The 72,089-nt window shown below is 40.3% G+C and overlaps 4 protein-coding genes and 1 long non-coding RNA gene across 9 annotated transcripts; all 5 read right to left on the reverse strand.

Moving 5' to 3' along the window:
* Positions 1-3,465: 3,465 nt before the first annotated feature.
* On the reverse strand, positions 3,466-10,898 carry LOC105030146 (sialoadhesin-like). The gene is made up of 14 exons (XM_034294309.1): positions 10,786-10,898; positions 10,284-10,649; positions 9,938-10,168; positions 7,932-8,297; positions 7,586-7,816; positions 6,599-6,964; positions 6,078-6,302; positions 5,576-5,941; positions 5,209-5,460; positions 4,954-5,026; positions 4,801-4,870; positions 4,626-4,706; positions 4,415-4,495; positions 3,466-4,266 (listed from the first exon to the last, which is right to left on the reverse strand). The coding sequence occupies exons 4-14, from the start codon at positions 8,257-8,259 to the stop codon at positions 4,174-4,176; spliced, it is 2,166 nt and encodes a 721-aa protein (XP_034150200.1). The 5' UTR covers positions 8,260-8,297; positions 9,938-10,168; positions 10,284-10,649; positions 10,786-10,898; the 3' UTR covers positions 3,466-4,173.
* A 12,477-nt stretch (positions 10,899-23,375) lies between these two features.
* LOC117594893 lies at positions 23,376-23,996 on the reverse strand. Its single transcript, XR_004576182.1, has 4 exons — positions 23,905-23,996; positions 23,746-23,815; positions 23,574-23,654; positions 23,376-23,475 (listed from the first exon to the last, which is right to left on the reverse strand). It is a non-coding gene; the product is annotated as an uncharacterized LOC117594893 (long non-coding RNA).
* Positions 23,997-25,431: 1,435 nt separating this feature from the next.
* Positions 25,432-39,181, reverse strand: LOC114839864. The gene is made up of 4 exons (XM_034294473.1): positions 39,124-39,181; positions 27,085-27,432; positions 26,187-26,362; positions 25,432-25,461 (listed from the first exon to the last, which is right to left on the reverse strand). Exons 1-4 carry the CDS (start codon positions 39,179-39,181, stop codon positions 25,432-25,434), a joined length of 612 nt encoding a protein of 203 aa, XP_034150364.1.
* Positions 39,182-43,921: 4,740 nt separating this feature from the next.
* LOC117594882 lies at positions 43,922-51,345 on the reverse strand. 3 transcript variants are annotated; one of them, XM_034294321.1, is made up of 6 exons: positions 51,264-51,338; positions 50,631-50,680; positions 47,290-47,332; positions 46,586-46,656; positions 45,912-46,274; positions 43,922-44,315 (listed from the first exon to the last, which is right to left on the reverse strand). In XM_034294321.1, the coding sequence occupies exons 4-6, from the start codon at positions 46,638-46,640 to the stop codon at positions 44,050-44,052; spliced, it is 684 nt and encodes a 227-aa protein (XP_034150212.1). In that variant the 5' UTR covers positions 46,641-46,656; positions 47,290-47,332; positions 50,631-50,680; positions 51,264-51,338; the 3' UTR covers positions 43,922-44,049. The 3 variants fall into 3 exon arrangements, with proteins under 3 accessions (XP_034150212.1, XP_034150213.1, XP_034150214.1); XM_034294322.1 differs by having other exon boundaries at positions 46,586-46,663; XM_034294323.1 differs by lacking the exon at positions 50,631-50,680 and having other exon boundaries at positions 51,264-51,345.
* A 175-nt stretch (positions 51,346-51,520) lies between these two features.
* On the reverse strand, positions 51,521-62,279 carry LOC105030145. Of its 3 annotated transcripts, XM_020049652.2 has the most exons (10): positions 62,201-62,279; positions 60,650-60,723; positions 57,982-58,329; positions 56,718-56,933; positions 55,546-55,899; positions 55,135-55,386; positions 53,748-53,838; positions 53,598-53,637; positions 53,306-53,525; positions 51,521-52,999 (listed from the first exon to the last, which is right to left on the reverse strand). In XM_020049652.2, exons 2-9 carry the CDS (start codon positions 60,702-60,704, stop codon positions 53,364-53,366), a joined length of 1,518 nt encoding a protein of 505 aa, XP_019905211.2. In that variant the 5' UTR covers positions 60,705-60,723; positions 62,201-62,279; the 3' UTR covers positions 51,521-52,999; positions 53,306-53,363. The 3 variants fall into 3 exon arrangements, with proteins under 3 accessions (XP_019905211.2, XP_019905210.2, XP_019905209.2); XM_020049651.2 differs by having other exon boundaries at positions 53,383-53,637; XM_020049650.2 differs by having other exon boundaries at positions 53,306-53,637.
* Positions 62,280-72,089: the final 9,810 nt, after the last annotated feature.

The raw sequence follows: 72,089 nt of genomic DNA on the forward strand, positions 1-72,089 counted from the left end.
TGTATAGTTGTTTCATTCGGACTGTGTTTAGCTAGAGTCCGAGAAATGGATGTTATGCTGATTGCTGCAATGTTCCCAAAGACAAGGTTGTCCTCCACAACTCTGGACTGAATGTCCTTCAGTTTTATTTCATTGTCAGCAATCAACATGTTGACAATAGCACGTTCCTGTTCTTCATTCAGGAGCTTTCCTCTGCCCCCTGAGGGAGGTAGACGTTGAATCCTTAGAGGGACAAAAGACAGTTACATTTTAGAGACCGGAGGCATACAGTCACTCTAATACTGTAAATGGTAATACTGTATTTACACTTTGCTGTAGGAAAAGCAATATCCTACCTGTTGGTTTCTCTGAAAATACGGACAATGGATGCCACTGTGTCCCGGCTGAGATTTGGCTGTACTCGTTCACCAGCCTCTCTGTATGATAGCCCGTGGTTTATGACATGGTCAATGATAGTAGCTCTTATTTGATCAGTTACCCTAGCTCTGGTCCTTCTTTGAGCACCACCACGCATTCTAACTCCTCTCCCTCTACCTTGCCCCACTCCTCTCCCTTGTCCTTGCCCCACTCCTCTCCCTTGTCCTTGCCCCACTCCTCTCCCTTGTCCTTGCCCCACTCCTCTCCCTTGTCCTTGCCCCACTCCTCTTCCTTGTCCTTGTCCTTGACCCACTCCTCTTCCTTGTCCTTGTCCTTGACCCACTCCTCTCCCTTTTCCTTGTCCTTGTCCCACTCCTCTCCCTTGTCCGGGTACTCGTCTTCCTCTCCCTCGTGCAGGCATTTCTTTCTTTCTTTCTTTCTTTCTTTGTGTTGCTCCATATTGTTCCTTTTCCATACAATATCAGCCCAAAGAGTACTCTTTCAGAACATATGCAATTGAAAGAACCTCAACACCTGAGTGTGCTTCCTAGATGGGAATCAGCTGTGATTTATATATTTGCATAACTTCAATAAGCTGTTTCTCATTAGCAATGGAATAAGATACAGGGAATATATTTGTGTTTCAATTCACAATATATACAGCTGTTTACCTTGACTTTAGCCTGTAAGGTTAGGTTTAGAACATGGTGTTATCTGTTCTGACATACAGTGTGAAAGCATTTGTAAATTTGACTGTAAAATTACATTGTTTTGGTCTTGGTTGAGCTTGTGTGTAAAAGAAGTTCAAGCATTTAAAATTTGTGTTAACTGTATGCATTTTGTGTCAAAGCAACAAGAAATGTGTTAATTGTATAGCCTACAAAGATGGATGTTGTGCTAGCCGTGTTAAGAGTTTAGGAAACTTGTTAAATGTATTGAAAAAACTGTCATAGCGATTGTAAAAAACTGTATAACATATGACTGAGGATCTTGATCACTGACCAACACTCATACTCTAACACATACTGCTTTCAAATACAGCTCAAAAGAAACTGAAAGAATACAGGAACTGCATTTCGTGATAGAGAGTTATTAATTTTATTGTCACGAGAATTCACATTGCTTATTCTGAGTATAATCCTGTAATTTAGTAAGGCCATTGTGTGTTCTAGCCCTGTTTACATGTAGAGGATGTGCCTACAGCAGATAGTTTTTGCTAACTTCTCAAGGCCTGTAGACATATTGCTATGCTGTTGTCAAAGTTCGCACCAACATACATGGGAGGGAGACACAGTGGGCTGTACTGAATGTATATAGACCTGATGTACTGAATGAATATAGGCCTGATGTACTGAATGTATATAGACCTGATGTACTGAATGTATATAGCCCTGATGTACTGAATGTATATAGACCTGATGTACTGAATGTATATAGCCCTGATGTACTGAATGTATATAGACCTGATGAACTGAATGTATATAGCCCTGATGTACTGAATGTATATAGACCTGATGTACTGAATGTATATAGACCTGATGTACTGAATGTATATAGCCCTGATGTACTGAATGTATATAGACCTGATGAACTGAATGTATATAGACCTCTAATCATACATGGGAGGGAGACAGTGGGCTGTACTGAATGTACATATAGACCTGATGTACTGAATGTATATAGACCTCTAATCATACATGGGAGGGAGACAGTGGGCTGTACTGAATATATATATAGACCTGATGTACTGAATGTATATAGACCTCTAATCATACATGGGAGGGAGACAGTGGGCTGTACTGAATATATATATAGACCTGATGTACTGAATGTATATAGACCTCTAATCATACATGGGAGGGAGACAGTGGGCTGTACTGAATATATATATAGACCTGATGTACTGAATGTATATAGATCTGAGCTCAACTTTCAATGGGGAGCTCTTGACCTGACTCTGCTGAGTGTCAACTGCTCCAGGTTGGCAAATCTAGAAGAAATCTTTACTTTTACCCATTTAGTGATTTCCACAACAATTTCTACACTGGCATTCTTGAGTCCATCCTGACTTCCTCCATCACAGTCTGGTACGCTGCAGCCACTGCCAAGGACAAGGGCAGGCTGGAACACATCATCCGCTATGCAGAAAAGGTTATTGGTTGCAAGCTGCCATCTCCAGGATGCGGAGGTGAGCTGGTAAGACTGGGCCTGGGTACTATTCAGTGTTCTCCCCTCTGGCAGAAGGCTGAGGTGCATAAGGACTAAAACCTCTCGCCACAAGAAAAGTTTATTTCCTACAGCAGTAGGCCTCATTAAAATGCCAAATGGACTATAGCCCTCTCCCAACATTCACACACAGCCCTCAACAGACAAAATCCTTTTTTTTTGTTATTGCAGTGAACAATTTCTATGCTCAGTCCACTGTTCTTATTTGTTTTTATTTCCCTTATTCCTTTTGTATTCTTTTTTTTTGCAGCACCAATGGCCAGAACAAATTCCTTGTTTGTTGGGAAACTTACTTGGCAATGAAACCCTTTCTGATTCAGAGTTGCTGATTGGGGAGAACAGAAGTGCAGCGCAGAGATGCCTAGAGGTCTCCCCAAAGTAGGTCCTGACTGTGGCGGCTGGGCACATAGAGATACCTAGAAGACCCCAGCCAAGACCTACAGAGGGTAGAAATGTACAAGTATTCTGTATATGACTGACTATATATGCATATAAGACAGACTACATATGACTTTACAGTGACTGTCAGATGTATATCACCTCATTAAAATGTTATCCAAAAACTAATCAACATTTAATTAAACTTTTATTTGAATGGTAAACAGCCACATTTTTGTAAACAATAAAAATGAAGAACAAACAGGAAATACAATGACAACAAAGAGTACAGAAAATAACAAAGGAGTCATTGAATAAAGGCATTTATAAAAAAACTTGTTCAGGATTCAGATTCACAAGAAGTTTGACATTGTATTGCAAAGTTCAAGAAAAAGTGATATACAACAATAAAAACCTAGTTCCTAACAAGCAGCCTGACTCAGTATAGGTACTACCACTGTGACAGTCTCTGTATTTCTAGCAAATTGCACTTCATAACGTCAGTATGCGCTTTGAACTGGAATAAGCTGGGCCTCTGACCCCTGAACAGGAATAAATGGGGCCCCTGACCACTGAACTGGAATAAACTGGCCCTCTGATCCTGATTCCAGCACTGTACCCCAAACCTATACTGGGGGCTTGAAATTATATTGATTTGCATGTTTTTGAAACCAATTTACACGAGCGATGACATGAGACAGTTTTTCATTTGCTGTACCAACAAGCACATCACAAGAGAACAATTGTGTAACTATGTGTTAATTCTGCATCTGGTGGAATATGTGGTGTTTCTATGTGTACGTTAGTTGCAAACCACTTGCAAACCACTTAAATGCACACAATGAGGAAAAACTTTGGACAGTGCTTATAACCTCACACAGCATGGTTATTCTCACTCTGATTCATGACATATAAGTACTTGGCACCATCAGAACCTACATGAAGGTCATCTCCATCATTACCTCCTGTTACCAAAAGTCTCATATCATCAGTAATCAGTAGGCCAAACCATGCTCTTAACCTCTCGCGCAGTTAAAATCAAAATATACATCATTATCATCACCTCCACATTTAAGTCAAGCTTATCATCTGGACATTTTCAATATAGGGTAGGATAATTATTGAAATTGAATAGAGATGTTAAAACTAGCGTTGAATATGATGCCAGTTCTGTGGTGGTTCACTTCAGTCCAGGTTCTGTTGTGGTTCTCTTCAGTCCAGGTTCTGTGGTGGTTCTCTACAGTTCTCGTAAACAGAAGTCTCAGTGTGTATCTGGGTGTTTGTGTCACAGAGGAGTCTCGCATTCTGGAAGAAAACACACTAAATAAACAATTAACACACACGCGCACAAACACACACACACACATATACACACACACACACACAAAAAAACATCTCCCTTGAAGTTGCTGGTCCAACGTTGTTTTAGAAGACGATGCCACACAAAACTTACTACCAGGGTGTCATAGTCAGGTGACCTGGTCCTCATGTTCAGAGATGAGTACATGTCACTGTTAGTATCAGGATGGACACTCTGTGGGGGAGGGAGGGATAGAAATGTAGAGAGGGAGAATACATTTATTTTCAATCAACACTCAAATATTGTAAATAACAAAAAAAAAATGCAAAGACATGAACATAATAATGTATGATAATGTAGTTACATCCAGAGTATCATATTCAGGGGATCTGTTCCTCATGTTCAGAGTTGTGTACATGTCACTGTTAGGATCAGGATGGACACTCTGGAGAGAGAGAGAGTGATGGAATAGAGAGAGAGAATGTTCTATGAAACAACCCATCATTTAAAAATATACTAATCTATTTAAACCTTCTGACCTGTTCCTTGTCTTCAGTGTCTCTGGTGCTTCTGTTGTCAGACGAGGTGGATATGGAAGCATTCTTCCTCCTAAACACACGATCAATTAATAAATGAATTACAACTGAATGTAAAATCACATTTGGTTCAAAAAAATATTAATGTCTCCTCACCTGAACCAAATGAATCCAGAGAGACAGAGAATGAGAACCAGAACAACAATTTTGATTCCTACAGATCTAGTCCCTAAAATACAAGATGATATAAATGAATGTTACATTAAAAAACTAAACAGAATATGAAAGAACTACTTGGCAAGGGATAACATTGGACCATACATGTACTAAAGTGTCATTAGAAAAATTATAAAGATTATATTATATTGAAACACCTATTTTTTTATTGAAACATGGAAGATTAAATGTTACCTGCAACATTGACCATCAGAACTGAAGAGTTCTTAGATCCTCTCCCATTCCTGACCTCACAATAATATTCTCCACTGTCCTCAGATGTGATATTAGTGATGCTGTAACTCTGTCCTGATGCTTTTGGTGAGGTTACAGTCTTCTTGTACCAGATGTAGGTGGTGTTACCAGTCAGAGGACAGGATGTGATACAGGTGAGTGTTACATTTTGTCCCTTAGTCACTGTAGCAGGACTCATCTTCACCTGTACATCTGATAGAATATGAAATAACCAAACACACCTCTGAGGAAACTGAATTATACATTTATATCTTTAGTAATTCATCACAATACAACGTTGTATCAAACCCTGTAAGTTCAGTATTACCTGTGACAGTCAGAGTGGTTCCAGGGAGGCTATGACTCCATTCTACGTTGTATGTTTTAAATGTGAAGCGATACTCAGCTGAGTCCTCTTCTCTCAGATCTGTGATTCTCAGGGTGAAGGGACCTCTGTATCTCCTACTCTCTTGGTCAGGATACTCCACCCGACCTGCATACCTTGGGTCTGTGATTAGGTCCTCAGGGATCAACTTATCCCTCCACCTACCACTCTGTTTAGGACTAAACCACAGTGGTGATGTGACATTGTTACGACCAACATAAGTACAGGATATGTCCACTGATGACCCCTTCAAGACACAAATTCTCCTCTGGGTGTAAATCACTCTGTTACAGTACTGACCCATAACACCTGAAACACAGTGACGTAAAAAGAGGATATTTTCTTAGTTATTTCTGTAAATACTTATAATACTGGTATCAAAACTTAATAAAAATCAACACTTAGGTTATGCAGAGTTAAAATGATTCATTGAATAAACACTCACACACTGTAGGAGATTGGAGATCCTCATGACCTTTAACAGAACAGGAGTAACTGTCTTCAAAGTTAAAGGGCACTGGGTCTTTGTACTGGGGGAAGGAGCTCTCATCTATCTGTAGTCCGTTCTTGTACCAGATGTAGGTGGGGTTACCAGTCAGATGACAGGATGTGATACAGGTCAGTGTCTTCCAGTATGACCACCCTTCAGGACTCACCTCCACCTGAAGACCTGAATAAAGTGGAGAAAACACAGAGTAAACTACAGTAATCAGAACTGACATGCATTCATAGTTTATTTAATCACTCTTTAAAATTATATATTTTATTTGATATTTTCTCAAGTAATTAATCAGGATACAAAGTTGTATTAAATTCTGTGGACTGGTTTGGCAGACATGTATTAAGCCTAGTCTAGGAAAAAACTAAATAGTTCAATAGACAAATCCATTGATCATGTTTTTTAGTCCTGGACTAGGCTCTATTTGTTTCTGCAAACACTGCCCTGTAAATTCACCTGTGCTTTACCTGTGACAGTCAGAGTTGTTCCAGGGAATCCATGACCCAAATCAAATGTGTTTGTTTTAAAAGTGAAGCGATACTCAGCTGAGTCCTCATCTCTCAGATCTGTGATTCTCAGGATGGAGGTACCGCTGAATCTTCTACTCTCTTGGTCAGAAAACTCCACCCGACCTGCATACTCTGGGTCTGTGGTTAGGTCCTCAGGGATCAACTCATCCCTCCACCAACCACTTTGTTTAGGACTAAACCACAGTGATGATGTGACAGAATTACCACCAACATAAGTACAGGATATGTCCACTGATGACCCCTTCAAGACACAGATTCTCCTCTTGTTGTAAGTCACTCTTCTACAGGTCTGACCCTGAACGCCTGAAATATGATGACATTGTATTACTTATATTTTAAATGCCTCAAACTACTGTTATAAAACCAGCACACACAAATACATTCTTAAAAACCAGGTGGATAAAATGTTGAATGCTGATTGCCTGAAAGCCTTTTCACATGTTTGCAATCAGGCATTTTGGGTGTTTGGTGTGTGGTCAGTATCCCACAAATAAGAGCTGTTTTCATGAACCACACATAGCGGAGTTCCTGGACATAGTGCTAAGCCGTGGTAAACTGGCAATATAGCACAAATCCCAATAATGCTTTATTACTTTTATAAACCAGGTACCAATGCAGTTAAAAATGTACCAAGTGATGTCATGTATGTGTTATAGTCTCCAATATATATCGGATGGTTTGAAATCTGATTGGCTGGCAACCCTGGCATATCAGACCGTATACACGGGTAAGACATCACTTCTTTGTGCTGTAATTGTATTGGTTTATAAAAGCAACAAAACATCTCTGGGGTTTGTGATATGTTTCAAATAATTCAAGGATAAGTGTGGTGTCCAGGCACTCTGTGTCGCCTCATGTCTAAAACAAGCTTACTTCCCTTATGCCTTATGCTCAATTAACATGATGTATTAAATAAAAACTCACACACTGTAGAAGAGTGGAGATCCTCATGACCTTTAACAGAACAGGAGTAACTGTCATCATAGTTACTGGTGACTGAGTCTTTGTACTGGGGGGAGGAGCTCTCATCTATCTGTTGTCCGTTCTTGTACCAGATGTAGGTGGTGTTACCAGTCAGAGGACAGGATGTGATACAGGTCAGTGTTACATTCTGTCCCTCAGTCACTGTAGCAGGAGTCACTTTCACCTGTATATCTGATATAATATGAAATAACCAAACACACTTCTGAGGAAACTGAATTATACTTTTATATATTCAGTAATTCATCACAATACAACGTTGTATCAAACCCTGTAATTTCAGTGTTACCTGTGACAGTCAGAGTAGTTCCAGGGAAACTATGACCCCATTCAAAGTTGTCTGTTTTAAAAGTGAAGCGATACTCAGCTGAGTCCTCCTCTCTCAGATCTGTGATTCTCAGGGTGAAGGGACCTCTTGATCTTCTACTCTCTTGGTCAGGATACTCCACCCGACCTGCATACCCTGGGTCTGTGGATATGTCCTCAGGGATCAACTTATCCCTCCACCTACCACTCTGTTTAGGACTAAACCACAGTGGTGATGTGACATAATAACGACCAACATAAGTACAGGATATGTCCACTGATGACCCCTTCAAGACACAGATTCTCCTCATGGTGTAAATCACTCTGTTACAGTACTGATCCTGAACACCTGAATCACAGTGACATAACAAGAGAACATTTTGTTAGTTATTTCTGTAAATACATATATTACTGGTATCAAAATGTAATAATAACATACACAGAGGTTATACAGTGTTAAAATGATGTATTGAATAAACACTCACACACTGAAGGAGAGTGGAGATCCTCATGACCTTTTACAGAACAGGAGTAACTGTCTTCATGGTTCCTGTCGACTGAGTCTTTGTACTGGGGGGAGGAGCTTTCATCTATCTGTAGTCCATTCTTGTACCAGATGTAGGTGGGGTTACCAGTCAGAGGACAGGTGGTTCTACAGGTCAGTGTATTTGATGCCGACCTCGCTTTATGATTCACCTCCACCTGAACAACTGAATAAAGTGGAGAAAACACAGAGTAAACTACAGTCATCAGAACTGATATGCATTCATAGTTTATTTTATCACTCTTTAAAAAGATATATTTTATTGGATATTTTCTCATGTAATTAATCAGGATACAAAGTTGTATTAAGTTCTGTGGACTGGTTTCGCAGACATGTATTAAGCCTAGTCTAGGAAAAAACAAAACAGTTAAATAGAAAAATCCATTGATCGTATTTTTTAGTCCTGTACTAGGCTTTATTTGTTTCTGCAAACACTGCCCTGTAAATTCACCTGTGCTTTACCTGTGACTGTCAGAGTTGCTCCAGGGAATCCATGACCCCAATCAAATGTGTTTGTTTTAAAAGTGAAGCGATACTCAGCTGAGTCCTCATCTCTCAGATCTGTGATTCTCAGGGTGGAGGTACCGCTGTATCTTCTACTCTCTTGGTCAGGATACTCCACCCGACCTGCATACTCTGGGTCTGTGGTTAGGTCCTCAGGGATCAACTCATCCCTCCACCAACCACTTTGTTTAGGACTAAACCACAGTGATGATGTGACAGAATTACCACCAACATAAGTACAGGATATGTCCACTGATGACCCCTTCAAGACACAGATTCTCCTCTTGTTGTAAGTCACTCTTCTACAGGTCTGACCCTGAACACCTGAAATATGATGACATTGTATTACTTATATTTTAAATGCCTCAAACTACTGTTATAAAACCAGCACACACAAATACATTCTTATAAACCAGGTGGATAAAATGTTGAATGCTGATTGCCTGAAAGCCTTTTCACATGTTAGCAATCAGGCATTTTGGGTGTTTGGTGTGTGGTTAGTATCCCACAAATAAGAGCTGTTTTCATGAACCACACATAGCGGAGTTCCTTGACATAGTGCTAAGCCGTGGTAAACTGGCAATATAGCACAAATCCCAATAATGCCTTATTACTTTTATAAACCTTGTACCAATGCAGTTAAAAATGTACAAAGTGATGTCATGTATGTGTTATAGTCTCCAATATATATCGGATGGTTTGAAATCTGATTGGCTGGCAACCCTGGCATATCAGACCGTATAGGTAAGACATCACTTCTTAGTGCTGTAATTGTATTGGTTTATAAAAGCAACAAAGCATCTCGGGGTTTGTGATGTGTTTCAAATAATTCAAGGATAAGTGTGGTGTCCAGGCACTCTGTGTCGCCTCATGTCTAAAAACAAGCTTACTTCCCTTATACCTTATGCTCAATTAACATGATGTATTAAATAAAAACTCACACACTGTAGGAGAGTGGAGATCCTCATGACCTTTAACAGAACAGGAGTAACTGTCTCTATAGTTACTGGTGACTGAGTCTTTGTACTGGGGGGAGGAGCTCTCATCTATCAGTAGTCCGTTCTTGTACCAGATGTAGGTGGTGTTACCAGTCAGAGGACAGGATGTGATACAGGTCAGTGTTACATTCTGTCCCTCAGTCACTGTAGCAGGAGTCACTTTCACCTGTATATCTGATATAATATGAAATAACCAAACACACTTCTGAGGAAACTGAATTCTACTTTTATATATTCAGTAATTCATCACAATACAACGTTGTATCAAACCCTGTAAGATCAGTTTTACCTGTGACAGTCAGAGTAGTTCCAGGGAGACTATGACCCCATTCAAAGTAGTCTGTTTTAAAAGTGAATCGATACTCAGCTGAGTCCTCCTCTCTCAAGTCTGTGATTCTCAGGGTGGATGTACCGCTGTATCTTCTACGCCCTTGGTCAGGATACTCCACCCGACCTGCATACCCTGGGTCTGTGGTTAGGTCCTCAGGGATCAACGTATCCCTCCACCTACCACTCTGTTTAGGACTAAACCACAGTGATGTTGTGACAGGATATTGACCAGCAAAAGTACAGGATATGTCCACTGATGAGCCCTTCAAGACACAGATTCTCCTCTTGGTGTAAGTAACTCTGTTGCAGGTCTGACTTACAAGACCTGAATCACAGTGACATAACAAGAGAACATTTTGTTAGTTATTTCTGTAAATACATATATTACTGGTATCAAAACTTAATGAAAACCAACACGTAGGTTATACAGTTTTAAAATTATGTATTGAATAAACACTCACACACTGAAGGAGAGTGGAGATCCTCATGACCTTTTACAGAACAGGAGTAACTGTCTTCATGGTTCCTGTCGAATGAGTCTTTGTACTGGGGGGAGGAGCTTTCATCTATCTGTTGTCCGTTCTTGTACCAGATGTAGGTGGGGTTACCAGTCAGAGGACAGGTGGTTCTACAGGTCAGTGTATTTAATGCCGACCTCTCTTTAAAATTCACCTCCACCTGAACAACTGAATAAAGTGGAGAAAACACAGAGTAAACTACAGTCATCAGAACTGACATGCATTCATAGTTTATTTGATCACTCTTTAAAATTATATATTTTATTTGATATTTTCTCAAGTAATTAATCAGGATACAAAGTTGTATTAAATTCTGTGGACTGGTTTCGCAGACATGTATTAAGCCTAGTCTAGGAAAAAACAAAATAGTTCTATAGACAAATCCAATGATCGTGTTTTATAGTCCTGGACTTGGCTTAATTTGTTTCTGCAAACACTGCCCTGTAAATTCACCTGTGCTTTACCTGTGACAGTCAGAGTTGTTCCAGGGAATCCATGACCCCAATCAAATGTGTTTGTTTTAAAAGTGAAGCGATACTCAGCTGAGTCCTCCTCTCTCAGATCTGTGATTCTCAGGGTGGAGGTTCCTCTGTATCTTCTACTCTCTTGGTCAGGATACTCCACCCGACCTGCATACCCTGGGTCTGTGGTTAGTTCCTCAGGGATCAACTTATCCCTCCACCTACCACTCTGTTTAGGACTAAACCACAGTGATGATGTGACAGAATTACCACCAACATAAGTACAGGATATGTCCACTGATGACCCCTTCAAGACACAGATTCTCCTCTTGTTGTAAGTCACTCTTCTACAGGTCTGACCCTGAACACCTGAAATATGATGACATTATATTACTTATATTTTAAATGCCTCAAACTACTGTTATAAAACTAGCACACACAAATACATTCTTATAAACCAGGTGGATAAAATGTTGAATGCTGATTGCCTGAAAGCCTTTTCACATGTTTGCAATCAGGCATTTTGGGTGTTTGGTGTGTGGTTAGAATCCCACAAATAAGAGCTGTTTTCATGAACCACACATAGCGGAGTTCCTGGACATAGTGCTAAGCCTTGGTAAACTGGCAATATAGCACAAATCCCAATGATTCCTTATTACTTTTATAAACCTTGTACCAATGCAGTTAAACATGTACAAAGTCATGTGATGTCATGCGTGTGTTATAGTCTCCAAAATACCGGGTGGTTTGAAATCTGATTGGCTGGCAACCCTGGCATATCAGACCGTATACACGGGTAAGACATCACTTCTTAGTGCTGTAATTGTATTGGTTTATAAAAGCAACAAAGCATCTCGGGGTTTGTGATGTGTTTCAAATAATTCAAGGATAAGTGTGGTGTCCAGGCACTCTGTGTCGCCTCATGTCTAAAAACAAGCTTACTTCCCTTATACCTTATGCTCAATTAACATGATGTATTAAATAAAAACTCACACACTGTAGGAGAGTGGAGATCCTCATGACCTTTAACAGAACAGGAGTAACTGTCTCTATAGTTACTGGTGACTGAGTCTTTGTACTGGGGGGAGGAGCTCTCATCTATCAGTAGTCCGTTCTTGTACCAGATGTAGGTGGTGTTACCAGTCAGAGGACAGGATGTGATACAGGTCAGTGTTACATTCTGTCCCTCAGTCACTGTAGCAGGAGTCACTTTCACCTGTATATCTGATATAATATGAAATAACCAAACACACTTCTGAGGAAACTGAATTATACTTTTATATATTCAGTAATTCATCACAATACAACGTTGTATCAAACCCTGTAAGATCAGTTTTACCTGTGACAGTCAGAGTAGTTCCAGGGAGACTATGACCCCATTCAAAGTAGTCTGTTTTAAAAGTGAATCGATACTCAGCTGAGTCCTCCTCTCTCAGATCTGTGATTCTCAGGGTGAAGGGACCACTGTATCTTCTACTCTCTTGGTCAGGATACTCCACCCGACCTGCATACCCTGGGTCTGTGGTTAGGTCCTCAGGGATCAACGTATCCCTCCACCTACCACTCTGTTTAGGACTAAACCACAGTGGTGATATGACATAATAACGACCAGCATAAGTACAGGATATGTCCACTGATGAGCCCTTCAAGACACACATACTACTCTTGCTGTAAGTCACTCTGTTGCAGTACTGACCCAGAACACCTGAAACACAGTGACATGACAAGAGGACATTGTCTTAGTTATTTCTATAAATACTTATATTACTGGTATCAGAACACATCAAGAAATCAACACACTGTGATTGCACACTGTTAACATGATGTATAAATAAACACTCACACACTGTAGGAGAGTGGGGATCCTCATGACCTTTAACAGAACAGGAGTAACTGTCTTCATAGTTACTGTAGACTGGGTCTTTGTACTGGGGGGATGAGCTCTCATCTAGATGTTGTCCGTTCTTGTACCAGATGTAGGTGGGGTTACCAGTCAGAGGACAGGTGGTTCTACAGGTCAGTGTTACATTCACTCCTGCAGTTACCTCAACCTGAAGACCTGAAATATTATTTTAACATTGTTAACTTCCCCTCAGGGACTCACCATTACACACAGCTGGATCAAACATTTCACGTTCAGTATTACCTGTAACAGTCAGATTTGTTCCAGGGAGACTAAGACTCAATTGAAGTGTGACTGTTATGAAATGTTTTTAACATGTCCTATTAGCTGTATTAGAGAATGGCCTTCTGAGATGCACTTTAGAGTTACACGTTTCACTGTCTCTGCCTGCAAGAACTCAATAAAACTGATGTTATGTAATGAGATCGGGTCTCTGAAATTCCTGCCTGAGTATCTCTTGGTGAATCTATATTTCCAACACAGTCTTTATAGAAATATATATGATATGTTGTGACTAACATATATTTCATTTCAAACATACCTGGAAAAGACACAGTTACTCCAGGATTGCCAATCCATTCACCTCTAGACTGATCTGTTATGAATCTGAACTTGTATTCAGCTGAGTCACTCTCCCTCAGGTCTGTGATTATCAGGGTGTGGTAATTTTTACTGCTATGATACGTCACACGACCTCTGTAGTCTGGGTCATCATTTAGATTCACATATTTCTTCCCACCAGCAACTTTAGTGAACCAGAAGGTTGATGTGACTTTATGACCACTTGGATACTTGTAGGTGCAGCTCAGCTCCACTGTTGACCCCTTCAAGACACAGATACTCTGAGTGGAGTAGGTCACATCCCAGTCACCCTGACCCAGTACCACTGAAACACAATCACATGACACAATGGAGTTAGAATGAAACCAAGTAAAAATAGATAGCATCTTTCCTATTTGGTCTTCTTGATTATCTGGCATTTGGCTATTTGTTGTGGAAACTAAATAAAATAAAGTGAGTTGGCATATGCGTTTTTGAAACTTTTAACAACAATATCGACAGATCCTGTAGTCTAGTGGTAAAAGTCCTGTCATTGACAAACTTAACATTTAGACCCCAGTTCCCATTTTACCTTTTTTCAGTTTACATGATGCCACCATTTTAATGTACATGGTTGTTCACTACAAGGAAATAAGTCTGTGTGTGAAATGGTGTCATGTATTGTAAACCTCCCTGGTGGGCTCTATTTGATAATACTTTGTTAAAACTGTTTTAGGCCCATTTATGATTGATAATGATAGTTAATGTATGTGGTCCCCATCAGGTCCACAGACAGGTTCATCACCTAAAATCCCATTTGAAGGGGGAATAGTTTTACAAGTGTGGTTCCAATATTTACGGATTTTAATAGTGTTTGTAAACTTTATGGCAAATAAACAACTTATATCATATAGTTTCTAAAAAAAATTCTTCTTAATTTTTTAAAGAAAGATTTATTCATTTTTTACTTCTGAATAAATAAATTAACCAATAACAGATTACACTTTCAAAGAAGTCTGAATTTTTGAACCAATTATGAAATCCAGATCACCATGTCAGGTCCTTGCTGGGGGCCTCTTGGCATCTCTGTGCTTCTGGTTTTTATTGTCCCCAATTAGAGGCAGCTGCCCTGTGTTGCCTTTAATTGTGAACCCTATTTATGAGGCCCTTCCTGGCCTTTGTTTGTGGATCATTGTTGGTGCCATTTGTGTTGTGCCTCAGTTCATGGTTTGCCTCTCCTTTTGTTGTATTTGTGGTTACAATTGAGAGGATGTTACCCTACGCTCGCTCTGCACTTCGTGTTCCACCTTCCCATGACTGTGACACACTGACCCCAAGCTGTTAAAAGAGCTGCTTGTCCAGTTGGGCCACAAGGATTTATGGGGAATATGACTTATATTTCAGTAAACACAAATAAACACATGGTTCTACATACAATTAGAACTAGTAACAGACATTCTTATAAACAAGTGGACTTTTCATAACTTAGATTTTCTTTCCAACAACTTGTCCCCATTTTAGACTCCATCAACCTCATGATGCTTGATGTGTTTTTGTGAATGAAAACCACTGATGAGTATCACTTAGGGTTTAGTCTGTGGATATAAATAGAAATTCACTTTTATTTGAAACATCCTAAATTCTGCTAATCAGAATATGTTAATATGTTTAATGTCTTGGTCTCTATGTATCAACCTTCTCAACTGTAGTTCATTTATCTAAATATGTGGATGATAAAGATTATTTGATTTTCATAACCTGAACATGTTTTTTTTTTAGAACTGTCTGATTTAGAACTGTAGAATCATTTAATTCATAATAGAGATGAGTATTTGTAGAAATATAGTTGTGTACAGAAAAATACACCAGACTAATCTGTGAGTAAAGTGAAGAAGTAGAATTTTACATTTCTTTCTGTTCTGTCCATCTAGGACAGGGTTTCCAACCCTCGCTTCTACAGTGACTCCTTTTTCACATTTTAAATATATATGTTTTTGTTTATCGTCATTATTAAATACACCACCAGTTATGATGGTGTTTGATTCAAGTAACTGCCAACCACACAGGCACAAGCTGTGTATAACTTTCCCAATCAACTTACATATCTGTATTCTTTTCCAAATCAAATGTTGCATTTAATATTTATTTTATAATCTAATATTACTTTTTTTTAACACCCCAACAAAAAAAGTCCATATTTCTTTTAGGAAAATGTAACCTTCATTTGCAATTCCAAGTTTTATTGTATATAGAATAATTTAAATGATTTATGTTCCCAGGTCTTTTTCATTAAATCTGTCACTGTTGAGCAGTGATCACTATATCTCAATAGTAACCCTTCTTAATTATGTCTGCACATTATACAAAGGGGCATGAAGGAGTGGCTAAAGTGGAATGAGGTGGGAGAACACATCTTATGTAATGTGTATATACAAACCCAATTCCAAAAAAGTTGGGACACTGAACAAATTGTGAGTAAAAAAGGAATGGAATAATTTACAAATCTCATAAACTTATATTTATATCACCATATAATTTAGATATCATATCGAATGTTGAAAGTGAGACATTTTGTAATGTCATGCCAAATATTGGCTCATTTTGGATTTCATGAGAGCTACATATTCCAAAATAGTTGGGACAGGTAGCAATAAAATGCCGGTTAAGTTAAATGTACAGATAAGGAACAGCTGGAGGACCAATCTGCAACTTATTATGTCAATTGGCAACATGATTGGGTGTAAAAAAAAGCCTCTCAGTGTGGCAGTGTCTCTCAGAAGTCAAGATGGGCAGAGGATCACCAATTCCCCCAATGCTGCGGCGAAAAATAGGGGGGCAATATCAGAAAGGAGTTTCTCAGAGAAGAATTGCAAAGAGTTTGAAGTTATCATCATCTACAGTGCATAATATCATCCTAAGATTCAGAGAATCTGGAACAATCTCTGTGCGTAATGGTCAAGGCCGGAAAACCATACTGGATGCCCGTGATCTTCGGGCCCTCAGACGGCACTGCATCACATACAGGAATGATACTGTAATGGAAATCACAACATGGGCTAAGGAATACTTCCAGAAAACATTGTCGTTGAACACAATCCACTGTGCCATTCGCCGTTGCCGGCTAAAACTCTATAGTTTAAAAAAGAAGCGGTATCTAAACAGGATCCAGAAGCGCAGGTGTTTTCTCTGGGCCAAGCATCATTTAAAATGTACTGTGGCAAAGTGGAAAAGTTTTCTGTGGCCAGACGACTTCAAAATTTGAAGTTCATTTTGGAAAACTGGGACGCCATGTCATCCGGACTAAAGAGGACAAGGACAACCCAAGTTGTTATCAGCGCTCAGTTCAGAAGCCTGCATCTCTGATGGTATGGGGTTGCATGAGTGCGTGTGGCATGGGCAGCCTACACATCTGGAAAGGCACCATCAATGCTGACAGTTATATCCAAGTTCTTGAACAACATATGCTCCCATCCAGACGTCATCTCTTTCAGGGAAGACGTTCCAACATGACTGCCAGACCACATACTGCATCAATAACAATGTCATGGCTGTATAGAAGAAGGATCCGGCTACTGAAATGGCCAGCCTGCAGTCCAGATATTTCACCCATAGAAAACATTTGGCGCATCATAAAGAGGAAGGTGCGACAAAGAATTAGACAAGAATGGGACAACATTCCTATTCATAAACTTGAGCAACTTGTCTCCTCAGTCCCCAGACGTTTCCAGTCTGTTATAAAAAGAAGAGGGGATGCCACACAGTGGTAAACATGGCCTTGTCCCAACTTTCTTGAGATGTGTTGATGCCATGAAATTTAAAATCAACTTATTTTTCCCTTAAAGTGATACATTTTCTCAGTTTAAACATTTGATATGTCATCTATGTTGTATTCTGAATAAAATATTGAAATTTGAAACTTCCACATCATTGCATTCTGTTTTTATTCACAATTGTACAGTGTCCCAACTTTTTTGGAATCGGGTTTGTATAATTAACAAAGTGAATTACCAGGATACACCTTTAAAATGTTTTTCTTAATCTCTGGCCTGGTTGCCATGGAAAGCACAGAGGCCACAAGGAGTCACTAGAGCGCAATGAGCTAGAAAAATGAATTTTATTGTGTGTTAAAAACCACAAAATGAAGGGAATTGGATGGAAACTGGTGGAAGAGATCATCTTGCTGCTTAGAATCACTGTAATAATGTAATAAAATAAAGAAACAGAACATACCTGTCAAAGACCAGATAAAAACCACCCACACACTTCCTGTTGATCTCAAGGACATTGTTGTATCTCCGTCCCTGTTGTCTCAGACACATGAACATAAACTCACTCTATAACAGGTGAATAAATACACCTGATATATTTGTGCAAATTATAGATGGAATACAGGACCACAGCAATGAAAACCAATCAGACTGATATTGTATTGTACATATGCTGCTCTGAGAGCACTGTATGTTTTCTGTATGTTTTTAATATGTGATGTGTTGCATGTCAGTTGGCATTTATATTTCAATGCTGACATGGTAAATAATGTTAGAATAATTTTAAGGATAATTTTTAAGAATGTGATAATCAACCCTCATCATCATCAGCAACAACAACAACAACCACAACAATCACTAATTGAGCCAATCTGATGTTCAGTAAACATATTACAAACATTCATGGTCCTAAAGTTGATTTATTTAAAGAACCTCAAATGTAGCAGAATAAGTTGAATTCTGAATAAACCAAAGTTACCCAAGCGTGAAGACTGACCACCAGGCTACAGACAAAAGACTGACTATACTACAGACTACAGACTGACCACCAGGCTATACTAAAGAATACAGACTGACCACCAGGCTATACTACAGACTACAGACTGACTACCAGGCTATACTGCAGACTAAAGACTGACCACTAGGCTATACTGCAGACGACAGGCTGACAAACATCCTGTACTGCAGACAAAAGTCTGACAACCAAGTTCTAGTTAAACCTAAAAACTGAGTAGCAGATCCAATTACAGTTCCTATACACATTATATAATGCTAGAAAACAGCTATAATTAAATAGCCTGGGGTGGCAAAGATATAGACATATTGAAATTTGTATCCAGTGTTTTCTATTCCCATCAAATCCAGACACTAAGGGGGATGTGTTAAGGTGACTTGATACCTCAACTTTAGTCACATTCAAAAACACTACTTGCTCAACTTCAATGTTGTGGTTAATTTTAAATACAGGTCAATGTTGTAAACATGTGACTCTTGGGGTCAGTCCCATCCATCATCCCCTAACAGAAGGCCTGGTTAGATGTTAGTTTATTACAAGACATATCTACATTATGGGGATCCAGACAGATGGGATATTTGAGGTAACTGTAGTGTGTCCTCTTGGATCCTACTATAGATCAGCCCTCCTACTCTGAGATCCTGAACACATACTGACTATCATGTGACAAACAAAACACAGCTGATTGTAACAAATAAGAGAAAAAGAAACTCCAACCTCCATTGAGTAACTTCACGATTAAATTACCAAAATACAAATGAACAATATATCACTAAGCGTACTTACAGAGTGAAGTGAAGAGGGAGGTCTAGTTAAAAGTAAACTTTCTTTCAGTGAGTGGAAACTGACTGGAACTGTGAGATCTGTAGTTGATATTTATAATAAGGAGCCAAGGTACAAATAGCAGATGAAGTATCAGTTCCTTCCTTTTTATGACATCAACATTTATGACAAACAGACCAGCATTTCAAAAGTAAACATGGAACACACAATCTAATAGGTTGTGTTTATTGTAGAAGTAGGTTTTACATTACTACAGTCTCTTCATATGACGTCCTCTGTAACATAATGGCACCAATATACTATTTTACTGTCTGGGTCTTCAATTGTAATTCATACACAAAAACAAACATTTGTTTATAACCATTCTTCTGGGAACCTCAAGGCGGTGGACACAAATGAGAGACCCTAATTTATAGCCTAAACATGAAATGAACCCTAACAGAAAAGTAACACTGTTGTTCTCATATTTAGAAGGCTCAGTGTTATGTCTTTGTCACAGAGGTGTTCAGAATGAATACAATCTTAACACAACATTCACTTAAACACATGGATAGACAAACCAACAAAACACACACAACACAAACACACAAAACCCTCTTCCTTGGGGATCAGTGGGAAGTTGATATAGGAGAGGACATTGAATGTAGACAGACACATTCATGCTCCACCAAGTGATCTTATATCCATGAACTCAAGTGTAATGGCACAAAGTATAATTACTTGAATTATCTTTAAATGCATAATTTTGTATTAACATTTTGAAGAACATTAACAGCAATAACTTCAGTTATTTCATTCTGAATGTCACAGTAATATTCTCCACTGTCCTCAGATCTGATGTTAGTGATGCTGTAACTCTGTCCTGATGCTTTTGGTGAGGTTACAGTCATCTTGTACCAGATGTAGGTGGGGTTGTCAGTCAGAGGACAGGATGTGATACAGGTCAGTGTTACATTCTGTCCCTCAGTCACTGTAGCAGGACTCAACTTCACCTGTAGATCTGATGGAATATTGATTAACCAAATACATCTCTGTTTAATTAATTAATTTCTTCAGTAATTCATCATATTATACAGTTGAATCAAACACTGTGACAGTCAGAGTTGTTCCAGGGAGTTTATGACCCCATTCAAAGTTGTGTTTTAAGAGTGAAGTGATAATCAGCTGAGTCCTCTCTCTTTTGTGTAATTCTCAGATCACAGTGATATTACAGAATAATGAACAACATCAGTACAGGATATGTGTCTACTGCCTACTAGGTATCTAACCTTGGCCCATAAATAGCTGCTCTTCAAGCCCCGTCCCTGGCTCACCACAGTCACTTCCACCCACACGCTGGCTGAACCAGGCTTGACAAGCTTTTCTATCTTGTTAACCCTTAAGTTATGTTACGGTCAAATTCACCCGTTTTAAGACTCTGATTTGGAATAAATACCATTAAGTTTTTTTGATCTGCATGAAACTTGATAATAACAGTGTGTTTATGAAAATATAAAATGAAAGGCAACAACATTTTACAGTTTCAAGGGCCTCTAAAAAAATTGTTTCATTCGTAGTGTTACAGTCAAAATGACCTGGTTGTGGAGATAAGATGTTGTTCAAAATCCTGCTGAATGAAGATTTCGAGTGAAACTGTCCCACTACACCTCCAAACACTTACACACACACACACAAACACATGCTGTACATACAAACCATGCCTGTCATGATCAGTGTTTGTTTCAGTGCCTCTTCCCCAGGTCATATGAGGTGAGGCAGCCTGGACTCAGAGGACTACGTTGACTATTTTACGTAAATCTTTAACAGCCGAACTCAGTATCTCACAGAAAGGACGACACCCCTCACATTTAAAAAAACATTTGATTATATCTTGAGGAACACTGAGGAAATGACACTTTGCTACACTTCGCAACAATTATTTTATCTGATCTTTTCTTGATTTTCTGAGAGTTCTTTGCCATGAGGTGCCATGTTGAACTTCCAGTGACCAGTATGAGGGAGTGTGAGAGCGATGACACCAAATTTAACACAACTGCTCCCCATTCACACCTGAGACCTTGTAACACTAATGAGTCACATGACACCAGGGAGGGGAAAATGGCTAATTGGGCCCAATTTGGACATTTTCACTTAGGGGTGTACTCACTTTTGTTGCCAGCGGTATAGACATTAATGGCTGTGTGTTGTGTTTTTTTGAGGGGACAGCAAATGTACACTGTTATACAAGCTGTACACTCACTACTTTACATGGTTGTCAAGTGTCATTTCTTCAGTGTTGTCAAATGAAGAAATATAATCAAATATTTACAAAATGTGAGTGGTGTACTCACTTTTGTGGGATACTATATATTACATTAGATAGAGTAAAATTTTATTGATAATCCATGTTTCAAACACATGTAAGGTAGACGTGCTTCTGTTTTGATAATCTCCTTCTAAGAACCTTTGGCCCAAACTTGGATAGTCTCGTATGTGTCTCTCTCGCTAGTGAGCAAACTACATGCAGTAACTTTGGTTACGTTTTTGAAGCGGGAGGTTTTGTTCAGTAAGTCAACTTGTGAAAGTGACGGTATCTCTGGGTTCACCAGTTGAAACATTCTACAAGGAGTCAAGATACAAGTATCAGATATAGAACTATCAGTTCCTTCCTCTTCATTATGTTGACATTCATAAAAAACTGACAAGAATTTTAGAAAAGGAAAGTTGCTTTATTTCAAATGTAATTGTGTGACAGAGTATCTAATTACTTTTCTTTATTGAGGAGGGGCATACATTTTCTAAGTGTGTCAAAATTGGCAAATTCCAAATGTTTTTCCTGAAACTGTTTGGAATTTGTTCAATATATCAGGTTTTGTCTTTCCCTGAGTTCTTCATTGAACAGGTCAAAGTTTAATTTACATTTGATCAGATGCATGATGTCATTAGTTCCATTCTATCATGGTGTTCCATTTACAAGCGTCATCAAAGTGCTGCTGAAGTTTCCAGGGTTCTTCACTAGAGCGCTCCCTACTGGTATGTCAACATTACTGCAGTCTCTTCTTATGATATCCTCATTCAGTTGGTTGGTAATAGAATCACATAATTATTATACTTTTATTCTGGATCTCCAACAGTGTCCTAATCTATAGATTATATACATTATCTAGGACATTATTATACTGTTATACTGGGTTTCAAACAGTATCCTAATCTATAGATGATATACATTATCTAGGACATTATTATACTGTTATACTGGGTCTCCAACAGTGTCCTAATCTATAGATTATATACATCATCTAGGACATTATTATACTGTTATACTGATCTCCAACAGTGTCCTAATCTATAGATTATATACATTATCTGGGACATTATTATGTGTTCCATTATTATATACTGCCTCCAGCTGTTTTTAGAAATTCTAGGTACAATTAGAAAGCCTGCATCTTGTGATCTAAGGTTACGTGTAGGTATGTATGGCTGGATCATTTCAGTGAAGTAAGTAGGAGCAAGTCCATGTATTGATTTACAGGTTAACATTAAAACCTTAAAAGCAGCCCAGTCATAAGAGGCAGCCAGTGTAAATAGTGTAGTACTGGAGTAATGTGTTTACATTTTCTGTTCTATTTAGGATTCTAGCAGCCGTGTGCAGCACTAATTAAAGTTTTTGTTATTGATTTATCATGGTAACCGGAAAAAAGAGAATTGCAGTAATCTAATCTAGAAATGACAAAAGCATGGATTAGTTTTTCTGCATCAGTTTTTAATAAAATGTGCCTGATTTCTGCAATGTTCCGAAGATGGAAAAAAGCAGCTCATGAGACATACAGCTCTGGAAAAAATTAGGAGACCACCATTTACCTAGGTCACAGCACACTAAATGAAACCACCATAGAAATTAATAAAAACACATAACTGCCAATGTAATATATATAAAAATAACATAAAAACAACATATTATAGTTTTCAGTTTCACATTTCTATCACACTGGGTTTCAGTGACAAACACAGACAGGAATGCTGGTTCTGATGGATCCCCAGGAAACATAGAGACAGAATCCTGACACTTGGATTCAGCTGCGAGCCAGTGACAATACTTACTACCAGAGTATCATAGTCAGGTGACCTGGTCTTCATGTTCAGAGATGAGTACATGTCACTGTTAGTATCAGGATGGACACTCTGTGGGGGAGGGAGGGAGGGAGGGAGAGAAATGTAGAGAGGGAGAATACCTGAGTGTTAATACTGTAAGACATAAAACTGTAAGATCAGATACCTACTTCTAGAGTGTCGTATTCAGGGGACCTGTTCCTCATATTCAGAACTGTGTACGTGTCACTGTCAGGTTCAGGACGGACACTCTGTGGAGAGAAAAAGAGAAAGTGAGAGAAAATCCACTATGAAACATCACCCATGACTACAAAATGCATGAATCTATTCCAACAGACTCACCTGTCCATTGTCTTCTGTGTCTCTGATGTTTCTGTTGTCAGAGGAGGTGGATTTGGAGTCTTTCTTCCCTCTTTGAACGCAATTAATTAATTCATTCACTAACCATTACATGACTGTAAATGTGACATTTGGTTTTTAAAAATAAAAATTTCTCCTCACCTGAACTAGATGAATCCAGAGAGACAGAGGATGAGAACCAGTACAACCACTGTGATTCCTACAGATGCAGTCAGAACTGATGTCTGTTTCCCTGAAATACAATGTGGATGATATGAATACATGACATGTTGTATTAAATAATAAGTTAATACAGTTGGTGATACTGACACATGTATAATGTAACGTGTCAAGTGATGACATAGTTAGCTCAAAATGTGGTTCTGTTTTTAAGTTTTAAGAAGGAAATATTACCTGCAATAATGATCATCAGAGCTGATCTTAGATCCTATTCCATTCTCAGCCTCACAGTAATATTCTCCACTGTCCTCAGATGTGATGTTAGTGATGCTGTAACTCTGTCCTGATGCTTTTGGTGAGGTTACAGTCTTCTTGTACCAGGTGTATTGTGGGTTGGCATCACTGCTGCAGGTCAGAGTCACTGAACTGCCCTCCACTATTTCTCCAGAGGGACTGATTGACACTGAGGGGTTCTTTGGTCCATCTGGTGGACAGTAAGTTACAATACAGTGTTTTGACAAATAATTTTCTAACATACACATGATGGAACATCAAACTACTTTAATAGTCAAATAATATACAAATTCCTCTACATGACCATGATATATTCAATAAAGCATCAGTTTATTTGTGTGATATGGTGGCATGGGTCAATGAAAATGTTTAGCTTAGGTGTACTTACATTTAACATTCATGTAAACTGAGGAGGAGCTGAGACGTACATTTTCATTCTCAGCCTCACAGTAATATTCTCCACTGTCCTCAGATCTGATGTTAGTGATGCTGTAACTCTGTCCTGATGCTTTTAGTGAGGTTACAGTCTTCTTGTACCAGATGTAGGTGGAGTTGTCAGTCAGAGGACAGGATGTGATACAGGTCAGTGTTACATTCTGTCCCTCAGTCACTGTAGCAGGAGTCATCTTCACCTGTAGATCTGAGTACATAATTAATTATTATTGGCCAAATTAAAAAGAAACCGCCCAACAAATATAAATCAGTGAGTCTACATATTTGTGTTCAGTTTTACGTGAGACAGTCAGAGTTGTTTTAAAAATTAAGCAATACTCAAAAATCTTATTTTCACAGATTATTTCACAGATTATATTTTCTCAAGTAATTAATCTTGATACACAGTGGTATCAAACCCTGTAAATTCAGTATTACCTGTGACAGTCAGAGATGTTCCATGGAGACTATGACCCCATTCAAACTTGGATGTTTTAAAAGTGAAGCGATACTCAGCTGAGTCCTCCTCTCTCAGATCTGTGATTCTCAGGGTGGATACAGAGGGTGTATATATGTATCTTCTACTGTCTTGGTCAGGATACTCCACCCGACCTGCATACTCTGGGTCTGTGATTAGGTCCTCAGGGATCAACTTATCCCTCCATCTACCACTCTGTTTAGGACTAAACCACAGTGATGATGTGACAGGATAACGACCAACATAAGTACAGGATATGTCCACTGATGACCCCTTCAAGACACAGATTCTCCTCTTGGTGTACGTCACTCTGTTACAGGACTGACCCTGAACACCTGAAACACAGTGACATAAGAGGACATTGTATTAGTTGTCTCTATAAATGCTAATGATATCAAAATGTATAATGAAACCAACACACAGAGGTTATACCATGTTAATACAATGTACTGGTCATAACCACACCTACGTCACCCCCACCTACACTATCAGTATCTCCCTCCAGACCTTCTACACCCGAGACGGTCAGAGTCTCCAGTCTACTTGGTCCACCAGGGGTCTTTGTAACACCCCTCACAACCCTCCTCAACAGTCACTCTACACCCATGGACTTGAATGGAGCTTGTGTGTTATTGAGTCCAGGTGTTTTCCATTTCCCATCAGGAGGTTTATTTAATGTGTTCCTTTGTCAGGTCAATGAACAGGATTGTTTGTAGTTTTGGCTTTGTGTTTATCTGTTGTCTAGTTGCAGTGATCTTACCTGTCCTGATGAGGGTCATCTTGTTTAGTTTCCTTTGTTTTCATCTGAGTGTTTGTTTTTGATTGGTGTTGCTTCCCTGGTTAATAAATTAATTGAAGCCTGTATCTGCCTCCCCTGTATGTGACTCCCCTGTATGTGACTCCCCTGTACCTGACTCTCTTGTATATGACTCCCCTGTATCTGACTCCCCTGTATCTGACTCTCCTGTATCTGACTCAGTGTTCCAGTATTAAATAAACACTCACACACTGTAGAAGAGTGGAGATCCTCATGACCTTTAACAGAACAGGAGTAACTGACTCTATAGTCTCCGAATATATGCATCCAGGTAACGCGGTGTTTGTACTGGGGGGAGGAGCTCTCATCTATCTGTCGTCCGTTCTTGTACCAGATGTAGGTGGGGTTACCAGTCAGAGGACAGGTGGTTCTACAGGTCAGTGTCTTCATTTCTCCACCAGTCTCCTCCAACTGAAGACCTGGAGAATAAACAACATACTGTAACTCTACAACATGGTGTAATGTATCATTAGAACACAATAGTGGAACATAATCCTGTGTTACATAACATTATTACTAGAGTGTTATGTTATTACTAGAGTGTTATGTTATTACTAGAGTGTTATGTTATTACTAGAGTGTTATGTTATTACTAGAGTGTTATGTTATTACTAGAGTGTTATGTTATTACTAGAGTGTTATGTTATCACTAGAGTGTTATTTTATTACTAGAGGTGTACATCTGATTGGTCTGCATAACAACAATGATGTTTAAATAGGTTCTGGCTTTGCTGATGGAAAAGTTTTTTCCCATGAGAAGTTGTACATTTTGTTCTGGTAAAGAGTAAAAAAGTAACATGGGGCTGGCAGCTGTAAAATCTGTAACTACTGGGTGGACAAGGATGTTTTAAGAAGAGCCGTCTATAACCAGATAAAACTTGTCTTGTTCAAGTGTGACTGTTATGAACTGTTTATCACACGTCCTATCAGCTGTATTAGAGAATGGCCCTCTGAGATGCACTTTAGAGTTACACATGTTTCACTGACTCTCTGCTTGCAAGTACTCAATAAAACTCATAATGAGACCGGGTCTCTGTCTTGCCTGCCTCAGAGTTTCTCTTGGTGAATCTAAATTTCCAACACAGTCTTTATAGAAATATATGATATGTTGCGACTAACATAGATTTCATTTCAAACATACCTGAAAAAGACAGAGTGACTCCAGGATTGCCAATCCATTTCCCTCCAGGCTGATCTGTAATAAAACTGAACTTGTACTCAGCTGAGTCACTCTCTCTCAGGTCTGTGATTATCAGGGTGTGTCTGTTGTTCTCATCACTGCGGTACGTCACACGACCTCTGTAGTCTGGGTCATCGCTCAGGTTCACAGGATTCCCATCAGCATCATTTTTAGTGAACCAGAAGGTTGATGTGACTTTATGACCACCTGGATACTTGTAGGTGCAGCTCAGCTCCACTGTTGACCCCTTCAAGACACAGATACTCTGAGTGGAGTAGGTCACATCCCAGTCACCCTGACCCAGTAAAACTGAAACACAGTCACACAACACAATGGAGTTAGAATGAAACCAAGTAAAAATAGATATCTGCTTCCATGGTTGTTCTACTGGAGTATTGGATGGGTGTTTCAATGGAATTCTGATCATTTTTGATGAAGGGGTGAGTGTTTTGAAAGCGCTTTTCTGTAGGTTTCTGAAAAGCTGGTTGTTTTGAAAGTGCTTTCCTATAGCTTGTTTATGGGTGGGTGTTTTGAAAGTGCTTTCCTGTAGCTTGTTGACGGGGTGGGTGTTTTGATAGTTAGTAATATGATGTGACATTGACAATGCTGTAGAGTTTAGTGGGGAATGTGTGGGTGGAGAACCACTCTGATGTCCACGATACCGAGACCTGTTTCACAAAAAGTGATATACCAAGCAGGTTTAGACTAAAATCCCTGTCAGCTGCAGCCATCAGGCAAAATTCATCTTTACTCTTGTTCATTTATCTCTTAAATCATCATTTAGGAGTAATCCCTCATGAAAGAAAATGTAATTGGGCCCAAAGGTTAAAGGTTTTGTGAATTTCTAGAGTACCCAGAATGCTCTATTACCCTCTGTTTGCTCCCGATGGAAAGGCTGCAGGGTCAGTTGAATCCAAAACACTTCCTGTATCTTTGTTTAACAACCTTGTGGCAAACTGCTTATTCAGCGTATCTACAGAGTAATTCAGTAAACAGAATGTCTCTGTAGGGGCAGGTGGAGCTGCTCTGGCTGATGAGTCAATCCCCTAAAGTCACATCCACTTGGGAGAAGATAGTGGCCAAAGGATAATTAATGAGAGCTACGTTGGAATCCTCAGCAATATTAGTCCCATGTTGGTCAGGTGTAGTAGAGTTAATCAAGTCCAGATACTGTTCTCCAGGACCGGGAAGAAAAATCCTATAGTGCCGTTCTCTGCCAAGAGTTAGGGTTAGGGTCAGTCTTTAATGCCTCATCTAAATATGGCAATAAAGCCATATTTTTTTAAAAATCAATCAATCAATCAAATGTATTTATAAAGCCCTTTTTACAACATCAGTTGTAATCTTTTCCAGTATTTTCCAGTATTTGCTTTGCAGACCTCCTACCTTTACTTCGCATTTGCCTTAATTATTGTATTTTAATCGTTGACCAAGGCTTTTTAGGAAAAGGAAGCCAAGCTCCAGGGGGCCTTTTTTAGGTCTGGGAACCAACATCATGAGTCTGCCTGATCCAAGCTGTCACCCTATTTTACAAATGGGTCGATTCCATCCTGATACTTTTCATCGTCTGAATGTTTTCACTATCCTCGCTCTCCATAATCATTTATTCCACTTCTTTCGCCGTTTGGCCATTTATTTTTTCTCAAAACAATTGCCTGTAGCAACTGAACGCATCTTCAATGCAATCCAAGTGCATAATGACTTTATTGGGAGCATGGTAAGTGTGACACGTGCCTCTCCCCCTGGCGCGCTCGCTTGCTCTTTCTCTCTCTTTTGGGTAGGGGGGTGACATGGATAGACTTCTCATTGGATTGGTTTATGTATTGTAGACTTCTAAACAACAGAATAAGATCAAGTATAATTAGTTAGGGCTGCTGCTGAAGTCCTGAAGGACAATAGGTGATCAATACTTCTGGTTTGCGAAAGTACACTAACGAGACGTTGATATTTTCAACGGAATGTCGTTGTTCCCGTGGAAAAGAAATGAAGCCTCTAACTTCTGTCGTTCCAGAGTAATGTATAAAAAGTTTCTTGACCTGAACCATTTATAGGTTTTAGTTGCTTTATGTAAAATAAAATAAAAATAGTGATTTAGAACAGCCTATTAATTGAATTCAATAGCAAAATGTTTCATGGAAACAGACATGCATAAACACAAATTAACCAGACTAATCTGTGGGGAAAGGGAAGCTTGAAACCAAATTCATTTTAAAATGATTGTATTTTTAAATTGTTCCTGTTTTGTGTAGGCCACAGTTTCTAAACCTTTCCTCTAGAGTGTCTCCTTTATCAATTAATTTAAATCATTGATTTTGCCTTTTGACAAAATGTGTATGTTTGATTCAAGTACACTCACCTAAAGGATTATTAGGAACACCTGTTCAATATCTCATTAATGCAATTATCTAATCAACCAATCACATGTCAGTTGCTTCAATGCATTTAGGGGTGTGTTCCTGGTCAAGACAATCTCCTGAACTCCAAACTGAATGTCAGAATGGGAAAGAAAGGTGATTTAAGCAATTTTGAGCGTGGCATGGTTGTTGGTGCCAGACGGGCCGGTCTGAGTATTTCACAATCTGCTCAGTTACTGGGATTTTCACGCACAACCATTTCTAGGGTTTACAAAGAATGGTGTGAAAAGGGAAAAACATCCTGTATGCGGCAGTCCTGTGGGCGAAAATGCCTTTTTGATGCTAGAGGTCAGAGGTGAATGGGCCGACTGATTCAAGCTGATAGAAGAGCAACTTTGACTGAAATAACCACTCGTTACAACCGAGGTATGCAGCAAAGCATTTGTGAAGCCACAACACGTACAACATTGAGGCGGATGGGCTACAACAGCAGAAGACCCCACCGGGTACCACTCATCTCCACTACAAATAGGAAAAAGAGGCTACAATTTGCACGAGCTCACCAAAATTGGACAGTTGAAGACTGGAAGAATGTTGCCTGGTCTGATGAGTCTCGATTTCTGTTGAGACATTCAGATGGTATAGTCAGAATTTGACCATGTCCAGTTTCTGACCATGTCCATCCCTTTATGACCACCATGTACCCATCCTCTGATGGCTACTTCCAGCAGGATAATGCACCATGTCACAAAGCTCAAATCATTTCAAATTGGTTTCTTGAACATGACAATGAGTTCACTGTACTGAAATGGCCCCCACAGTCACCAGATCTCAACCCAATAGAGCATCTTTGGGCTGTGGTGGAACGGGAGCTTTGTGCCCTGGATGTGCATCCCACAAATCTCCATCAACTGCAAGATGCTATCCTATCAATATGGGCCAACATTTCTAAAGAATGCTTTCAGCACCTTGTTGAATCAATGCCACATAGAATTAAGGCAGTTCTGGAGGCGAAAGGGGGTCAAACACTTTTCCAGTATTAGTATGGTGTTCCTGATAATCCTTTAAGTAAGTGTATATGCCAAGCAAAAAGGCAAACACCTTTCCAGATCAAACAGAATATTCAATTTTTATGCTTTTCTAAATCATGTATCATTTAATATGTATTAAGTTCTCTAATACTACATTGTTTGACCTACCAGACACTAGAAAAAAATATATATATATTTTGTAATCCCAAGGTATTATTGTACACAGTTTAGAATAATTGAAATAATTTACGTTCCCCCAGTCTTTTTATTACGATTGTCGGTCTTTTTTGATCAGTGTTCATTATATCTCAACAGTAATCCTCCTGAATCCGTGAATTACCAGATATGCTTTTAAAAAGGTGAAACTGAATGTAGTTTGTTTCTCTTTATAGAGATGCATGATTTTAAGATTTAAACAATGTGTATGGAAATTGTTTTAGACAAGTTCCAAATGGTGAAAATCGACGGACCAGAATTAATGTAATATCAAATTGATCAGATGTAATTACTTTTTTCTTCACCAGAAGGCATTAAACGTACCTTAAAACGTTCTAGTAAACAGTTAAGAGAAGATTATGATCAGTCATTTGTAACACAAATAAAAAGGAAATAAAAAGTAATTGAACAACATATTAAGGTTGCCAATAATAGGGGACAGTGGACCATAATAGGGGGTCATCATTTATTGCAATGTCGTTAATTAACCAACTAGCTGAAAATATGAATATTTCCACTGACATTTCAGAGATGCTAATAAATGACACACTAGTTTACATTTCTATGTCAATCATAATCACTAAATATTGACAACTTGATCAAATGATTATTCGGTACAAGAAGATATATTTCAAAACTGCTGTTGGCGATGTCGATAATTGGGGGTTGTATGCTATTTATCAGGGACAGGTAGAGTGATTCAATTTCATAATGACTCAATAATATCTATATATAATACAAAGAGGCCACAAGGAGTCACTAGAGTATAACGAGGCAGAATTTGTTTGTGTTTTACGGGAGAAAAATGCGTGTTGTTTTTGATTAATATGAAAAGAACGGGAAGGAAAATGCTGGAGTTGTTCATCCTGCATCATAGAATCACTGTTATAACTTAGTTATATTATGAAACAGAACATACCTGTCAAGGACCAGAGGAAGACCACCAACACACTTCCTGTTGATCTCAAAGACATTGTTGTACCTGTAACATAGAACATTTTAGAATTTAGCAGTTACATATTGTGCTTATACACACTGAAGGGCTTGTGTACCTACTGTATCACAGATCACATCTCCACAAGAACCCCAGATGGTCAATGCAAACATTCCACATTCCTGAGGTAGTCAGAGTGTGAATCTAAACACAGATGTTTCTGTTGTTCTCATTATCTAGGCACATTTAACTTTCAGTGAAACATCTATTCATTAGATTCTACAAAAACAACTCCCTCTATTACTGGTGATTAAATACACCTGATACATTGTAGCGTACATTTTTAGATGGAGTACAGGACCACTGCAATGATATTGTATTGTAACACTGTATGTATTCTGTATGTTTTAATGTGTGATGTTTTGCATGTCAGTTGGCATCTGTATATCAATGCTGACATGCTGAATAATGTAAACAATCATTTGAAGGATACAACAAAACCATCCTCACCACTTCCATAATTTTTTTTTTTCAACAACAATCACTTACTAATTACATCTGATGTTCTTTGAAGATGCTGACACATCCATCCATCCATCCATCTTCTACCGCTTATCCGGGGCCGGGTCGCGGGGGCAGCAGTCTAAGCAGGGATGCCCAGACTTCCCTCTCCCCAGACACTTCCTCTAGCTCTTCCGGGGGGACACCGAGGCGTTCCCAGGCCAGCCGGGAGACATAGTCCCTCCAGCGTGTCCTAGGTCTTCCCCGGGGTCTCCTCCCGGTGGGATGGGACCGGAACACCTTCCCAGGAAGGCGTTCCGGAGGCATCCGAAAAAGATGCCCAAGCCACCTCAGCTGACCCCTCTCGATGTGGAGGAGCAACGGCTCTACTCTGAGCTCCTCCCGGGTGACCGAGCTTCTCACCCTATCTCTAAGGGATCGCCCAGCCACCCTGCGGAGAAAACTCATTTCGGCCGCCTGTATCCGGGATCTTGTCCTTTCGGTCATGACCCAAAGCTCATGACCATAGGTGAGAGTAGGAACGTAGATTGACTGGTAAATCGAGAGCTTCGCCTTGCGGCTCAGCTCTTTCTTCACCACGACAGACCGATACATCGACTGCATTACTGCAGAAGCTGCACCGATCCGTCTGTCAATCTCCCGTTCCATCCTTCCCTCACTCGTGAACAAGACCCCTAGATACTTAAACTCCTCCACTTGAGGCAGGCACTCTCCACCAACCTGAAGTGGGCAAGCCACCCTTTTCCGACTGAGGACCATGGCCTCGGATTTGGAGGTACTGATTTTCATCCCCACCGCTTCACACTCGGCTGCAAACCGTCCCAGTGCATGCTGAAGGTCCTGGTTAGAAGGGGCCAACACGACAACATCATCTGCAAAGAGCAGAGACGAAATCGTGTGGTCCCCAAACCTGACACCCTCCGGCCCCTGGCTGCGCCTAGAAATTCTGTCCATAAAAATTACAAACAGAACCGGTGACAAAGGGCAGCCCTGCCGGAGTCCAACATGCACTGGGAACAAGTCTGACTTACTGCCGGCAATGCGGACCAAGCTCCTGCTTCGGTTGTATAGGGACCTGACAGCCCTTAGCAAAGGACCCAGGACCCCATATTCCCCAAGCACCCTCCACAAGATGCCGCGAGGGACACAGTCGAATGCCTTCTCCAAATCCACAAAACACATGTGGATTGGTTGGGCAAACTCCCATGAACCCTCCAACACCCCGTAGAGGGTATAGAGCTGGTCCAGTGTTCCACGGCCCGGACGAAAACCACACTGTTCCTCCTGAATCCGAGGTTCTACTATCGGCCGTATTCTCCTCTCCAGAACCCTGGCATAGACTTTCCCGGGGAGGCTGAGAAGTGTGATCCCCCTATAGTTGGAACACACCCTCCGGTCCCCCTTCTTAAAAAGAGGGACCACCACCCCGGTCTGCCATCCCAGAGGCACTGTCCCCGACCGCCACGCGATGTTGCACAGGCGTGTCAACCAAGACAGCCCCACAACATCCAGAGACTTGAGGTACTCAGGGCGGATCTCATCCACCCCCGGTGCCTTGCCACCGAGGAGTTTCTTGACCACCTCTGTGACTTCAGCCCGGGTGATGGACGAGTCCACCACTGAGCCCTCATCCTCTGCTTCCTCAATGGAAGACATGTCAGCGGGATTGAGGAGATCCTCGAAGTACTCCTTCCACCGCCCGACGACATCCTCAGTTGAGGTCAACAGCTGCCCACCTCTACTGTAAACAGCGTTGGTAGGGCACTGTTTCCCTCTCCTGAGGCGCCGGATGGTTTGCCAGAATCTCTTCGAGGCCAGCCGATAGTCCTTCTCCATGGCCTCACCGAACTCCTCCCAGGCCCGAGTTTTTGCCTCCACAACCACCCGGGCTGCAGCCCGCTTGGCCTGTCGGTACCCGTCAGCTGCCTCAGGAGTCCCACAAGCCAACCAGGCCTGATAGGACTCCTTCTTCAGCTTGACGGCATCCCTTACTTCCGGTGTCCACCACCGGGTTCGGGGATTGCCGCCTCGACAGGCACCGGAGACCTTACGGCCACAGCTCCGAGCGGCCGCTTCGACAATGGCGGTGGAGAACATGGTCCACTCGGACTCAATATCTCCAACCTCCCTCGGGATCCAGTCGAAGCTCTGCCGGAGGTGGGAGTTAAAGATCTCTCTGACAGGAGACTCGGCCAGACGTTCCCAGCAGACCCTTACAGTACGCTTGGGCCTGCCGAGTCTGTCCAGCTTCCTCCCCCACCATCGGATCCAACTCACCACCAGGTGGTGATCAGTTGACAGCTCCGCCCCTCTCTTCACCCGAGTGTCCAAGACATACGGCCGCAGGTCAGATGAGACGACAACAAAGTCGATCATCGACCTGCGGCCTAGGGTGTCCTGGTGCCACGTGCACTGATGGACACCCTTATGCTTGAACATGGTGTTCGTTATGGACAAACTGTGACTAGCACAGAAGTCCAATAACTGAACACCACTCGGGTTCAGATCAGGGGGGCCGTTCCTCCCAATCACGCCCCTCCAGGTGTCACTGTCGTTGCCCACGTGGGCGTTGAAGTCCCCCAGTAGAACAATAGAGTCCCCAGTCGGAGCACTTTCCAGCACCCCTCCCAGAGACTCCAAGAAGGTCGGGTACTCTGCACTGCGGTTCGGCCCGTAGGCACAAACAACAGTGAGAGACCTATCCCCGACCCGTAGGCGCAGGGAAACGACCCTCTCGTTCACCGGGGTAAACTCCAACACATGGCGGCAGAGCTGGGGAGCTATGAGCAAACCCACACCAGCCCGCCGCCTCTCACCATGGGCAACTCCAGAGTGGTGAAGAGTCCATCCTCTCTCAAGGAGTGTGGTTCCAGAGCCCAAGCCGTGCGTAGAGGTGATCCCGACTACCTCTAATCGGAACCTCTCAACCTCACGCACTAACTCAGGCTCCTTCCCCGCCAGCGAGGTGACATTCCACGTCCCTAGAGCCAGTTTCTGTGTCCAGAGATCGGGTTGTCTAGGCCCCTGCCTTCGACTGCCGCCCGATCCTCTTTGCACCGGCCCCTTATGGTCCCTCCTGTGGGTGGTGAGCCCACGGGAGGGCGGCCCCACGTCACCCGTTCGGGCTGAGCCCGGCCGGGCCCCATGGGGGAAGGCCCGGCCACCAGGCGCTCGCATTCGAGCCCCAACCCCGGGCCTGGCTCCGGGGTGGGGCCCCGGCTGCGCCATACCGGGCGACGTCACGGTACTCAAAATGTTATTCTTCATTAAGGGGTTTTGAACCGCTCTTAGTCTGACCCGTCGCCTAAGACCTGTTTGCCTTGGGAGACCCTACCAGGGGCATATAGCCCCAGACAACATAGCTCCTAGGGTCACTCGGGTACTCAAACCCCTCCACCACGTTAAGGTGGCAGTTCTTGGAGGGGATGCTGACACATTCACAGCTAATAAGATGTGGTTAAAGTAAGGTTCAATAAAAGATTTAAACAGAAGGTAAATGTTGTTGCCTAGCACCAGGAATGATCATGTGACTCTTGGGGTCGGACCCATCCATCATCCCCTAATAGAAGGCCTGGTTAGATGTTAGTTTATTACAAGACATATGTACATTATGGGGATCCAGACAGATGGGATATTTGAGGTAACTGTAGTGTGTCCTCTGGGATCCTACTATAGATCAGCCCTCTTACTCTGAGATCCTTTACACATACTGACCATCATTTGACAACAAAAACACAACTGAAAGTAGTAAAGAATAAAAAAAGGAAACTTTGAATGTATTAAGTTTATAATGAAATAACCAAAATACAAAGTAACAAGGCATCACTAAGCGTACTTACAGAGTGAAGTGAAGGGGGAGGTCTTGTTAAGTCCACTGACTGTCAGTGAGTGGAAACTGACTGGAACTGTGAGATCTGTAGTTTATATTTATAATAAGGAGTCAAGGTACAAATAGCAGAAAAACTGTCAGTTCCTTCCTCTTTATGAGATGAACATTCATGACAAACAGACCAGCATGTCAGAAAAGAAAAGCTTTTACATTTCAAAAGTAAATGTGGAACACTATCTAATAGGTTGTGTTTATTGTAGAAGTAGGTGTACATTACTACAGTCTCTTCATATGACGCCCTAATTCATCTTTAACATAACGGCACTAAGATACTAGGCATTTCAAGGATTTGTTTCACAAGACAAAAACTAAAAGTTCAGCCGCCCGCAACAGAAAGTGTTGCCATCTCAAGATTCAAACCCAGGTATCATTAACCACAACAACACAGAGCTGTACATTGGCTGGCTGCCAGTATAGCCTCTTGTCTGTATCCTGAACAAATCCTCTTTTGCCACTGGCCATTTTAATCGTTAATTGGCCGTTCGTGAATGACATTGATACAATTAAACTGACTAATGTTTCTTACTAAGTTTACCTCCATCACAAATAGCATCTATATATGGCGTTTGCCGTCTATGTATGGCGTTTGCCACTGGTTGTTTTAACAGCGTATTAGCCAATAATGAGCTTTACCGCTATCTACTAACTTACTGGAATAGTCATAAGAATTGAGCAATTGCAAGCAAGTCTGCCAAAGCTATTTCATTTCATGGCATAAGAAAGTTTTTTTTTCTTTCATGGAAAAACTACTTTTTCATTCATGAATGAATGACATTTATACAACAACGATCAATATAGGTGACAATAACTAATGTTTTCATCAAGAGAAAAGATGAGAGAATTTTGGAATCACTGGAGTCACTGTCTTTAACCACTATGCTTCAGTATTACAAGTTTCAGCAGTCCCTAGACTCCATTGAGTATTGTGTCGAACTGACTAACGTTTCTAATTAAGTTAACCTCTACCATAGCATCTATGAACTGCATTGCTTTTGTCACTGGCCGTTTTAACAACTTATTAGCGAGTAATGACTTCATGGGAATAATCACAATTTCTAGCAAGACTGAAGGTGAACTTTTCCATGCAAGAAACAGTCGCAATATAACCACATACAGTTTCAGTTAAAGCTTACTGTAACGTAACTACTGTATGTAAAGCCAGCAAATGTGTTTGTCCATCCTGAAACAAAATCCATGCAAGCATGCACAGTCGCAATATAACCGTAAACTGTTTAATTTCAGGCTTACAATAATGTAGTCACGGGAGGTTTTAGCCAGCAAAGTTTTCATCTATACAGAATAATTCATAATGCGTACTTCGCTTCGCCTGCAAGGAGATACGAACATGGGACCCTATAGTTCACACGCCCGCTTCTCTAAGCGCTACGCTTTTTAACAAGCCAGTCGGTCAGTTAGTCAGTAAGAGACATTCACTCTTCTTGGCCCCGCAAAAATGTCCCCTCTAACACATTGCAGCAGATTGGGGGTTTTCATGGCCTTGGCCTGTGAGTGGAGATTTTATGAAAACTAACATCCATTAGAAAGTTTCTAGACCTCCAAGGAGGCCAGATGAGATTGGAGGTGTGGCCTCGCGAGACTAGTCTTGATATAACAAACAAAACAAAACTCATCATGAAACTAAAGGGAAAAAAAGTACTTTTGCCTCAATTGAATAACTGTATAATAAATAATGAAAAAACAATAAAAACAGATATCACAGGACATACTTACAGAGTGAAGTGAAGTGGGAGGTCAACTTACTGCAGTAAGAGGAAAGTGACACTAACTGTGGGTTCTGCCGTTGAAACACTCTACAAGGAGTCAAGGCACAAGTATCAGATATAGAACGGTCAATTCCTTCCTCTTTATTTCATTAACATTCATGAAAAACAGACAAGCATTTAAAAAAAGAAAGGTTGCTATACTTCAAATGTACATGTGTGACAGATCTAAATGCTTTTCTTTTTTGAGTTGCATACAATTCCTAAAAGTTAAAAAGTTGGAATACTTTCAAATATATTTCCTGAAACTATTTGGAATTTTTTCAGTGTCAGAAGGTTTTTCTTGTCCCATTAAGGTTTTTTACTGGATCAAACAGGGCATTAGGTGGTGGGTGTGGTCAGGGGTGGGTCAGGGGGTGTGGCTAGGCAGCGATAGGCTGCGTTGGCCCCCTCATGTAATCATTTTTGAGGCCCCTCCTTATCATTAATAATATTTTAAAACAAATTATTTAAAGATAAGTTTGCTATTTAAAGCAAATTTACAAACATTCACAAAAATGTCCCATGAAGCTGAGAACAATGGCCCTGCAAACATTACACACACATACAACATTACGTGCGCAAAAAACATTGCATACATTCACAACATTGCAAATGCATACAGCATTGCATACACATTCAACATTACATACACATACAACATTACATACGCATTCCACATTACATACACATACAACATTACATACACATACAACATTACATACACACAACATTACATACACACAACATTACATACACATATAACATTACATACACATACAACATTACATACACACAACATTACATACACATACAACATTACATACACATTCAACATTACATACACATACAACATTACATACACATACAACATTACATACACATACAACATTACATACGCATATAACATTACATACGCATTCCACATTACATACACATACAACATTACATACACATTCAACATTACATACACATACAACATTACATACACATACAACATTACATACACATACAACATTACATACGCATATAACATTACATACGCATTCCACATTACATACACATACAACATTACATACACATACAACATTACATACACACAACATTACATACACATATAACATTACATACACATACAACATTACATACACACACAACATTACATACACATACAACATTACATATGCACATAACATTACATACACATACAACATTACATACACATACAACATTACATACACATATAACACTACGTACAGAAACATCATTACATACACAAACATCCCACACCCACCCATGACCTTAACCTCAACCCTTTCACCCATGACCTTAACCTCAACCCTTTCACCCATGACCCTAACCTTAACTGTTTCATCCCTAACCCCATCCCCAGCACACCCTCCTATCCTAAGCCCAACAATAATCCTAACCTTAACCAGGATGAGATTGGTACACAAGACTTAAAGCAACATTAAAGATACTAGGAAAACAATACTGGGAATTGTGGGAGCTGTAGAGAATTAGAAACATTAGATCATGTTTTATTTTGATGCCAGGAATATGGGAGGGAACGAGAGAGAATTATTATAGACGTGAGGAAGCTTGGCTTGATACAAATGAATGTGAGGACAATGTTAAGTTCACAGAATGTGGGTATGAATTGGTTGTTTTGTTTCATAAGGGAAACAGGATTGTTGAATAGGATTTAGGCCTTCATTGTCTCTGGTATGCCACTCCAGTCCAGTTGGTGGCAGTAATGCACTGATAATGTTGGTTGCCAAACACCATTTAACACACACCTGTTTCCCATAAGCCCTTTCTGTGCCACTAATTACTTAATAGATCAACAACAGTAGATAACAACAAAACAAAAAAACAAAAAAATTTAAAATTAAAGTTCATTTCCAAAAGCATCAATATCACAGTAACATCAGACAGGTATTCATGTCTAAATACCACCTTTAATGTGAGTCTGGCTAAAACACACAAAGATTTTACAAAGGCTAAAACACTCAAACTTTTACTCTTAATTTAAAATGCTCTGAGGGCCTTGATGTGAATATGTTATATGAAGAAAAACATATGGATTATGGTTTTATGTAACAAAAAACTGAATACAAATCATTACAGAGATATTTTGATTTAGGTTCCAGAATACTGATTTAGTCAATTTAATGAGAGTGTAATGAAATATTTTGGCAGTTTCAAACTTATCAGAGACCATAAAATGTAATTGAGGACACACTTGAAACAAAACCTATGTTACAGTATTCTCCTCTTTCATTTGTTTGCCGCTACAGAAAAGTAGAAGAAGAAGAAAAATATTACCCACATACCCCTTCAATCTGACCACTTCTTTCTAATGGAGACAGTTAGTTATGCTGTCTCAGAAGCCATTTTGTTCCAGCTGCAAGGAGGGTACCTCTATTCAACTCTAAGGCCCTCATTTATCATTCTTGCGTAGAAACGGAAATGTTGGCGTAAGATTTTGCTTACACTTCTCTCGCCACCTGATTTATGAAACTGTGCGTACCTTTAAAATATAGGTGTACTCAATACCTGCCCTTGATAAATGCCGCGGCTGAAAACGATCGTCATTAGAATAACGCGCCCCTATATATTCAAGTCTCCGCTTCCCCCACGCCCTCATTTTACGCCATGGACACACGGAAGACGGCAAAAAAGAGAAACTTCTCTGACGTGGAGATTGAGACGATCACCAGGGAGGTAGAAATAAATAAAATTGTTTTATTTGGCAGTTTAAAAAGTGGAATAAAAGGCGCCCACAAAAACAAAATATGGACCCAAATTACAAGTGCTGTTAATAGTGTGGGGGTTGAGAAGCACACTCCAGCAGAGGTAAGAATGTTTTATTGCTTAATACAAGTTAAGCATGAGTTTTCTTTATTGCTTAATATAGACCGATCAAGTTAAGCATGAGTTTTCTTGTTTATTGTAGGTGAAAAAAAGTGGTCTGATTCAAAGATCGCCACAAAGAGGCGCGTCTCGGCACTAAAGAGGAGCCAGAGTCAGACTGGGGGAGGCCCACCGTATCCAAGTCTCCAGCTGACACCGAACGAGGAGCGTTTTAAAGCTGTTCTTATAAAGCTGTTTGGATGAGCAAATGATCCCAATGCATTTTACATCACGCGTTTGAAACAATTAGCATTTCATTTCGTATCACGTCACATGTATTGGGGTGTTCAATAGTGATGATGATGTGATGTGGAGTACCATTCATTCACATTAATAATTGCATGACAATTTGTAATATTCGTCTTATTATTTTATGATTTTTATTATTAATGACGTTTATTGTTATTTAGAAGAAGAATGTCATTATTATTATTTAAAAGGATGTCATTTTTATTATTTTGTCAGTCTGAATTATATTTTGGTCATTAAAAGCCTTTTATTACTGAACCCAGTACGTGCGCAACTGCCAGGCCTAACCCTGAAACGTCATGTAAAGCGCACAGGCTCGCATCTGAAGGAATACATATAAATCAAATGCTTTGGTAAAGTCACAAAAATTAAACATTGAAGTCCATGTTGCACAAAATTAAACACTGAAGTTTATAATTATGTTGTTGTTTTTTTTTTTTACAGTGGGTCATAATATATCATATATTTTAGTTTGTCAGTGCGTTAGGATCAAAACGTGCGTACACCACCTCCTGAGCTGGCGTAGGATTTGAGAGTGCCGTACGCCAAAGTCCATATTGATAAATCTCAAAGTCACCGTGGTTTTGGGTGTACGCCAGGTGTACGCTGGAAATTTGGTGTACGCACTTCTGATAAATGAGGGCCTATGTCAGGAAACTGATCTATGAGAAATACTACATAGTTAATGCAACCATATGGTCCAAAACTGTAAATAAAAATGAGACAACTAAAGCTATTGTTAATATCCCTATTGGTTACATTTTATAAACCTTCAAGGAATATATCTGGAACATAATGGCCCTCATTTATCATTATTGCGTAGAAACGGGCGTATATGTTGGCGTAAGATTTTGCTTACACTCCTTTCATCGCCTGATTTATGAAACTGTGCGTACCTTTAAAATCCAGGTGTACGCAATACCTTCCCTTGATAAATGCCGCGGCTGAAAACGATCGTCATTTGAATAACACGCCCCTATATATTCAAGTCTCCGCTTCCCCCACGCCCTCATTTTACGCCATGGACACACGGAAGACGGCAAAAAAGAGAAACTTCTCTGACGTGGAGATTGAGACGATCACCAGGGAGGTAGAAAGAAATAAAATTGTTTCATTTGGCAGTTTAAATAGCGGAATAAAAGATGATGATGTGATGTGGAGTACCATTCATTCACATTAATAACTGCATGACAATTTGTAATATTCGTCTTATTATTTTATGATATTTATCAATGACGTTTATTGTTATTTAGAAGAAGAATGTCGTTATTATTATTATTTATATTATTGTCTAAAAGAAGAAGAATGTCATTTTTATTATTTTGTCAGTCTGAATTATATTTTGGTAATTCAAAGCCTTTTATTACTGAACCCAGTCCATGCGCAACTGCCGGGCCTAACCCTGAAACGTCATGTAAAGCGCACAGGCTCGCATCTGAAGGAATACATATAAGTCAAATCATTTGGTAAAGTCACACAAATGAAACCTTGAAGTCCATGTTGCACAAAAATAAACACTGAAGTTTGTAATTATGTTGTTGTTGTTTTTTACAGTAGGTCATAATATATCACATCTTTTAGTTTGTCAGTGCGTTAGGATTTTCTTTTCTGCGCTATTAAGGTTTCATTTCTATCCGCCATGTCCATGTGCAATATGTTGTTGTCATCCATCCGCCAAAGATCACTCCAAATATAATATTAATACTGTTTTATTTTCAGTTTACATCTCAATGCACTGGCATAACATCAGTGCATGAGGGAACAGCAGCAGGGGCTGAGTATACGGCTACACATTTTTTACGCGCACAATTAACTCTTGCACAATTTTGGGTATACAACAGTATCATAATTAAAAAACATAATATAACATAAATGATGAGAGCATATAACTCAACATGCGCATTTCCGCACTAACTCAAAACTTGCGTACACCACCTACTGAGCTGGCGTAGGATTTGAGAGTGCTGTACGCCAACGTCCATATTGATAAATCTCAAAGTCACCGTGGTTTTGGGTGTACGCCAGGTGTACGCTGGAAATTTGGTGTACGTACTTTTGATAAATGAGGGCCATTGTGATGTTAGCTCTTCTCTGGCCTTGGAAATCCACAGTGGCTCTCTGACCAATCACATTTCCCCCCCTGCGGCGTGTTTTTGCCAAGTTGAATCCAGCTTCATCCACAAAGATGAATTTATGTGCAGTTTGACTGGCTTCCATCTCCATTACTCTCTAAAATATACAGTAAATACGCAGGTTTACGGTACTTTACATTATGTGTAAATGTGTAAATACCCTGTTTGGTTACTGAACAGACATCTTACCTGGAGGTATTGATACCGGAGTTCTTTCACATGTTCACCGTTTCTCTCAAAGGGTACAGTGTACAACACTTGGGTCAGTTTTCAGCTGAGTTTGTAATTAACAAATATCCTGCTAACATTTTCATTATATTTCAATCTGGTTACTGCAGAAATGCACTACTTTTGCCATAATTCAGTTTTAAATTAGTTTTTAACCATTTTGGGAACCGTGTGTAAGCATTTAAAAAAAAAAAAAAAGCGGCAAATATATTGTTTTGAGGGTGGTGGACTTTGAATGAGAAAAGAGTTCATGGATTTTGGGGAATGTGATCAGTGAATGCATTTTGTGTGAGTCAATCAACAATTATTCACAGTTTGGTTCACATACACTTCCGTTTTGCTGACTGAAGAGTTTTGTTAGTGTAACTTGAGTATTGATCAATGCTTATTAGCAATCCGGAAAAACTGTAATGGGTCCCTTTGTCAGGTCAATGAGCAGGATTGTTTTGTAGTGTTGGCAGTGGCATCTTACCTTGACACATTGTTTAGTTGTTTCCTTTGTTTCAATGTGAGATTTTGTGTGTGATTGTGGTGGCTTCCCTGGTTAATACATACTTAGATGCCTGTATCTGACTCCCTCTGTATCTGACTCCCTCAGTATCTGACTCCCATGTATCTGACTCCCTCTGTATCTGACTCCCTCTGTATCTGACTCCCCTGTATCTGACTCCCTCTGTACCTGACTCCCTCTGTACCTAACTCCCTTGTATCTGACTCAGTGTTCCAGTATTAAATAAACACTCACACACTGTAGGAGAGTGGAGATCCTCATGACCTTTAACAGAACAGGAGTAACTGTCTCTATAGTTACTGGTGACTGAGTCTTTGTACTGGGGGGAGGAGCTCTCATTTATCTGTTGTCCGTTCTTGTACCAGATGTAGGTGGGGTTACCAATCAGAGAACAGGTGGTTCTACAGGTCAGTGTCTTCATTTTTCTACCAGTCACCTCGACCTGAAGACCTGGAGAATAAACAACATACTATAACTTGTGGTTACTAACTTATTAAATAATCCTATATTACATATCCTCTGTAGTATCTTATAATATATATATATATAATTCATTAATAACTGGACTGACACAGAACTAGTCTTATACTATTTTAATAGTAACACATTAAAACATGTCTCTCCTGCCTTGAGGCCTGACTGATAACTGCCTTCTACTTCACTGGACAGAGTTGACTTTGGTTACTGTACATTGGCCATTGCCCCCTAGTGGTATGGTGTTTAAACATTTACAACATTCTTCCACCTTAAATCTGAACTAACCCTGATAATGAAACATTTAATATTCAAAACAAGCACTCCCTACACTTCCTGCATTTTTTTTTAATAAACATGTCTGTGTGTTCACTGCTTATTTCCTTTTTATATATTCACATATGTGTCTTTGTTGGGCGCAAGGGTCATCTGTGTGAGTCACTGTCTCTGAGGCACAGGACACGGGCGTGGATTTGCTGTGAGCTCGTCACTGGACTGTTCTTCTGATCCAGCATCAACACACTGGATCCTGATGAGGGGACTCTCTGGGAGAGGAAGGCGGCTCAGAGCTTCAGAGAGTTACCGTTGTCCTTGTCTGGTCTGTAGGTAATGACGTTCTCATAACCTGGTAAGGTTACTGCCCATCACTCATTTCTAGGAGAAGCCACTGCTTTCAGTTCATTCAATACTGATAAAAGGCTGATGGTCAGGGCAGATTTCAAACTACCTACCATGTATTTGTGATTCTTCTTTACTCCGAATATGTTAGCTACCCCCTCCTTTTCAAGTTGTAAATAGTTCTTTTTTAGCAGGTGTGAGTGTACGCGATACAAACCCTATTGGCTTCTCAGCCCCATCTGTCATAAGGGGAGACAATACTGCCCCCACCCTGCAAGGCGAGGCATCGCAGGATAGCCTCAGTTCTCTTCCTTCATCATAACGCGCTAACACACTGTAACAGATCTTTTGACTGGTTGAAAGCCTTCTTCTTCGGCTCTGACATAATCAGCTTGTGCATAGGAGCCAACAGGGTAGATACGTTCAGTGGGAACCTGTGATGTCAGTTTAACAGTCCCACAAACGCTTTCAGTTCTGAGACATTGGTAGGTGATCCTGCGGCCTTCATTTTCTCGGGCACTGGATGTAGCCCCGTAGCGTCCACCCTGTGTCCTAGGAATGTCTCCTCGTCTGTCACCTTGGCGTCGAAGGGTAACCTTGCATATGTGAACGGTCCCTTGTGTGTCTTCACTGGGACATATTTCTCTGACTCTTCATCAAGCACTGTCTGTTGGTAAGCAATTGGCGAAATATGCAAATAACACTTGCTCATGTTTCTTTAACACTTCCTGTAAAGCATCATTGCTGCCCATTATCTCATTAATTGTACACCAGACCACATCCGATTTCAGTTTGTTTTTAAATTGAATTGTTCACATTATAGGTCACATTAAAAGTGGAAAAGGTTCTGACATGATTTATCTTTGTCTCATTATTTTACATAACAAGAACCTGGCATTTTAACAGGGGCGTGTAGACTGTTTGTATCCACTGTATATGTCATATCCAATATACCTGTGACAGACAGTGAGACACCAGGTTGGCCAATCCAATTCTTTCCAGTCTCGTCTGCAATGAATCTGAACTTGTACTCAGCTGAGTCACTCTCTCTCAGGTCTGTGATTATCAGGGTGTGTCTGTTCTTCTCATCACTACGGTACGTCACACGACCTCTGTAGTCTGGGTCATCACTCAGGTTCACAGGATTCCCAGCAGTGTCTTTTCTAATGAACCAGTAGTTTGATTCGACTGTTCCACTGGGAAATGTGTAAGAGCAAGACATCTCCACTGTTGACCCCTTCAAGACACAGATACTCTTCAAGACACAGATACTCTGAGTGGAGTAGGTCACATCCCAGTCACCCTGACCCAGTACCACTGAAACACAGTCACACAACACAATGGAGTTAGAATGAAACCAATAGGTATTTCTGATCTGTCCATCTAGGCCGTGGTTTCCAAACCTTTGTTCTAGGGTCTCCTTTTTCACCATTTTAAAATATATTTTTTGGTAAATACCCCTCTACATTGTCAGATTGATTAATATCTATACATTATACAAAGAGGCCACAAGGAGTCGCTAGAGTGCAATGAGGCCAATTTTTTTTTTGTTGTGCTTTGCTGGAAGAGATCAACCAGCATTGATGAATCACTGAAGTAATATAATTAAATTATCAAATAGAACATACCTGTCAAAGACCAGAGGAAAACAACAAACACACTTCCTGTTGATCTCAAGGACATTGTTGTATCTCCGTCCCTGTTGTCTCAGAAACATAAACAACAACTCACTATATAACTGGTGAATAAATACACCTGATATATTGTAGTGTAAATTATAGATGGAATACAGGACCACAGCATTGAAAACTAACCAGGCTGATATTGTATTGTAGATATGGTGGTCTGAGAACACTGTATGTATTCTGTATGTTTTTAATGTGTGATGGGTTGCATGACAGTTGGCATCTGTATTTCAAATCTGACATGCTGAGAGATGGTAAAATAATTTAAATAATAAAAAAAAAAATCCATCATCATCTTCATCATCAGCAGCAACAACAACATTCACTTACAGATCAGATCAGATGTTCAGTAAAACATATTCATACATTCACTGTTCTTAAGCTATTTAATTAAAATTTTATTTATATTTTCAAGGACCCAAATACACTTTATAAAATTAAAATGGAAAAAATACCATGATAAAACAAAAAGAAAATTGAGAGAATGAAATTGGCTAGGGATAGGCAATTTTGAACAGATGAGTCTAGAGGCTTTGCTGGAAGATGGGTATAGTCTCAGAGTCACTGATGGTTTTGGGGAGAAAGTTCCAGAGCTATATTATACAATATACCAGGCCATATAAGGTTAGGATATTGAATACACTTACGTGATTGGAAGACGCGCTGTAGCTTTGGTCTAATATAGATTTGCTGTTAAAGACAAAGACATTAGGAAAACGTAAGAACAATGGAAGATCAACATCTTGGACTCATGCAAATAAATAAAGTTCTCCCCTGACCTCCAGTTTAATTTATTTTGTTCATGGTTCAAAGTGGACAGAATCTAACAATTTGGAAGAAGAAGAAAGTCAGAGAGGTAGGCAGGTGCAGTATTGTTTAGGGCTTTATATGTCAGTAGGAGGATCTTGTAGTCCAGGGGTGTCAAACCGGTTCCACGGAGGGCCTAGTGTCTGCAGGTTTTTAGTTTTTCCTATAAATTGGTTCCCAGTTCAGACCTAAACAACCAGGTGGGGGTAGAAACTAACCAATCAGTGACCTAATTAACCAATCAAGTACAAGGAGAGAGCAAAAACCTGCAGACACTCGGCCCTCCGTGGAACCGGTCTGACACCTCTGTTGTAGTCAATGGGTTGGGACATATGAAGCCAGTGTAACTCACAGAGGATAGGGCTGATATGCTGCCAGGACTTGGTGTGAGTGACTAGTCTGGCTGCAGAGTTCTGAACCATTTGGATCTTATGGAGGGATGTAGACTGATGCTGGTGAATATGGAGTTACAGTAGTCAAGATGGGAGGTTATGAATGCATGTATTAGGGTTTCAGCAGCAGGACGGGAGGTTATGAATGCATGTATTAGGGTTTCAGCAGCAGGACGGGAGGTTATGAATGCATGTATTAGGGTTTCAGCAGCAGGACGGGAGGTTATGAATGCATGTATTAGGGTTTCAGCAGCAGGACGGGAGGTTATGAATGCATGTATTAGGGTTTCAGCAGCAGGACGGGAGGTTATGAATGCATGTATTAGGGTTTCAGCAGCAGGAAGGGAGGTTATGAATGCATGTATTAGGATTCCAGCAGCAGGATTCCCCTCGAGCTTGGTGAGCAGAATCTGGTGGTTAATGGAGTCAAAGGCAGCACACAAGGAGAATCAGGATGTTGAGGGAACCGGCATCAGCAGAGAGAAGAAGGTCATTGAGAACTTTGAGGAGTGCAGTTTCTGTGCTATGGATTGGCCGGAGACGAGGCTGAAGAGGCTCATACAGATTGTTTTTGAGGAGGCAGGTTTGGAGCTGTGAGGCAACAATACATATATATATTTTTGGCCTGGAAGGGGAGGTTGGAGATGAGGCAGAGGATGGGTTAAAACGGGTTAAAATTAAGAGACCACTGCAGATTGAACCCTTCGGTTCCTCACTCAAAACTCAACTTTTTTGGAAAGGAAAGAAAAAGGTGCAGTGGTCTCTTAATTTTTTCCAGAGCTGTACTGTTATACTGCTGGGTCTCCAAAAGTTGTATTACTCCACACACACACACACACACACACACACATTTGTTTTTATTCATCCTTGTGAACCTCAAGGCGGTGGACACATAAATGAGGGACCTGATTTATAGCCTAAACCTAAAATCAACCCAATTCAGCAAAGTGCTCCGTTTCTAAGGGTCACATAAAAGGATACCCGTTTGCAAGTCATTAGTGGCGATGCTATTTAACATAACTAAATGTCCTTTTCAAGTCCACTATTGTATTTACCCACTGGCATTTGGATATATTCTGCAATACACTCACATGAGCTGCTGGAGAGCTATTCATTAAAAAAAAAAATCTCTTTCCAGTTATTCCAAATCCTGAGGCTCCAAATGCATTTCCAATCCAAAGGCATAGACCACCAGGAGCTGGTTTTGTTACTGATGTTATGGCAAGAAGGCGACCTAGCTGTTAGTCATGGCCAAGGGGCAAACTCCGAGGCTGAAAAATGAAGCCTACCCGGAAGTGCCAGAAACTGCATTTCATCGAATGGCCACTTGAGGCATTCTGCAAAAGCGAGCAACCTCCATAGACCTCTATGGCAAAATGCCCAACTGTACAGCAGAAATAAACATGTTTACAGTCTGGTTAAAAATTAAATGTTTGGTGCTTGATTCCCCCTTTGTGCCAACTGTGAGGGGGGTGATATTTTTTTATAAGTCTTATAATTAGGGGGCGTGGGCTATTGAGTGACTGATGTGGTGCTGGCTCTGTCCCTCGTGTCACTCCTTGCGATTTGTCCTTTCTGGTATTGCATCAGTGTTGCCAACTTAGCGACTTTTTCGCTAGATTTAGCGACTTGGTGTTATTAGCGACTCTTCTCAACGAGTCCTCGCACAGCAGTTCCTCCGAGCTGCAGTCAGAGCAGGAGATGTTAACTCCGCCGCGTCCAGACTGAAAATGAATCGCGCATGCGGGAAGCCCCCGCTGTCTTTTCCCACCCATAATGGTTGGCCACCGAAAAAAAAATCCATTCATGTTGCTGATGGGAAATTATGCAAATTAGGCGATGACATCATTTAGCGACTTCTAGCGACTTTTAGGACAGCCAATAGCGACTTTCCTTACAGTGGATTTGGCAACACTGTATTGCATCAGCTGTCTCCATTCACTGACAAGTAACGTTATAATCAAATGACATCCAAATAAACGACTCATAACCATACATTGCGCATTACTAAAGTTATGTGAAAATCTAATATAAAAGTCTCTACATATTTTTCACAGTCAATTGTCTCTACAAAATCTAGAGCTGCAAATAGCTTTTTAAGCATTTACGTTTTGTTGTATAGTTTCAGGTGAACTTGTAAGCTTGCAACCCTCTCTCTTGGGGGGCACTGGTAACACTGATGCAATGCATCTGTTTTGATCATCTCCTTCTCAGACACTTTGTCCCAAATATGGAAGGTCTGGTGGAATGTTGCTCCAGATGTGGCATTAATAAGCCAATTATGAAAACTGAAAGAAATCGGTTGCTTGATGGCCATTGGCTCAATCTGTAAATTTAAACAACCAACTTCCCACTACACCCTCGCCCATTTGTGTCTCGCATGTGTCACATTTGTGCCTTGTATGTGTCTCATATGTGTCTCATAAGTGTCGCTTTCACATGTGTGTAAACTACAGTGCATGTAGTAACAGGATACACATTTGTTCCAGATATCTTTTCTCCTAACACATGGATTACACCTGTGTAACCTGGTCTCATGTATAAATTATACCAGGGTCTGGTGATACACTGACAAACAGTGGATATTAAGTAGAAAACAATGTTGCCTTCATCTAAATGATTTAGACAGGTGACAGTTACTTAATGAAGCCCCTCCCACTAGACCTCATTTGAATATAAGGTGTTCCAGACTCATGTGCCTGCTTGTCTCCTGGTACCTTCCATGCAGACCCACATTCCTCTGACAGACAAATGTCCATTTCCAAAGGTGAGATAAACCTTTTACTTACACACGTTCAGTAAAATGTGGAGCTCAGAGGTACTTCCTGTTTCTTTTACTCTGTAATCAGACCCATGGAGGCGATAAATGAATAAACATGACTTGAAACCTCAACTTTTATGTTCAAACCAATACCTGGTCTAGTATTAAGTTGTATTTAAAGTAAGGTTCAATAAATGGATCTAACAAAAGTCATGGTTGTTGCCTAGCACTGGGACTGAACATGTGACTCTTGGGGTCAGACCTTTACATCATCCCCATACAGAAGGCCTGGCCAGATGGATTAGCTTACCTGATACAATAGGTAAGGGCTTGTTAATTAGTTAATTAGTTGATTCAGGTGTGCTATCTCTGGGAAACATCTAATAGATGGAATGGCTTGGGGGTTCCCCAGGACAGGGTTGAAGACCTATGTTCTAAAGGTTCAGATTTATCCTGTAAAAGCCCACATCATCATAAGTTATTTGTTTTCTTCTCGAGCACACAATTACATTTGTGGCCTTGTGAGATTAGCCTTGGTGTTTACAACCAAAACAAAACGTATCTTGAAATTACAAGAAAAATTTAACTTTGTCCTCTGTTGAATAACAGTATAATAAAATAACCAAAAAACAATAACAAATATATCACAGAGCGTACTTACAGGGTGAAGTGAAATGGGAGGTCTTGTTCAATTAGTCAACATACTGCAGTGAGTGGAAGGTGACGGTATCTGTGGGTTCTGCATTTGAAACAAGGATTCATGACAAGTAGCAGATGCAGAACTGTCAGTTCCTTCCTTTTCATTCTGTTTACATTCATGAACCAACAGACAAGCATTTTAGAAAAGGAAGGTTGCTGTATTTCAATTGTAAATGTGTGACTGAATATCTAATTTATTTTCTTTATTGAGGAGGGGTGTACACTTTGTAAACTTACAAAAAATTCTCAAATATATTTCCTGAAACTGTTTGGAATTTGTACAATATCTCTGAAGGTTTTTCTTTGCACAATGAGTTCTTCATTGAACAGGTCAAAGTTTAATTTACATTTGGTCAGATCCATGATGTCATTAGTTCTATTCTATCAGCCTGTTCCATTTAGTGGCGTCTTGAAAGTGCTGCTGAAGTATCAAAGGTTCTTGACTAGAGCGCTCCCTACTGGTATTTCAACATTACTGCATTCACTTCTTATTACATCCTCATTCATCTGGTTCGTAATATGACACTATCATTATACTGTTATACTGCATCTACAACAGTGTAGTAATCTATAGATTTTATACATTATCTAGTACATTATTATACCACTATACTGGGTTTCCAACAGTGTCCTAATCTATACATTATATGCATTATCTAGGACATTATTATAATTTTATAATGGGTCTCCAATTGTGTCCTAATCTATGGATTATATACATTATCTAGGACATTATTATACTGTTATACTGGGTCTTCAACAGTGTCCTAATCTATATGTTAAGGTAGGACATAGATTTTTATCCACTGCACTTTGCAACATTTGTCAGCACAGATTTGACTTTTGTTCCCACAATATAATTAAAACAGAACATAAATATGTACAGCATTGCTTTTTCATAACATTTTAACTCAACTTTTCGTATGTTAATTCAATTGAACACTTGGGTTCAGTTTAGGTCATGTTCAGGAGAGTGTTCTAGAATAATGGTTTAACAAATCCCAAGTTCCCTATCTGGCTTCTCGTAACCAGAGGAGATTCTCAGAGTTGTTTTTTTCCAGAACAGCAGGTTTAGATCATTAAGCTTGGAACAGCAGATCTGACAAATGGTTCATCTGACAACTTACACAAGTAGCATTTAAAGAGGTCCTTATTCCAAAGACAGAAATCATGATGGACATGATGGAGTTAAAAGATAGAGCACAATTCTGTAGTAGTTTGGGACAAAGTACTGTTACACTGACAAGATAATGTAGATTTATATGATGTTCTAATATTTAGTTTTTATGTTCTGCCAGGATCATTTTGCTTCCATTCAGTTACAACCACAACTAGAATGTGATAGAAAGCTCTTTATCAATTCAATAAAGCACCATTCCTGTTTTGCCCATACGATGGGCCTATTGTACAAATGTAATTATGTCAAACTGTAGGAAAATAACTAAAATTAGTGATTCAAGAAAGTGCTGTGGTGGGTTATGCTGGTAAACAAAAGCGTTGCTAGGACCACAATACATTCATGTGAACTGGATGTTCTGTAAAGGAACAGACCCTGGTGATAGAATAGAATCTGATTGGTGGATGAGCTGCACTTAACAGAACCCCTCAGGTCTTGTTGTGTTCACTTCTTGTTGATTCTGGGTTTGTTAACTGAGCTGTAAATTCTGGAGGGATCCACTTCAGCTGTGTGTCGTCGGTCTATAGAGACACAGAATCCAACATGAATAGGATCTCTACATACTAAATGATGAACAACTCCTGAATACATCATATCTGTCATTCATAAACGTGTAAATATGTATGTCAGTCATTATGTCATCATTGGGAGCATAAAGGGCCACCTGTTTTACTTATTAATGACTGATTGAAGACTTACTGATGACTGATTCATGAATAATTTATGACTGATTGGTTATTGCCTCCGAAAACAATAGCATGAATATACTTGATGCTGTCAGTTTCAACTGTTGACTCTATACTGATGTAATACCAGAATATATTCACCAGATGGCAGCACTGAGACAGTTGAAATTCACAGCAGCATACTGGACTAGTGTTGAGACTATTTGATGGTTGAGTACAAATGTTCTTCCTGTTCCTTGGAGGAAGAGTAGTGGATGCTGTCATAGTGAAGGTCATCCTGGTTGTCTGTGTCTGATGTCTGTTCTGCAGTAGAGGTCATGACCATGTCAGATATGTTCTCATACATAGGACTGGAGTCTTTCTGATGGGAGGAGAGGACAACATGAGGACATATTAATAAATCACAGTAATCTTCTGAATCCAACAGACTCACCTGTCCATCTGCTTTATTAGGAGAATTACAGCCACTCTTCCTGATTAGAAACAAATTAATAATACATTATTATTGTTATATTATCAATTTAAAATATTTATAACAAATCAGATTCCTAAAGTGTAATAAATGGAATACGAATCCCCTCACCTGAACCAGATTAATCCTGAAAGACAGAGGATGAGAACCAGAACAACCACTGTGATTCCTACACATGCAGTCAGAACTGATGTCTGTTTCCCTAAAATATAATGTGGAAGATATGAATACATAACATGTTGTAATAAACAATTAGTTAATGAATATACAGTCAGTAGTACAGAATATGAAAGAACTACTTGGCAAGGGATTACACAGGACAACCCATACATGTATAAACTAAAGTATAATTAGACAAAGAATAAAGATTAGATTATATTGAAACATGTCATTTTATATTGAACATTACACTCACCTAAAGGATTATTAGGAACACCATACTAATACTGTGTTTGACCCCCTTTCGCCTTCAGAACTGCCTTAATTCTACGTGGCATTGATTCAACAAGGTACTGAAAACATTCTTTAGAAATGTTGGCCCATATTGATAGGATAGCATCTTGCAGTTGATGGAGATCTGTGGGATGCACATCCAGGACACGAAGCTCCCGTTCCACCACATCCCAAAGATGCTCTATTGGGTTGAGATCTGGTGACTGTGGGGGCCATTTCAGTACAGTGAACTCATTGTCATGTTCAAGAAACCAATTTGAAATGATTTGAGCTTTGTGACATGGTGCATTATCCTGCTGGAAGTAGCCATCAGAGGATGGGTACATGGTGGTCATAAAGGGATGGACATGGTCAGAAACTGGACATGGCCAAATTCTGACTCTACCATCTGAATGTCTCAACAGAAATCGAGACTCATCAGAACAGGCAACATTCTTCCAGTCTTCAACTGTCCAATTTTGGTGAGCTCATGCAAATTGTAGCCTCTTTTTCCTATTTATAGTGGAGATGAGTGGTACCCGGTGGGGTCTTCTGCTGTTGTAGCCCATGCGCCTCAAGGTTGTGCGTGTTGTGGCTTCACAAATGCTTTGCTGCATACCTTGGTTGTAACGAGTGGTTATTTCAGTCAATGTTGCTCTTCTATCTGCTTGAATCAGTCGGCCCATTCTCCTCTGACCTCTAGCATCAACAAGGCATTTTCGCCCACAGAACTGCCGCATATTGGATGTTTTTCCCTTTTCACACCATTCTTTGTATACCCTAGAAATGGTTGTGTGTGAAAATCCCAGTAACTGAGCAGATTGTGAAATACTCAGACCGCCCGTCTGGCACCAACAACCTTGCCATGCTCAAAATTGCTTAAATCCCCTTTCTTTCCCATTCTGACATTCAGTTTGGAGTTCAGGAGATTGTCTTGACCAGGACCACACCCCTAAATGCATTAAAGCAACTGCCATGTGATTGGTTGATTAGATAATTGCATTAATGAGAAATTGAACAGGTGTTCCTAATAATCTTTTAGGTGAGTGTATATATTAAATGTTACCTGCAACAGTGACCATCAGAGTTGAAGAGTACATTGATCCTCTTCCATTCCTGACCTCACAGTAATATTCTCTCCAGTCCTCAGATGTGACGTTAGTGATGCTGTAACTCTGTCCTGATGCTTTTGGTGAGGTTTCAGTCTTCTTGTACCAGATGTAGGTGGTGTTACCAGTCAGAGGACAGGATGTGATACAGGTCAGTGTTACATTCTGTCCCTCAGTCACTGTAGCAGGAGTCACATTCACCTGTACTTCTGAATACAGAATTAATCATTATAAACTTTATAATAAGAAACGACCCAGTAAATGTAAATCAGTGAGTATACATACTTTGATCATGTGTTCAATGTTACCTGTGACAGTCAGAGTATCATGATTTATATTCATATTATAGACTATAAGTTCTGTTTTACCTGGAAAAGTCAGAGTTGTTCCAGGGAAATCATGACCCCATTGAAAGTTGTATTTTGTTTTAAAAGTGAAGCGATACTCAGCTGAGTCCTCTTCTTTCAGACCTGTGATTCTCAGGATGGATTGTCCACTACAGTTCTGAATCTCCACCCGACCTGCATACCCTGGGTCTGTGGTTAGGTCCTCAGGGATCAACTTATCCCTCCACCTACCACTCTGTTTAGGGCTAAACCACAGTGATGATGTGACTTCACTATAACCAGCAAAAGTACAGGATATGTCCACTGATGACCCCTTCAAGACACAGATTCTCCTCTGGGTGTAATTCACTGTTCTACAGGTCATATTCTCAATACCTGAAACATAACAAGATGACATTGTCTTAATTATTTCTATAAATGCTTAGGGTAATAAATTATTTCATTAAACCACCACACAGAGGTTATACCAGGTTAACACAATGTATGGGTCATAACCACAGCTATGTCACCCCCACCTACACTCTCAGTATCTCCCTCCAGACCTTCTACACCCAAGACGGTCAGACTCTCCAGTCTACTTGGTCCATCAGGGGTCTTTGTAACACCCCTCACAACCCTCCTCAACAGTCACTCTACACCCCTGGACTTGAATGGAGCTTGTGTGTTCTGGAGTCCAGGTGTTTTCCATTTCCCATCAGGAGGTCTATTTAATGTGTTCCTTTGTCAGGTCAATATTTTGGCTTTGTGTTTATCTGTTGTCTAGTTGTAGTGATCTTACCTGTCCTGATGTGTGTCACCTTGTTTAATTACATTGTAACTCTTTTTTCATGTGAGTTTTTGTTTTTGATCGGTGTTGATGCTTCCCTGGTTAATAAATCCCTTGAAGTCTGTATCTGACTTTCCTGTATATGTCTCCTCTGTATCTGACTCCCCTGTATCTGACTCCCTCTGTATCTGACTCCCCTGTGTGACTCCCTCTGTATCTGACTCCCTCTGTATCTGACTCCCCTGTGTGACTCCCTCTGTATCTGACTCCCCTGTGTGACTCCCTCTGTATCTGACTCCCCTGTGTGACTCCCTCTGTATCTGACTCCCCTGTGTGACTCCCTCTGTATCTGACTCCCCTGTGTGACTCCCCTGTATTTGACTCTCCTGTACCTGACTCAGTGTTCCAGTGTTAAATAAACACTCACACACTGTAGGAGAGTGGAGATGCTCATGACCTTTAACAGAACAGGAGTAACTGGCTCTATAGTAACTCTTGACAAGGTCTTTGTACTGGTGGGAGGAGCTCTCATCTATCTGTTGTCCGTTCTTGTACCAGATGTAGGTGGGGTTACCAGTCAGAGGACAGGATGTGTTACAGGTCAGTGTCTTCATTTTTCCACCAGTCACCTCCACCTGAAGACCTGGTTAATAAACAACATACTGTTACTCTACAAGATGTTGTAATGTATCATTAGAACACAATAGTGGAACATAATCCTGTGTTACATAACCTCTAATAGAACTGTTTCTACTAATTGGACTGGATCTTGTTATGGACATTATTACTGTTATGGAAAACACATTTCTTCCCTCCTGGATAATTTCCTCCCAGATGGTGATTGCCATGTCATGACTAACCCAGTCTGTAAAAGTAGTGAATGGTATTGGACACATTTTCACACAACATTATGTTCCTCTATTCACATTACTTCCCAACCATGTGAATAGATGATGTCATAATGAACGTCTTTTTGCTTGTTTACTGTATTATGTCATCGTGTCTAAGAAAAGCATGTCCTTTTAAGGTGACAGCACAAGTGTTGGTCCAGTCTCATGTCCATGATGACTCAGGATCAAACCTGACCTGTTTCCATTAACTAACTATTAGGATGATGATGTCACAGATGTCCATGATGTTTACAGGGTCTAAATCTTATTTTCATGGTTAATTTACATTAAGGGTTGTCAGGATGATAAAGGGGTAGTGTTATGTTATTACTAGAGTGTTGTATTTGTGATCGGTGAACATAGCAACAATGATGTTTAAATAGGTTCTGGCTTTGCTGATGGAAAAGTACTATGTTTTCCATCAGCAAAGCCAGAAGCAGTTCATGTTGTTCTGGTAAAGTTTAAAAAAGTGACTTGTGGTCAGCAGCAGTAAAACATGCAACCACTGGGTGGACAAATATGTTTTAAGAAGAACCATCTTTAACGAGATGAACCTTGTCTTTTGAAGTGTGATTGTTATGAAATGTTTTTATCACATCCTTTTAGCTGTAGTAGAGAATGGCCATCTGAAATGCACTTTAGAGTTACACATGTTTCACTGACTCTCTGCTTGCAAGTACTCAATAAAACAGATGTTGTGTAATGAGACCGTATCTCTGAATAGTCTGCCTCACAGTTTCTCTTGGTGAACCTAAGTTTCCACCACAATCTTTATACAAATATTCATCATATCAAATATACCTGTGACAGACAGAGTGACTCCAGGTTGGCCAATCCTTTTTCCTCCAGGCTGATCTGTAATAAATCTGAACTTGTACTCAGCTGAGTCAGTCTCTCTCAGGTCTGTGATCATCAGGGTGTGTCTGTTCTCCTCATCACTATGGTACGTCACATGACCTCTGTAGTCTGGATCATCACTCAGATTCACATAATTCTCAGTAGAGATTTCTTTAGTGAACCAGAAGGTTGATGTGACATTATAACCACTTGGATACTTGTAGGTGCAGCTCAGCTCCACTGTTGACCCCTTCAAGACACAGATACTCTGAGTGGAGTAGGTCACACCCCAGTCACCCTGACCCAGTACCACTGAAACACAGTCACAGAACACAATGGAGTTAGAATGAAACCAAGTAAAAGTAGGTTGCTTCATCCCTGGTTGGTCTACTGGAGTATTGGATGGAGGGTTCAATGGAGTTCTGATAAATATTGTAGAAACTAGAGGGCATTTTTAAAATGCTATCCTATAGGTTGTTGATGCTAGTGGGCATGTTGACAGTGTACCTCCTGTTGATAGACCAAGAACCCCCTGGGGTCCTAGTCCCCCTGGTTGGGAACCCATCCACTGGTCTACTGGTAAAAGTCCTGACATTGATAAACTTAACATTTAGACCCCAGTTCCCCTCCACTGGTCTAGTGGAATTCAACACTACTGTTGTTTGCTCCTTGGGGTCTAAGGCCGGGTGTCTCTGTAAAGCACTTTTTGACTACTGCTGTTGTAACAAGGGCTTTATAAATAAATTTGATTGATAGTGGAGGGAGCACAAGGAAAGAGAATGGTTAATTTCCCAGAAATGGACCACAACTGGGTAAATCAGGTTTTTGCACAGAATCGTGCTGTGCTCTGAGATACTTATTTTAAAATCACGCTTAGTTTTGCCCATATAATTCTTGCCACAAGGGCAGGTTAGATAAATAGATAGATAAATAATTGCCCTGGTTGAGCATGTCATAAATCCCTTGATCGGGATATTTTTCCCTGTTTGTGGATGTTTAAAAGAACTGCATTTGTAAGTGCCATTGCTATCAGTCTCACAAATGTCCAAGCGGCTAAGAAATGGGAAACATAAAGCAAAAGTATAGTGTGAACCAGTTTAGAACCAGTCTATTACAATTTGATGAATGGATCACTGGATCACATGTAGGCTATTTCACTGTGGGTTTATTTTACACTAATGGTGAATCTTCATGAATTATCTGGCTACAGTCTTATAAACAGTAAGAGGAAGAGGGAGCTGGATGAAAGTCAAAGTCAAATGTTTAATAAGTTGCACTGAAATATTTGAAAGTTTAATCGGGGTCCTTTTAACTGGTATTAAATGTAAACTAAACAGGATTTGACTCAGCCCAAATTAAAATATTATTATTCTGGCATAATCATGAAGATGGTCGGGTCCCGATTTGTGGGCATACGACACATCCCTCATGAGGCCCCCACTCCTCTCCTGGATGTCATGTTCGTGGAACGGGGGGTCCTTCAGGCTGGAGCTCAGGTTCTTCAGGTTGGAACTCAGGTCCTTCAGGCTGGAGCTCAGGTCCTTCAGATTGGAGCTCAGGTTCTTCAGGCTAGAGCTCAGGTTCTTCAGGCTGGAGCGCAGGTCCTTCTGGCTGGAGCTCAAGTTCTTCAGGCTGGAGCTTAGGTTCTTCAAGGTGTAGCTCTGGCTCTTCAGGCTGGACCTCAGGTTCTTCAGGCTGGAGCTCAGGTTCTTCAGGCTGGAGCTCAGGTCCTTCAGGCTGGAGCTCTGCTCTTCCAAGTCATCTCCATGTGTAAGGCACACATTGTGGAGGAACACACAGGCCAGGGCAACTTCTGAACAGAATATCCTCCAGTGCCTTTGTAGAGAAAATAACCCAACTGGTTATGTTTTGGTGGTTCAATAGGTATGTGACAGCCATCTATGGCCCCCAGCCTTACTGAAGGCCTCATGCTGTGCCAGCTGTCCAAATCCTCAGCCAGCTTCTTCCAAGGTGTTTGGACTGGGGGAAGATGACCTTAGACATGCATCTGGGAATCTCTGCAGCAATTCTGTGCACAACCCTAAAAATGGTTGACTTTGCCACATCAAAATCCTGTGCCGTCACCCGATAAGACACAGTACCTCATGGGCTGGCCAAAAAATACAAATAAGGATCTCTAAGTTTTGTCCTGAGCCATGATCCCACTCCTGGTGCAACATATTTAGAAGACCGTTGAAAGACCATTGAAGTGCCTTGGCCGCGAAGAAAGTTAAAAACATTAAATTAAAAGTCCCAAACCCACAATAGTGTGCAACATATTTCAGCGTCGTCAAGGTAATGCGATAATGTCCAAAGTGCTGTCCCATTACTATTCATAGCATTTAGAGCCCTTGCAGCCTCTTGCACTCAATCACTTACCAGGTGACATCAGTTAAGTCTGTGAGGGTTCAGGCTTAGGGTTTAGGGTTTAGGGGGGACATTGGGATTGGGCCTACAGTACATCTCAGATGTTCGGAACAAGAGTTAAGGAAGGCATGGAATGTCTGTAGATTTTCACCATCACCTTCCCATGTCACAAAAATATCATCACGGTTACATTTCCAAATAATGACATTGGGCAATCACGGGTCACATTGTAAAAGGAAGTGTGTCATGGCTGAAAAGAACGTACCTGTCAAAGACCAGAGGAAAGACACCAACACACTTCCTGTTGTACTCAACACCATTGTTGTATCTCCCTGTAGTCTTAGAAACATCAAGAACAACTCAGTCTAAATCTGGAGAATAACTATAAAGTGTATATAGATATGTTCCATTGGGTAAACAAGTAAGAAAAAAGTAATAAAGACAAAATATCCAATGTTGAAATTGAGAAATGTTATTGTCAGACCCTGTAGTCTGAGAAATATAAACAATAACTCCTTCTATAACTGGTGAAAAAATACACCAGATACATTGAAGTGTAAATTATAAAAGGAGTACAGGACCAAAGCAATGAAAACTAACCAGGCTGATATTGTATTGTAGATATGGTAGTCTGAGAACACTGTATGTATATTGTATTGTTTTAGTGTGAGATGTGTTGCATGGCAGTTGGTATCATATTCTTAAATGTTACTGTTCTAAAACTGTTGATTCTCAGAATCTGACCACAGACTGACCACCAAGCTATACTGAAGACTACAGATTGACCACCAAGTTGTACTGCAGACTACAGACTGACCACCAAGTTGTACAGCAGACTACAGACTGACCACCAAGCTGTACTGCAGACTACAGACTGACAACCAAGCTGTACTGCAGACTACAGACTGACCACCAAGCTGTACTGCAGACTACAGACTGACCACCAAGTTGTACAGCAGACTACAGACTGACCACCAAGCTGTACTGCAGACTACAGACTGACAACCAAGCGGTACTGCAGACTACAGACTGACCACCAAGCTGTACTGCAGACTACAGACTGACCACCAAGCTGTACTGCAGACTACAGACTGACAACCAAGCTGTACTGCAGACTACAGACTGACCACCAAGCTGTACTGCAGACTACAGACTGACCACCAAGCAGTACTGCAGACTACAGACTGACCACCAAGCTGTACTGCAGACTACAGACTGACAACCAAGCTGTACTGCAGACTACAGACTGACCACCAAGCTGTACTGCAGACTACAGACTGACCACCAAGCAGTACTGCAGACTACAGACTGACCACCAAGCTGTACTGCAGACTACAGACTCACTGCCAAGTTCTAGTAAAACCTAAAAACCGAGCAGCAGATCCAATTCCAGCTCCTATCCACATTCAAACCCCTACCTGGTAAACTTCTAAGTTGTAATAAAATGTATGTTCAGTAAATAATATAAAATGATCAAGATTGTTGCCTAGCACCAGGAATGACCATGTGACTCTTGGGGTCAGACCCATCCATCATCCCCTAACAGAAGGCCTGGTTAGATGTTAGTTTATTACAAGACATATGTACATTATGGGGATCCAGACAGATGGGATATTTGAGGTAACTGTAGTGTGTCCTCTGAGATCCTACTATAGATCAGCCCTCCTACTCTGAGATCCTTTACACATACAGACCATCATTTGACAAACAAAACACAGATGTAATAAAAAACAAAAAAGTGAAATTGTGCCATCAATTACCTTTGTAAAGAAATTACCAGATTTCAAATAAACAAGATTTTACTAATTGTACTTACAGAGTGAAGTGAAGGGGGAGGTCTTGTTAAGTAAGTCAAATGACTCAGTGAGTGGAAACTGACTGGAACTGTGAGATCTGTAGTTGATATTTAGTCAAGGTGCAAATAGCAGATGAACTGTCAGTTCCTTCCTGTGTATGACATCAACATTCATGAAAAACAGGCCAGCATGTCAGAGAAGAAAAGTATTTGCATTAAAAGGTAAACATGGAACACACTATCTAATAGGTTGTGTTTATTGTAGAAGTAGGTTTTACATTACTACAGTCTCTTCATATGACGTCCTCTGTAACATAATGGCACCAATATACTATTTTACTGACTGGGTCTTCAACTGTGTCTTAATTTATACACAAAAACACCCCTTTGTTTAAAACCATTATTGTGGGAACCCCACGGCGATGGACACAAATATGTGTGTACAGGACAACGTCCAACAAAAGTACAGGACATGTCCACTGATGACTTCTTCATGACACAGATTCTCCGCTTGGTGTAAATCACTCTGTTGCAGAACTGACCCTGAACATGCTAGAATGTGGGAGATTGACAATATGGCATTGCAAAAACATTATAATGTTTTGCTCTTGTGTTATAAATGGTCATTACCCAAAACATCTACTGCCTACTAGGTTTCTAACCTCGGCCCATAAATAGCTGCTCTTCAAGCCCCCTCACTGCCTCAGCACAGTCACTTCCACCCACACGCTGGCAGAACCAGGCTTAAATTGTTTTCCTTTCTTGTTAACCCTTAAGTTAGGTTACGGTCAACTTCACCCATTTCAAGACTTTGATTCGACCATTTAGGTTTTTTATCTGCATGATACTTGATGAAATTCCCAGCATTGTGTTTATGAACATATAAAACCAAAGGCGACCGTATGCAACATTTGAAAAGGCCTCTAAAAATACTAATATTTGTAATGTTACAGTCCAAATGACCTCAGAATGGAGAATAGATGAAAATGCTTTTTGAAAATGCTGCTGAATGCATATTTTGAGTGGAAACTATCTCACTACAACTCAAAACACTCACACACACACAAACACACACACGATGTACATACAAACTACACCTGCCATAGTCAGTGGTTGTTTCAGTGCTTCTTTACCAGATCATGTGAGGTGACCTTTCACCCACTGAGACCCTTTGTAATGTCCAACATCACACAAAAGCTATTACAAACACAAGCTATTATTATATTTGTTATTTTTGTAACAGAACTTTTCTGACGGGAAAGGCTTCGTTGTGTCCTGTGTGGGAGGGGCCAGGTAGTTGTGTTCTTAACTTTCACAAGGTTACATTGTGAAGGATCCTGTCAAAATGTTACTTTACAGACTACAAGCCCATAAATGAATCAGCGGCTAGCTTGTGGGATACAGAGACAGGTTGAGATGTTTTGCATGCAACCATGTCACTTGAGCGACTTTGAATATTCTCCAGAGTAGTTCGCTTAGATAACTGTGACACAAAACCAGCATGTAGTGAGAGACAAACAGCACGTGGTATGAGAGCCTTCCCAGAAACCTAGACTCTGAGAACATCATGGTGTATTGTACAGAGATGACCAGCCTGCTACATCTGATTCCATAACTTTTGATTTGTGTGAAACATGTTTTCCCCTGAACATAGAAGGTGTCACTATAATCATAAAACATAACATATGGGTAGGCAGAACACTGTCTAGAACATTAAAAAGTATTGGACAATTGTCTCCATCATAACAAATATAGATATATTTTCTTAATGTGGTCTAAATGGACTACTTAATAAAAAAAAAGTAAAATGCCATTATTTATATGAGTACTGGGTTGGTTATGGATATCATGCACATTTTTGCGGGGAAAACATTTCTATAGTAAATATTGGGTTGAGATTTCCCACCATGGGGCAATTTGACTCACTAACATGAGGGTAATTATTTTGTATAAATGGTACAGTATGATCAATAGATCAGTGTTGCTGTTTGAGAAGCCGTATGGCCTGAGGGAAAAAGCTGTTTGTGAGTCTGGATCCTTATGCTCCGATAGCGTCTAGCAGTTAGCAGCAGTGTGTACAGGTTTTTCTCTCAGGCCAGTTTACATTATGCATATTATTGCTATATTTTTGTTTTATATAAATCTTAATAAGTTGATGTCGTGTGCCATGTCACAAGAGTATGTGCAAGAATGACGCTGTGTTATTCAGTGTGATTGAAAGATCAACTTTGAACGTGAACATCCCCTCCTGCCACCAGGTGGCAGCACTGGGACAGTTGAATTTCACATCGACATACTGGAGTTCCTTTTCCTGTTTCTGGTGGGTGGAAAACAGTGGTACTTCCTGTTTCTTGGCGGAAGAGACGTGGACGCTGTCACAGTGAAGGTCATCCTGGTTGTCTGTGTCTGCTGTCTGTGATGCAGTAGAGGTCATGACCATGTCTGATATGTTCTTATGCACATAAATTGAGTCTGATTGGAGGATAAGACAACATGGGGACATATTACTACATAACAATACCCAGTGATGAAAGTTTCTCCGTACCCTAAACCTCTGATCCAGATATCACATATCCTCTAGTGGGGACCTTTAAAAAAAAAAATGTGGGATCCTCATTATATGGTTTTAATATTTTGTGGCAGAAAGGCAGTGGAAACAAAAATGAGGATCCCTGATTCTTAGCAGCCTGAATGAGGTTGGTTATTATTGTCCAATATCAGGTTTAAGACTGAACATTTATAATAACACAATATTATTTGAATTGTAATCAGATTTCTTTCAAAGACATAACAGCACTTATTTTGGATTTTGCACCTATTGCACTTATTTTTTTCCATTTAGTGTTTAGAATTTTGTTCTGTTTACTAGGATTTGCTCTCTGTAATAGAATCTACTTACATTACAGACGTGTTAGATTGGTTGGAGGTTCTAAGGACGTGGATATCATATGTTATAGACTTTGGTCCCATCTGCTGGCCATTTTCAGACATTACATGGAAACTTCCCCATTACATTTTTTTTTTTAATACGTTTTCATAATTATTTTGAACTCTTTTCTTGCTACTGTATGATAGACTGACTCTGTAGGATTCTTCTAACAAAACACTCCCCTTTTATTCCAACTATGATATTTTATAGTGACTTGGTGTTACCAGTGTCCCAGTGCCCCCTGTCTCCTGAGAGGGAACAGATAATAGTCCTCTATCTAAACCTAACCAGTAACACCTAAACCTAACCAGTAACACCTAAACCTGACCAGTAACACCTAAACCTAACCAGTAACACCTAAACCTAAAAAGTAACCCTGTTAGTAATTCTTACAGTACGTTTGTCCCTAAACCTAACTTCTTAACTGGATATCACATATTCCCCAGTGGAGACCTTATTACCACATAAATATATACAGTTGTGCCCAAAAATGTGCATTCCCTTGGGGAAATGTTGATATATCTACTACTTGTGAAAAAAAAAACATGAGTGAGCAAGCAAAACACATGTATTTTATTTCTTATGGGATTCACATTCAACTGTAGGTCATCACAGAATGGCACAATCATAAAAAAAAACATCAAAAGTCTGCATACCCTTATTTCTTAATACTGTGTATTGCCTCTTTAGCATCAATGACAGTGTGCAGTCTTTTGTAATAGTTGTCTATGAGGCCTGTGATGGTAATTCCATGTATCGACACTCTGAGTAAGGGACACAGAGACAAAGTTCTCTTAGTACATTATAACCGTTTTATTAATTATTATGCACAGAGACTATTATGAGAGATGCGTCAACCACTTACACACACATAATCGTCTGAGGAGTCTCTAACTAATATAGCTCATTCAACCGTATATATCACATAGGAAAAAGGGGTGTGGTAAGATGCTGCCATCTGTCTCATGTCAATCAAACACCTTTCCCTTTGTTCTATCACACAAGTCAAATGCTATCTTCCCCCACCTTATCCTTACTGCCCCCTGTTGTGTATCTTCTCCTATCCTGTCCTAAAACCCATTGATCTGCATCTACCCCCATCCTGCTGGAGCTTCCTGTTTACCTCAACACCTCATACTTCCTTTCCCACAGCACAACCAACATTCCTTTTCTCATCTAAACAGTTGCTCAGTCGTTTAATCAGTTAGAATACATTATTATAGACATTTCCACAACAGGCCCCAAATTCATGTAGGTGGTATAGCTGCCCATTCAACTTGGCAAAATGCCTCCAGGTCATGCAAAGTCTTTGGTTGTCTTGCATGAACCGCACGCTTGAGATCTCCCCAGAGTGGCTCGATGACAATAAGGTCAGGAGACTGTGATGGCCACTCCAGAACCCTCACCTTTTTCTGCTGTCCCCATTGAGGACATTCAAAGTGTGGGCAGAGGGGTCAGACTCACAACTACAACACTAGTTTCAACACACAGACTAGAGTTTGTTTGCCACTCAGGCCACCCTTAATTATCATACGAACATCGTAACATATGCTACCTCTGTTTCATCAAAAGCCAAGGTATGGCAATGTCACATGATGTCAAGTCACATGACGTCCAGTCACAAGACGTCCAGTCACGTGAAGTCATTTGAAAACTGTTTTAACAGACATAGCTCTCTGTCACATTCACAATCCCTAATGTGTCCATGTAATGCACAACTTTGAATGCAGTTAATCTTTCATGGTATCTATTATCGCGCATATTAAGGCACCATGGACAAAGAGCGGAGGTCTTATCAATAGTCATTTGTTCAAACTGATCACAGAAAGAAAATTAATGCAATGATTTAGCTTGTTACTAATAGTAATGCGTAATACTAGCATTCTGACAGCGTCACTACCGATGATGTCATAATTGTCACGTAATGAGGAAGCTTTCCAAATAAAATGGCAATGACTAATTCATTGCATAATTCATTTGTAAATTATTAAGATAAGCATATTATGTTGTTTTCTAATGAATAAAAATAGCAATTAATAGCAAATATATATATATATATATATATATATATATATATATATATTTATATATATATATATATATATATATATATATATATATATATATATATATATATATTTATATATATTTATTTATTTATTTATTTTAAATAAAAGAACAACACTAAAGTATTAAAACCTATAGGTACAGTTTTGTTAAATACACCGCCTTAATAAAATACTTAATGTTTATCAGTTAGCTATGTACAATATGTAACGCGCCACAAACACATATGTGCACTCAAAATGTGCAATATGAGTAGTAAATATGAATAATGAATGTAATGCAAATGCTGAAAACCTTCTTCTGCACAGCGATGTAAGATGGCTCAGCAAAGGCAGGGTGTTGGAGCACTTTTGGTCCATCAGAATGGAAATCGCAGCTTTCTTGGCACAGCTGAAGAGACAGAATGCAACACAATTTTCTCTCTTTTTAGAAGGTGTGAATATGGATATTTTGTCTTTTTTGGTTGATATCACTTCACACCTGAATGAACTGGATTTAAAGCTACAGGAATAAGGACAATTCAGTTTATGACCTAATGAAAGCTGTCCGCTCCTTCCAGAGGAAACCTGAGGTGTTCAAGGAAGACCTGCATGGAGACTGTGCACACTTCCCCACAATGCAGGAACACGTTCAGGGTGAGAGAGATGCATCTTCTTTTGTTGACTTCGTTGACCTGCTGAATGTAAACTTCGGCAAACGTTTGACAGCTTCAGTCTTGGACAGCAACTCACTTGGTTCATTCAGAACCCATTCCTCATCACAGATCAGGGGGTTCACCAAGGAAGTCACACAGCACTTCAAGTGGGCAAATGCTGGGCCTCTCCAGATGCAACTGGTCGATTTCCAAGCAGATGTGGCCCTGAAAGGGCATTTTGGAGGCTGACCCTGCCACCTTTTGGCTCCAAATGGTCTCGGAGACAGCTTTCCCAGGTCTGAGGAAAGTAGCCCTGTACATCTTGACCATGTTCGGCTCCACATACAGCTGTGAGGCAGCTTTGTCCACCATGAACATAATTTTAACAAAATATCGTTCCAGGCTCACCAGTGAGCACCTGCACATGTGTATGAGAATGGCCCTGACACCATTCCTGCCCAGATTTAAAATCCTGGCAGAACAAGCTAAAGCTCACTTCTCTCCCTGAACACAAGAAAGGGGAGGAGTGAGATATAAGAGGCAAAGAAAGTGAAAAGGAGGTGTTAAATCTAAGACGTTTTAAGATAGTTGATTATAAAATTGATTGAGCCTGTTAAGATGTAAATTGGAGTTAACAAAATTGAAGAAGGGAAACAAGCATTTTCCGAAATGAAGCACTTTATTTTAAGATGCACATAAAAAAGCTCAAAAGCCCTGTTATGCATTTTACTTTTAAATGCATGCCTATATTTTACTTGAAATGAGAACATAAAATGTATTATTCAAGTACTTATTATTTATAATTCAACATTCAACTTATAATGAATTAGTATTTTATATAGTATATTGTATAGTTTATTAGTTCAAAATGAAAATATTGTTGAAACATTATTCGATAACAATAATAATTGAATTGTACGTTGCTTATTTTAGTTGAGAGTCAGTTGTTGACTACATACATACATTGATACAACTACTAGACTACTTCAGTATGTATGACGCTGAATCACAACGCACGTTAGACATGATTTTCCAGACCATTGCTTGAGGTAATTTGGTCTCACTGGACCTCTTTAACATTGTTACTGAATACCCCTGCTCTGCACCTGTGTCAAGTTCCCAGACGACCCCACACTGGTAGGCCTGATCCGTGACAATGACGAGTCAGCCTACAGGGAACAGGTCATGCACCTGGCAGGATGGTGCGCTGACAACAACCTGGCCCTCAACACAAAGAAAACCAAGGAGCTCTTAGTGGATTACAGGAAGTCAAAAGGCTGCAGTCACGCCCCAGTTCTTATCGATGGAACTGAGGTGGAGTGTGTGTCCACATCTCTCAAGAACTCTCCTGGACCCTCAGCACCTCAACTCTGGTCAAAAAGGTGCAGCAAGTCCTGTATCTTTTTAGGAGGCTGAAGAAAGCCCGTCTGTCCTCCAAGATCCTTGTGAACTTTCAACACAGGGCAATCGAGAGCATTCTGACTAACTCCGCCACGGTGTGGTTTGGTGGTTGTTTCCGTAGCCGATCGGAAGGCCCTGCAACGGGTGGTGAAAACCGCCCAGCACATCACGGGTACCCAGCTCCCAGCCACCATAGACCTCCAGCACATCACGGGTACCCAGCTCCCAGCCACCATAGACCTCCAGCACATCACGGGTACCCAGCTCCCAGCCATCATAGACCTCCAGCACATCACGGGTACCCAGCTCCCAGCCATCATAGACCTCCAGCACATCACGGGTACCCAGCTCCCAGCCATCATAGACCTCCAGCACATCACGGGTACCCAGCTCCCAGCCATCATAGATCTCCAGCACATCACGGGTACCCAGCTCCCAGCCACCATAGACCTCCAGCACATCACGGGTACCCAGCTCCCAGCCATCATAGACCTCCAGCACATCACGGGTACCCAGCTCCCAGCCATCATAGATCTCCAGCACATCACGGGTACCCAGCTCCCAGCCACCATAGACCTCCAGCACATCACGGGTACCCAGCTCCCAGCCATCATAGACCTCCAGCACATCACGGGTACCCAGCTCCCAGCCATCATAGACCTCCAGCACATCACGGGTACCCAGCTCCCAGCCATCATAGACCTCCAGCACATCACGGGTACCCAGCTCCCAGCCATCATAGACCTCCAGCACATCACGGGTACCCAGCTCCCAGCCATCATAGACCTCCAGCACATCACGGGTACCCAGCTCCCAGCCACCATAGACCTCCAGCACATCACGGGTACCCAGCTTCCAGCCATCGCAGACCTCCAGCGCAAGCGATGTCTGCACAGGGTGCATGGCATCAAAATGGGACCCTTCACACCCATGCCACAAACTGTTTGCCCTCCTACCATCAGGCAGGCGGTACAGATCTCTTTATTCCTGCACCAGCAGGCTCAGGAACAGTTTCTTTCCATGTACTGTAACCCTGCTGAACTCAGTGACCCATCACTAACCATATACCCCACCTCCTTAGAAACATACACTATACTTAATACTTTTTATTACATTTTCTGTCCTCCTCTATTTGCCTTAATTGCACATTTAGTGTTGCCATTTGTGCTGCATTTGCCTTCATTGCACATCTATACATTCCACTTGTAACATACATATTCTTAATACTTGTTCATTTTCTGCCCTCTTCTATTTGCACTTCTGGTTAGATGCTAACTGCATATCATTGTATTGTACTTATTCAATACAATAAAGATTCATCAAATCCAATCTAAAACAATGATTCCATTTTAGGAAGAAAGATATCTGATACATCTCACACTTTTTCTGAGCATCTATAAAATAATCATTTGTATTTCTTTATAGATGTGTCAATGTTTGTGACCCATGTTTTGGGGGGACAATATGCATTCATTGATTAGGAATGTACCTTTAGATTGTTTAAAATATACCAAAATTAAGTGTCACATTTCAGTTATTAACATATCTACATCAATAATTGCATTAACTTTTATGTGATGGTGAAATAAAGAAAAAACCTTCGTATTCCATAATTATAATAGACTCCATGTACCAGAATCCCTTGGGACAAGAAGTGAAAGTGAAAATAAAGATCGTTCTGACATGTTTACAGTACTTTAAATTGTTCTTCCAGTTTTCTGCAGCTCTCATTCCTGGCCACCAAGCAACACTGAGGAAAAGGTACGTAAAATAGCTCAATTTAGGAATACAGCATGTCCGCATTTGTCACGGATCCGGTCAGCTCTATAGTGAGCTAATTTGTTTCTCAAATTAAAACTGCCGAACTCTTTGAGACTGCCTATAATCGGTTTCATAATCCCCTGTCCGCGGAATCAGTGACAATCAGAAAATGAAGGCACTCTTTTTCAGCTTGACACAATGTTGAACAAACATTGTAGCTACACTACATCAAAACTGATCAAAAAGCTTGGTACAGAATCGTCCCTATTCAAATTCTGTTTAAATAATTCGCTTATGGTGATCAATAGTCCGCTTATTTTGTTCATTTGGGGTCTTTTCATACTGCGGTGAAGTTAGTTTTAAATTGGACAATGGTTGCTTCAAAATTCACCTGTAAAACCGCTAAATAACTCTGGCTAAGCTGGAACTCTGTGAGGCCATAGCAAATGAATTAAATCGGACCTTCGCTTAGCCTCTCGTGGCATGATTCGTGCTAATAATTACATTCCCTCAAAATGGCACAAATGCGGACATTTTTATTTTACTCCTACCATCACTTCTTAAGACAAACAATGCATTGTTCTTCATCCTCCCCTGATCAAGAATAAAGCATTTGTACAGTTCTGGCATATCTATTGAAGGAGCAATCGAAATGAAGATCCATCAAACTTAAGATTTTGAAAAAAAGGGTGTGCAATGGTCCCCACCATCCCCTGATCAAGAATATATAATTTTCATAGTTACTGTATACTTTTTTCGAAGCGCTATTGAAACTTGAAGTTTGAAGATGACTGCATGTGTTTACAATTTGAACGCTCCCACAACCAGCAGCCGCCCTGTGATCGCTTCATTTTCTGTTTACGCTCCGATAGATAGCGGTTAGTTCTCCGTGGCTCGTTAACTTCATGTTCGGTTAAAATATGGGTAAATAAGGTATGTGCAACATTGAAAAAAAAAATCACAATAATACCAATCTAGGATTGCCTGAATACTTCGTTTAAGAGCTATTGAGATTTGGAGAGAATGTCTGTCGAATGTCCAATCTAAAAAACTAACTTCACCGCAGTCCAGGTAAACACCAGGCCAATCATTGTTCTGAGAAAGAGGTGCGTCTATAG

This window comes from Esox lucius, chromosome 9 (genome assembly GCF_011004845.1).
Source record: "Esox lucius isolate fEsoLuc1 chromosome 9, fEsoLuc1.pri, whole genome shotgun sequence".
Taxonomy (NCBI): domain Eukaryota; kingdom Metazoa; phylum Chordata; class Actinopteri; order Esociformes; family Esocidae; genus Esox; species Esox lucius.

Bases quoted from the DNA above. Each gene is read 5' to 3' on its own strand.
- LOC105030146 (XM_034294309.1), bottom strand. From the start codon at position 8,259: ATGAGGAGAATCTGTGTCTTGAAGGGGTCATCAGTGGACATATCCTGT. The intron at 7,817-7,931 runs GTAACACTGAAA...ATATTATATCAG, and splicing joins AACTACTCTGACTGTCACAG to ATATACAGGTGAAAGTGACT. The intron at 4,871-4,953 runs GTGAGGAGACAT...TCGTGTGTTTAG, and splicing joins TCTGGATTCATTTGGTTCAG to GAGGAAGAATGCTTCCATAT.
- LOC114839864 (XM_034294473.1), bottom strand. From the start codon at position 39,181: ATGGGTGAAAGGGTTGAGGTTAAGGTCATGGGTGAAAGGGTTGAGGTT. The intron at 27,433-39,123 runs GTGGGTGTGGGA...ACTGTGTTTCAG, and splicing joins GGTTGAGGTTAAGGTCATGG to TTTTACTGGGTCAGGGTGAC. The intron at 26,363-27,084 runs GTATGTTTGAAA...TTTATTCTCCAG, and splicing joins AGTCACTCTGTCTTTTTCAG to GTCTTCAGTTGGAGGAGACT.
- LOC117594882 (XM_034294323.1), bottom strand. From the start codon at position 46,640: ATGTCCTTGAGATCAACAGGAAGTGTGTTTGTTGTTTTCCTCTGGTCT. The intron at 46,275-46,585 runs GTATGTTCTATT...ACTGTGTTTCAG, and splicing joins TTTCCTCTGGTCTTTGACAG to TGGTACTGGGTCAGGGTGAC. The intron at 44,316-45,911 runs GTATATTGGATA...TTTATTCTCCAG, and splicing joins TGTCTCACTGTCTGTCACAG to GTCTTCAGGTCGAGGTGACT.
- LOC105030145 (XM_020049651.2), bottom strand. From the start codon at position 60,704: ATGGTGTTGAGTACAACAGGAAGTGTGTTGGTGTCTTTCCTCTGGTCT. The intron at 53,839-55,134 runs GTAACATTTAAT...ATTATATTTTAG, and splicing joins TCTGATGGTCACTGTTGCAG to GGAAACAGACATCAGTTCTG. The intron at 53,638-53,747 runs GTGAGGGGATTC...GTTTCTAATCAG, and splicing joins TCAGGATTAATCTGGTTCAG to GAAGAGTGGCTGTAATTCTC.